The sequence below is a fragment of the Oncorhynchus masou genome, chromosome 8, assembly GCF_036934945.1.
Source record: "Oncorhynchus masou masou isolate Uvic2021 chromosome 8, UVic_Omas_1.1, whole genome shotgun sequence".
Lineage (NCBI taxonomy): Eukaryota > Metazoa > Chordata > Actinopteri > Salmoniformes > Salmonidae > Oncorhynchus > Oncorhynchus masou.
The window spans coordinates 40890616-40962704 of NC_088219.1; the positions used below are offsets into that span (position 1 = coordinate 40890616).

Consider the following 72089-nt stretch of genomic DNA (forward strand, 5'->3'; position numbering starts at 1 on the left):
CCTGCAGTCTTCCCTCCCTCTGTCAGTTGTTGGGCATCAGTGAGCATGCTCAGCACTGAGCTGAGCTCTGCTGCTCCTGTTGGATAGACAGGGTACTGGGCAGAGCTGAAAACTAGGCCTCTGGCCTTAACAGGAACGACCGGCTCTTTATGGCGTCAGCTCGGCTCCTTGAAGGCACGGCATCTCTGTTGCTGACAAAGGTATGGTGCACTGTGGTAAGGGGGGAGTAACAAGGTGGGGGCCACATTACTGCAACCTTACACTGATCCTCTGACTCTGTTTTAGTGGAATAGGTGAATCATTGCTCCTTATTTCTCTATGCATCACTCATGTTGTAGTTATCACAGTATTTCTTTCATCTCTCGTTTTAATTTGTTAGGCAACTGGTAAATCATTTAATAGCACCTGGCCTCAAGTTGTATGTATGTGGCCTATTGTTTGCGATGTGCAGGTAGGATATGTGTAGATATGGGTTTAGCTTGTTCCAGTGTGAGGTGGCTGAAGTGCATGTGACTGACGTCACAAATGGTGAAGGAGTGGGTGAACTGGCCGATTTGGGATGCGTCTTGTGCTCTCTCTCATTGAATAGAAGACTGTGATGGGGAAAACGCTGATCTTCCTTGTTTTTGGGGTCATGGTGGAGCATGCAGCTTATCATCTACAAAGATCCTACTCTTGGTGGGAAAACGTGATGCGATGCTTCTTTTTGGTGGGACACTTATTTGATTGGTAGGCCTCTTTAGTTCAGGCTATTCTGATAAAATAAGTGAATACTGCTGTGTTCTACAGATGATTTGCATTGCAATGCAAACAATTTCATCAATGTCATTTGAGTTAGATGCAGTCGGAACAGATCATAATGCTGTTGCCAACACCATTCAGGTTGTTGGTGGGCGATAAATCCGCTTCGTGTTAAACTGTACCAAACAACAGACAATGACCCATATGGACTCATTAGTTTTAGGCCTACCTCAGAACAGCTTATCCAGTGTTTTACATTTTTTTTTAATGAAGAATTGGGAACTTCTTGGTCCCTGGTGGGTGAGGAGTTCAAGTTTGTGACTGGAAAGTGGTTCTTGCATTAAGATTGACGTAGGGTGGTATAATTTATTATTTTTTGTTTCTAAGACGGTAATAGCTTACTGTTTTAGTACGGTGCAGCACCAAAATAATCTGTTCTTGTTAGGTACGTAATTAATATTTATGCTATCTGCAAATGTACGCAAGGCCCAGTATCAGAGACTTGGCCAGAGAAACTGTTTCCCTAATTTTCGACAAAGAAAATATTTTCTGACATCCTAAATCTTGTTGATGTGATTAGGCCTTTGCAGTAAATAATATTTTGGACTGTGTCACCGGTTGATGCCAGTGATTGAAATCATCCAGTAAATTTTGATGATTTTATAACTAGATGTTCACATTCTGAAATGTGGTAAACCCCTTGACAGTTTTCCCATTGCCCATTGTTGTCTCTTGATATCGTTTCACGAAATGGCTGCAATGTTTTTTTTCCCCTCTTCCTTCTCCATGAAAAAAAGCAGGGCTCCATCTGAGCATGCCCAGTAAAGGCCATGTCGGAGCTTTCTACAGAGAGTTGGTCATGTGACCTGAGCTGGGACAGTGCATGTGTGGGAAGCTAGATGTTGAGTGTGGAGCTCTACTTTCGCCCTTTCCCTTTTCCTCCTCCCCCATCGACGGTGATTCACTGCTTTATCCATGTACTTCAATGGTTGCCTGGGGGCGAACTTGAAAGAAAAGGATTATTACAATCTCCATTTTCTTATGTCTTGACTCTCTTCTAATGGGGCTTGCTCAGATGGATCTCAGTTGTCTTTTTAAATAGTTTGGGAATTGACAGCCTCCTTAATTTCTGTCTTTTTTTTTTGGAAGCTAAACCCCATGATTGATTGGTTAATTAATTAAGCTAATCGATTGAATTGTGTCAAGGTTCCACAGACTTGGCCATGTCTTTTACCTGTAGACCAGAAACGCTCAGGTTTATCAATCAGGAGAACGAGATGCCCAGCAAGACTTGATCAGCTGGCGATAGCCTAGTATGTGTCTGGCTAAACCATATTCCTGGGAATGACTGAGGGACTATCCTCTGAACGATCCATGTACATGTAGAGGGGCCTCAAATCCATATCCACCCCAGGAGCCCAGCAGGGACAGGGAAGCGGAAGCCCTGTGTTCCCCTCTGACTCTTTGGATTAGTTAATGAGGACATCAGGCATTCTGTCTTTTGTATTAGTCTGGTTGATTTGGGAAAGGCCTTAGTTCCGAATGAACAGCATTGATGTTGTTTACAAATCTAGCTGAATTGTACGCTGTCCACAAATACAGTCTGTTGAACATTGTAATCCTGAGAATCAACCAATTGTGGGGTATTCTGTTGGAGTTGAGGGGTTAACTAACCTGGGTGGTGGCAGACTAGAGTGGGATGGAAACTGTCAGAATGTAGAAGTCTTTCTCAAGCCCTTTTCTTGAAGGCTGTTTGCATGACACCAGTTTTTGGAGAATTTATTGTGGAGTACTAGTGACTTCTGGTAGCCTCTCGTCGTGTGGCTACTCGTCGTGTGTGTGTGCATAGGTTGTACTAATTTTAGTGGCCATAGTCAGAAGAGATGAGGACTAAATGTCTCACTGGCAGTGGGCCCCGGCTTTCCGTGGGCGTGTGGTAGCACACACTGCTGCGAGTAGACTAACAGAACTCCTATAATGGCCTCAGTTTCTGTTTAGTGCTGAATTCTTTCTCTTTCTTTCTTGCTCTCGCTTTATTCCTGCGTCGGTTCTATCGTGGCATAAGAAAATACATTGATTCCTGTCCAACAGAAAACATGAAACAGATTTTTCTTTGTGGGATGTAAGATTTCGAAATATGGTGTGGGTTTAAGATCGTTGTTTGATTTTTTTTTTTTTTTTTTTTTTGATACTTCTTACTCCATTGCCTGCAACTAGTTCATAGAGCTTCAAAATGGCTGAGATGCCTACTGAGCATGCTCGGTAGACTGCCTCACTGCCTCGTCGTGCCATGTTGAGGGCCTGACAATAGGGCAGCGTGAACACAGGGCTGGAGAAGCAATGAGCACAATTGAGTTCCCATCCTATGTAGCTAATAAACTTAACATGTTCTGGAGAGAGGTTTGTCATGAATAAAATGTGTAGGGAAATTCAAGCCTCCGTTTGTAACAGGGAATCTCAGAATAGCTCTGACATTCTGAAAGGATGATGTACCAGATCTGGTGTGTCCTTATCAAACTCTCTCTGATAAATATCCTCCCTTGACACCCTTGCCAGCTTGGCGTTAAACAATTCATATTTGTGTTTTCATTTACCACAACAAATTAAAATGCATCACTCTGGAGAGGAGGGGAAAACAATAATGGATGTGTGCATATCAGATCAGAGAAGGACCCTGGCCTGTATGATTGGGATATGTGTGCTAGTTTCCCCGACTCTTCTGGGGAGGCATCGTGTGGTGTTGCCCTGTGGTCTTCAACCCGAGGACAATATGAGGAATTAATTCAGTGGTCAGAGAGGAAGCCTTGATACCTCCCATCCTTTCAGAGGGAGAAGTGCAGATGGCAAGGGAGAAAAACAGGGGGAGAGGGAGAGATCCTGACTAAACAGATAAGGTATTTCACCTCTCAAAAGAAGAGGTGGACTAGTCACTCAGCAGTATAAATCAATATTCTCGAAAACCTGACCCCCACCCCCAGGCAACACAGTGACTCGAGTCTGGTTTCAATGATTGACTCTTTTGGCCTAAAAGAACTACGTCACTGCCTATGTCGATAAGAAGAAAAAAAACGATCCTGGGACTCTCCCAACAAATCAGAAGGCAGAACGCTGTGATTAAAAACCAAAGTTTGCTATCAATCTTGCTTGCTGCTATTTCGTATTTTATTCAAGCGGATAAAGTAGTGACGTAGTCATTGACGTTGTTCTATGCCAAAAGATTCCACCACTGAAACAAGATCCGAGTCACTGTTGCCTAAGGAAGTGTTTAACAAGCTATTGAAGCAATGGCATTGGATTAGATCCTTTTTTTTCTGTTATGAATTACAACCAAACAGAAAAGATTGCGCCAAAAGGTAGCGACATCATCGGCAGTCCACGTACTTCGACGTCTTTTTGATTTGGTTATAGTCTAGCTTCCCCCAAGCTTTCTCCTCCTCGTTCGTCATTTTATTTGATTTAGAATTCACTTGAGATTGTCTGCTTCAAGGGTCATGTCATAGAACAGTTCGCTGGAGGCCTTTTCTGACCTCTCCTTGCCGATACAGTGAAGTTGGCATCCATCATTTCCACAGGTACATTACAGTAGGCCTATCTGTTGAAGAGTTGTCTTGGCCTGATGGCCAATTGTGGCTCAGTTCATAGGTCATGGTGCTTGCAACGCCAGGGTTGTAGGTTCAAATCCCACGGGAGACCAGTATAAACATGTAATACCTGTAGGCACTTACTACTGTAAATCTCTCTGGATAAGAGCGTCTGCTAAAAGATTAGAATGTAAATGTAGAGGTGAGATGGCTGAGAATCACTCCCATGCAAGTTCCATTTTTTGCCTCTCTCCTCGCGGGCTCTGTTTTAAAGGAGAACAGTGTTGATTGAGTTTTTAAGAAGCTGACTCGCGCGCACACCTCTCCTCTTTTGGCCCCTTGCTTAGTGACCGTTTCTCACTTTTGGATGTTGCTGTTCCTGAAATGGCTGTCCACATTCATCCGCGCGCAGGTCGCGAGAGAGAAAAAAAGAGGAGCCACTGATTCGAACTGACTGCGCATGCTCTGTGGAAGACCTCTGAAGCGAGGGACCGAGGGAGCTGCTGGGTCACATGACCAACGAGTTGAATGTCTGCATGCGAGGAGGAAAAGGAGAAGAGGAACAATCCGTTGGAGACTCCCGCTCCTCTCAAGCACCCACACTCTCTCTCCCTCTCCACCACTCTCCTCAATGGAGGCCATCAGGAGAAAGCAGGTATGATGCCTACTGCAAGTACATATTTACCACAGGGAAGGGGACAGTAGCCTATTCTGGGCTGTGAAGCCAGTCTTCAGAGTCCATGACAGCAGGCTTGAACAGAGAGTTTGATCAGTAATCCAGGCTTTTTCAGCCTGATGTGATCTGTGACTGCAGCATTTCATATGGCAGCAAGCTGCTACTCCCCTATGGTGAGGTGGTTAGTAATGCACTGTGTTCACCTGGGTCAGGTGTTAGAGGAATGGCTATTTGAATCTCGCCAAGGTGCTTTGTGGGTCCTGCTGTCTGGGGAAATGTCCATTATTGATAGCTGTGTTTGGAGCATAAGGGAAAGGAGCATGCTACAGTAGGCTGGAGATGAATGCACTCGGCAGTGGTCTGACTTCTTCTAATTCTCAAATCCTCCCTTACTGTCCGGCAGGCACTCCAGGACTCAGACCCATCCTCGTTTCACTCCTCTCTCTCCTTCCTTCCTCTTTCTCTTTGCAGCCCTACCCTCTCCTCCAGGAAAGGGCCAAGGAGGTACCGCAGTGAAAATGTCCCATATGGTAAAAGACACACTGGAGAGAAACAGAAGAAGGATGAATGCCTGCAGGATAATCCAGTGTGACAGTCAGACTCAGGTCTTACAATACCGTAGCCTCAGTGCTGTTCCGCACCAGCTTCAGTATCCAGTGTGATGGTACCTGCACTCCATAATGGCTTTGCAACAGTAGTTTATTCCCCCCCCCCACATTGTTACAAGTCCAAATTCCTCACTTTTTGTTCCTGCTGCCGTCTTGTGAATTTAATGATACAAATCATCCATCTTCGAGGAAAGAGGAGGCGATCGGCAAGGCGGCGATGGTCATTGCTCAATAGCTGTTTTTGACCCTTTTGTCAATGCGTCTTTTGTTTACAGTGTTGCTCTCTTGGGCGCTTGGCAGTCTTAATCTTACCTGTGATAGGAGGAAGCTAGATTGTTGTTTACATTGCCAGGCTATGTTAGTAGATGTTTTCTAATCGTTCACAGCCTTTCAATAGCTAGACAAGCCTTATTCAGGGGACTGGCGTCAGAAGCCACAACCCAAGACAGACTTCAGTCATGTAGCTAGCTGTGTTCTAATAGCTACAGGGTGCAGTGACCTCACTGCCATTGGCTTTGTTTTAGAATGAAATGGTGGGCAGATGCAGTCATTTTTAAATGACCGTGTCTGATATTAACGTTTAGAAGTCGGTTTTGTTTTTTACAGTATAATTTTTTTACGTGCTTTTTTTGTTTTGTTACTTTCATTGTGTAGCCTACATTTTGTAATGATTCTGATATACTTGTCTTTTCTCATGTTGGCTAATTATTTATTAGAACCCATAGGTGGATCTGCCTTGGAGCTCCCATCCCCCATCCATGTAAATCCTGGCCACATGTCCCTAGTGGAAAAATGCAGCGTTGGCCACGTTGTGTCAGTAAACAATCTGGTTACGAAATGGCGGAGATCTGCAGACGGCCCTCTCTCCTCTCTCTCTTCCCTCCCCCTCCTCCTCTCTCCAATGAGCAACTTCCATTTTCACCCACTAGGGGCAGAACTGAGGACATAGAGAAGCACGATTAGAGAAGGTTTCTTGAATCTATGAAGGGATATGAAAGGGTTTCTCCCCTCTCAGACCTGTGTTGACCACACACCTTGGAATCTGTCTCTGGAACCCCTTCTCTTCTACCTGGTCTCATGTGAGAATGCCTCAGAGATCCTTTTTCTTTGGGAGCCTCAGCCTCTGACAGTTATCAGCTTGCTCTTGGGTGCGAGTGGCTTAGACGAGCAAGTGTTTCAGACGAGCATGACCAATTTTTCCCTTAACTGTTGAAAAAGCTCAATTGCTTTCTGTTTGATTGATGTTGGAAGACTTTAGTCTATGATTGCGTTTTTTTCCCCCCCCCCCATTAATAAATCGAAGTATCTCTAAATCGAAGACATTTCTCTCATAACCGAGAGGAGAGAGCAGGATAAGGCAGAGTGCTCAGAATACCAATGGATTTGTCTGTGGATCCACTGAGCTATGTGTGTCAAGAGCTACAGAGAGGCCACTACATTGTCAAGACACACATGCATCTGCCTGACAGAAAGAAAGACACTGGTGGGTTGTCAGTGGTTTTAGACAATTCACACATCCCTTTACTTAGACTTAAAACAAATAAGCCCATTGTTTGGGTTACTTTTCAAGTTTATTTTACTTGATTTCCACTGTGAATTATCAGCCTTGGCTCAACGTTCTGTCAGGTGGAGCTCCAGAGCAGGGTTTCATGTCAAAAGCTCTCCTGAGTTTGTCGGTCAGATCTAGCAGCTAGGCTGAGGTGCCTTTTTAATCTGACAGGCTAATCCTGAAGGACACATTGAAACAAGAGGCCTCTATCTAACCAATCTAATAGGTCCTCTTCAGCTCCTGATGGTGGCAGGGTGCCAAGAGGTGGGGGCCATCCTCTGGCCGAGGGGACTGTAGGGGCGGTGGCCGTGGACAGCTGATGGAGTCTGATGCTAGGCTATATCCTCCAATACCAAAGCACTGCACAACCTTCCCACTCTTAGCCCACATAAGACTGTCTGTGTAATGGCTCCCCTGGTGGAGACTGTGAGAAGGGCATATTTTGTTGTTAGAGCCACATTCGGCAGACATTTTGTGGTGGCTTTAGAGGCAGGTTTCTGATGGGGCTTCCAATTGGTAGTGAGAGCTTCTGCGACGGGCCTGGGTCGTCAGCGGGGAAGGGGAACATGGTGAATTTCCTCCCATTGCGGATCCCTCTTACCTGCTTCCTCTTCTGAGCTTGTCAGACGTTCTGTAACTGAAACAGAAACCTGTCGGTTTGAAAAGGTGGATTCACTGCTATAACTGCATGTGTCCTCTTCTTTATCTCCTGTCTGATGTATCTGTTTTTGGTTTTCCTGCTCTGGTTCATGGTGTCTGCTGTCTTTATCCTTTGTTTGTTTTTGTCTGGTGCTGCTGAAGGAAGATTGCATTGAAAGAGATGGGCCGGGTACATGAGTGAAGATGAGACAGAATAAGGCAAGAACATGTTATGGGTTGTTTCGTGTCCCTGCATAGGTCTTCACCATAATCATCATAGTTGACTTGTGATCTGGGTGCTAATCTGAGTAATTTGGCCTTGTTTGGCCTATTTGAAGTATGCTGACAGTTGGTTGAGCATGAGATGCTTTCTCTGGAGGTTGGAGATGTTGGAGTTAAAGCCTTTCTGTAGGAGGAGAGGAGACACCGTTTAATTCCATTCCTATTACAGTGCTCCTTACTGAGCAGCGGCCAGAACTGGGCCTTCAGCCTAGCATGTCAGCAGAGCGTAGTCGGTGAGGGCCTGAAGACAGCGGGCCAGAGAGAGGGAGCAGAGCACCTGGCCTTTCTTCCTGTTTGGCCTCGGTGTGTTAAAGAATGAGTCATCTGTAGTCATATAACATTCAATAAATATAGTACCCAACATCCGATTTGGACCAAACCTTTTCTTAACAATGAGTTAAGATGTGAGGAATCCAAATAACTGGTGAAAAGCCCATGGACCTCCCTACATCAAGGCCACCCCAACGACCAGAATACGATATCAGTTCTCTGTATTATGAAGCTGCTGCCTGGAGTTTATTCATACTGTGTAATGTATTCTCTGTGCATTTGGTGATGTCCTCCCCGGTTTGATTATTTAAAAATGTATTTAAAAAATCAAATTAACATTAAATGTGCTATGCATTATGTGGGTTGAATGCTGTGACACAGCATAAATCAATTAATAAAAGTCCCATTTAATCCCATTACTGTACTTTAATAAAATAGTTTTGTAATATTACATTTGTTTTATTTTATTATTTCTTTCCAAGTCATCTCATCCTTAGAGCTCCTGCATATCCTGTCAAACAAAATCACTATTTTAGTAGGCACACTTTTGTGACTGCTGAATACCAAGTATCAATCACTTAGATAATGTGTTTTCAGGTATTTGTTTATTTGGATCCCCAATGCTGAAGCAGCAGCTACTCTTCCTGGGGTCCACAATTAAACACTAAGTAACGAAACACTGATACACTGATAGACAAGGACAGTCACATTTTAAAATACCGTCATATACAAACAATGCAACAACAAAAAATAATACAAACAATAGACAAAACCAATGCATGTCTGTGACTGTATGTCCCTTCGCGAAGAAGCTGCTCTCTATCCCCCTCCATCGCACGTCTTCCGTCTCTTCTCTCCGTGTCTGCTCCACACACAGGACAAGTAGGCGCGCAATGGATTATGGTCATTGTTGTTAATTACAATGTGTTCTGTGCTAAACTTTGTAGAATATTGGCCTGTTGGACACTACAACTCCCTACTACATCCCACAGTTTGCGCTTGATCTGATCTGTCTCTGGAGAAACTGCGCATTGTGCTCACAGGACTAACTGGAATTAAAATAATTGAACCGACATCAGTCAATTAGTTTAAAAAAATAAAAGAAGGGACATTTCTGTTAATTGCAATTTTCTTGGGTTGATAAATTGACTAGGGACTAAAATATGAGAACCATAATAAAATAATACAATTATAAACCATTGCATGGTAGTTGTGTTTTTCAATAAAATTATTAGCAAACATCTCTGTCATGTGATTGGTGACATTTACCATTAAATCCAACCCATTGCAAAACACTACAGTGTGTGTGTGTGTGTTTGGGACATGTACCATTTGAAGAACATTGAAACCATTAGAACTGCTGAAGCCCAATGGTTTGCTTGTGCACCAGGAATGGTCTAACTAATCCAGACTTTTATTGAAGGGAATAAACCACACACATGGGCTATTTCCTGGACACAGATTAAGCCTAAAAAAAGGACAAGCTGAATTGCTTTCGTGGAGGACTGGTTTGACTTGTGAGGATGGCCATAATATTTATTTTCATCATGAGCAAAAGCTATTGGTTTTCTACCTAAAGTTGCAGAGAAAATGTTATTCATTTATTAATAAACGCAAGACACCAGAAAATGTGATAAAAGAATGTGGCAGGAACAGTGACATCTGGTGGGCAACACAGGGTACTTAAACACTTATGGGGAAAATGCAAGCTGGGCTAATTTCTCTGAACAGGGGGGTCATCACCATATTCACTAAGAATACATTACATAGTATGAATAAACAATACACCAAGCCGCAGCTTCATACTACTACTACTACTGGCTGTTGGTGGGCTTGGTGTGGGGTCCGTGGGAGGCTTTTGGCCATTTCTTTTATTTATTTTTATTCCTCATGTCTTATTCATTTTTCGGAATAAGTTTTGTCCAAATCAGATCAGGTACTATGTTTATTGAATATTATATGAGTCCTATAAATGAATATGGCCAATTTGGGTCAGTCAATTAGCTTAATTTCTCAGAGAAAATTATATTTCAACAAAATAATGCTTGTACTTTTTTTCAGGTGGAACAACCCATTAGGCTTTGTAGTGATAAGAGTTCTGTTCTGTGTCTGTCATAGCCACACAGAGTTGCAGACTTTTTCAGACATGGGGATCATAAACTTTACATACTTCAAGCTTAAAAATCGAGTGAAATTGTGGACATACGTAGGTTTATGAGTGCATTCTGTTGGTCTGTAACCTCTCTAAACAGAGTAGGCCTGTATTTGGCGTAGCAAGGCTGTTAATTGTCCAGCACGCTTTTGTAGGCTATATGAATTTCTCTGACCATATAGCTGTGTTCTTGACGCTGGGCATGTAGTTAGCAGTTTGTGTGTGTGCTGTCAGCCCACAGGTCTGGCCGAAGGCAGATTGGGTAAAGGGGAGTCCATGGAGGAGGGGATGGAATCACCTGGGGACCGAGAGGAGGAAGGAGGTGAGCTCCTCTTTAAAGCCATTACAGCTAAACATGGTAAGGTTTACTCCTAGTCTTCGTCTCTTTAGCCTAACATAAGACCATACTGTGAGACTGACTGATATCTACTGTTCCAGACACATTGAGAAATGAGGAGGTAGCTTCCAGACTGGGATCCTCCCCCGGAGAAGAGGCGGAGCTAAACGGAACCTATGAGAGCGCAGAGGTGGGGAACGGACACCAGTGCCTCACCCCCCTGGTCTCCCTGGGCAACAAGTCTCAGGTGGTCACAGAGAATGGGATGTTGGAGACCGACCCACCTCACGGTTCCGTCACCGGGAGTAATGGATACATCCTCGGCAAGCAGCAGGAGGGGGGGTCTACAACGGGGACAGGCTTGGTGGCTGCCCCACACAGGACTAGCTGGTTGCCCTCCGGCACCACAATGGTGGGACACACCACCACAACCTTCCTGTCCTCCTCTGCAGGGCATGCCCACAGTCCTGGTGCACTAAGAACTGATAACCACCAGGCTGGCTCCCCGTCGGGACAGGGGGATTCAGACACAGAGACTAAAAATGGCACGTCCCCTAGCGACTCCCCCGCCCCCTCTCCGCTGTCCATCGCCATACACCGAGCACGCAAGACCATGTCCAGGCCAGCGTCCAACCAGACATTAAAGGTAGCTAGTATTAGCCTAGTAAAGAGAGAGTCGATGAATGGTTCAGGTATTTCCGTGAGACACATGAGTGAAATTCTATTCAAATGTGAAGCATAGCCGCCTTTTGATTCACTAATATTTTCTTTATCGCCGTAGCTTCTAAACAGGGCATTAACAGAACCAAACGGTGCAGACGAGGAGAGTCTGAATGGACCAGAGGAGGAGAAGACATCCCCCTCCCAGAACCAGCTACCTCAGAGCCAAAACGACTTGCCGGCTGCTGCCACAGCCAAGTCCCAGACAGGTCAGAGAGACAACACTGGGGCCTACAGTACAGGGGAGAGGGTACAAGTACTGTAATGGCAGTACTTTGCTTACTGGAGGCTATCTACTTATTTCAAGGCTGCACAAGCCAGAGGAGTATGAATAAAGGCTGTGTGTACTGTGCCGTAGCTTAAGAGGTTCATGGCTTCTTGAGGCTCAATTGGTTGCTCTTTTCCAGCAGCGTCGGCATCGAGGAAGAAGAAGAGGAAGATGGGAACGTACAGTCTGGTCCCCAGGAAGAAAACCAAAGTGCTGAGGCAGCTGACAGTGGTGGAGATGTTTAGTCAACTTCAACAATCAACTCAAAGCACACAGGTTTCATCTCTCCTCCATAGACTATCTTTTAGAATTTAATGGAAATTGGGAGGAAATGTATTAGAATTTGGATATTTGGCTGTCAGCATCATATTGTGATATGTAACTGCCCCCCCCCCCCCTCAGCCTAAAGAAGTAGCGCATGTCAACGGGGAAAGGATGGAGAATGAGTCCGAGGAGGAAGATCTGGAAGATGGAGAGGAATGGGAGGAGGAGGAGGAGCAGGGTGGAGAGGAAGGTGTCTCCACGGGCCAGGAGAAGAGTCGAACATCTTGCCTTGCCCTTCAGGTTGAAATCTTAGTTGGTCTTATCTTATCTTAGTCTGCACCCCAGTTGAGAACCTTGATAAAATGATGCTTCTATTACATTCATAGATATCACAGGTTTAGAACCACACGTTAAGGTGGGAAATGCAATTAAAACGTTTTGCAAATGGCTAAACCTCTTTGACATTGTGTGATACTTGTCGGTTCAGGGAGAGGAGCCGGACTCTGAGGAATCAGCTGAAGAGGAAGAAGAGGAGAACGAGTCTGACTTGGTAGGATTACACAACTCTTTTCCCTTCTTTGAGTCCTCTAGATTAGAACGACGTAAGTGAGTGTTTTTGTGAACCCAAACGTTATCAAAGCACAGTCTCGTCCTCAGTCATGTTGTTCCACCATCAGACTGAGGAAGGGTACATTGATTGACATTGGAGAGAATACATCTCTCAAATGATCTGCTTTACACACAGAGCTCGGAATCCAGCGTGAAGAAGAGATTGAAGAAGAAGGTGAAGGGAGACAGCGCCTGGCTCCGGCCATCCAGGAAACGGAAAAGGAAGCCTAAGCCCAAGATCGAGGGACTCCCTGGTACAGTAACCCACCGCTCTGTCTTATGAGGAACATTATGGAAACATCTGAAGAGAAATCCTTTTGACTTTCTGCTCCCTGTGCTAGCTAACTCTACATCCCTTTCCAGGCACAGGACCCCAGCCCCAGGACCAGGCAGGCCTCAATAAGGAGTACACAGAGGTTCCCCTCCACTTACTCAACCTCAAAGCCCAGGAGAAGCTGCTCTCCTCACTGCACACAGGTGAGTGAGGCCACAGAGGAGTAGGTGATGGGGGAATAAGAGGAAATGGGGGTAGTTGTGAACTGAACTGCCTGTTGGTAAGATAATTCCTCTCAGAGATTTTCCCGTCCATAGACTACCTTTTAATGTTTCTGAAGACCCCGAAATGGTCTTGGTTTTGTGAGGCCTCTGTCCTCCCTGACAGGTTCAGATGACTCATGAGAGCAGCACTGAGCGCCCCCTGGTGGTCTGCCATAGAAATATAAAATCTGATAATCAAGAGTCTAGAACTATACCACGATTGTAGCTCTTGCAGTCTGTATCTTTATAAATGAATCTCTATAAACTCTTGGAAAGCGCATTAAACCTGTGTCTCGTAAGGGTCATATTGACATCTGTCAGATGAGCTGAGTGGATGGTCCTCTGTGCAGGAGTTTCTGGGGCTATGGGAAGTGTGGAGCCAGATATGGTGCAGGAGCTGCCCCTCTGCAGCTGTCGCATGGAGACGCCCAAGAGTCGGGAGATCCTCACGCTCGCCGACAGGAAGTGCATGGCCACGGAGAGCGTCGACCGGCAGGTGAGCCTTGATGCTAGGCCTCATCATATTTTTGCGCGTATCCCGTTCCCTATGTCCACTTACTATATTCTCTCTGTTTTTGGCTTCTTCCTGATTATCCCTTTCTCCCTTTTCAGACTTTGATTCTCACTCATACGTACCTCTTTCCTTCTCCTCACAGCTGAGCCGGTGTCAGAGTGCGGTTCTAAAGCATGAGATGATGCGACCCTCAAATTCTGTGCAGCTGCTGGTGCTGTGTGAGGACCACCGGGCCGGCATGGTCAAGCACCAATGCTGCCCCGGCTGTGGCTTCTTCTGCAGGGCCGTGAGTACTGGGACCTCCCCGGAGTGGGACTGGGACCTCCCCGGAGTGGGACTGGGACCTCCCCGGAGTGGGACTGGGACCTCCCCGGAGTGGGACTGGGACCTCCCCGGAGTGGGACTGGGACCTCCCGGAGTGGGACTGGGACCTCCCCGGAGTGGGACTGGGACCTCCCCGGAGTGGGACTGGGACCTCCCCGGAGTGGGACTGGGACCTCCCCGGAGTGGGACTGGGACCTCCCCGGAGTGGGAATGGGCAAACATTGAATCTATTTCTGAGTGGAAAGGGTCTTCTAGTAAGCCAGGAAAAGCCCTTGGTCCTAATTATTAGCGGTTAGAGGGAAAAAAACCTGTCCCTACTGATGACACTGAACTAGCCAAGGCCTTTATATATTCTGTGATTATGGCCTTCGAAAACGTTAAAACAGTGGGATTCTTCAATGGCGGACACGCTGACTTGGTTGTGTATGTTTGGGTTGTAGGGTACGTTCATGGAGTGCCAACCGGACATCAACATCTCCCACCGTTTCCACCAGGCCTGTGCCTCAGTACTGAAGGGCCAGACGTTCTGTCCACACTGTGGGGAAGAGGCCAGCAAGGCCAAGGAGGTAACCATCGCCAAGGCCGACACAACCTCCACCGTGCCCGCCACACGTGTTGCACATGACCCTGCCACGCCCAGGACGGCGGAGGGCAGGGCAGACACCACAACTGGAGGGTAGGTTCACAGCACTATTGGGAATAATGGGTTGGGGGGGTAAAGCAGGTAAAGAAAGGAGCCGAATCTCACGTTTTCATCAATACATCGTTTCATGTTATGTATTCCTTTCAGTCTGGAAAGATGACACTGGTACTTTCAACAGTATCACTCTTCTGTTGCAGTAATCAGGCATTTGTCACCCTTCTGTGTGTGTTCCAGTCCATTCTGTCTCTCTGAGGGAGGTGATCTGGGTGGCCAAGCAGACAGCTCTCTCTCCATCCCACCCGAGCACACCCTGGACACCTCCTCCTTCCCCGGGGGCTCCAGAACTGGACTTCTGCTTCCTGCTGTGGGCATGGGGATCGGCATAGGAGTGGGTGCCGCCCCTAAAGAGACCTTGGAGAGCATCCTGCTGGCACTGGACACAGAGAAGTAAGACATTCTACCAAGACTCAGGGTTTGAGAGGTTAAAAAATGCTGCTCTACTATGTTTGATTGTCCTGATTAGTATTCCACCCACTCACCAGTCTCCTCTCACACTCTTAACCACTTTTAGTGTTACTAACATGGTTCTGATCCAACCTTTTCATGCGTGTCGTCGATGCCGGATAAAAAATGGCACAACCCACTTGATGGAAACGGCACATTTGTCAGTGAACTTCCCAAATGTCGACAAAACAAATTACGCTAGACAAGGTGGGAACGTTTTGCCTTAAAAAAAAAATATGCGAGAAATAGAAGAAGAAGACCTCAAGCTGGTTGAGAGAAGCGTGCCAAGCGTGTGCAAAGCTGTCATGAAGGCAAAGGGTGGCCACTTTGTAGAATCTCAAATATAACATATTTTGATTTGTTTAACACTTTTTTGGTTACTACATGATTCCATATGTGCTATTTCATAGTTTTGATGTCTTCACTATTATTCTACAATGTAGAAAATAGTAAAATAAAGAAAAACCCCTAAGTCCAAACTTTTGACTGGTAAGTATTCAAATCCTTTACTATGAGACTCGAAATTGAGCTCAGATGCATCCTGTTTCCATTGATCATCCTTGAGATGTTTCTACAACTTGATTGGAGTCCACATGTGGTAAATTCAATTGATTGGACATGATTTGGAAAGGCACACAAATTAAATCAAATTTATTTATATAGCCCTTTGTACATCAGCTGATATCTCAAAGTGCTGTACAGAAACCCAGCCTAAAACCCCAAACAGCAAGCAATGCAGGTGTAGAAGCACGGTGGCTAGGAAAAACTCCCGAGAAAGGCCAAAATCTAGGAAGAAACCTAGAGAGGAACCAGGCTATGTGGGGTGGCCAGTCCTCTTCTGGCTGTGCCGGGTGGAGATTATAACAGAACATGGCCAAAATGTTCAAATGTTCATAAATGACCAGCATGGTCAATAATAATAAGGCAGAACAGTTGAAACTGGAGCAGCAGCACGGCCAGGTGGTCTGGGGACAGCAAGGAGTCATCATGTCAGGTAGTCCTGAGGCATGGTCCTAGGGCTCAGGTCCCCCGAGAGAGAGAAAGAAAGAGAATCAAATCAAATCAAATTTTATTTGTCACATACACATGGTTAGCAGATGTTAATGCGAGTGTAGCGAAATGCTTGTGCTTCTAGTTCCGACAATGCAGTAATAACCAACAAGTAATCTAACTAACAATTCCAAAACTACTGTCTTATACACAAGTGTAAGGGAATAGAGAATATGTACATAAAGATATATGAATGAGTGATGGTACAGAGCAGCATAGGCAAGATACAGTAGATGGTATCGAGTACAGTATATACATATGAGATGAGTATGTAAACAAAGTGGCATAGTTAAAGTGGCTAGTGATACATATATTACATAAAGATGCAGTAGATGATATAGAGTACAGTATATACGTATACATATGAGATGAATAATGTAGGGTATGTAAACATTATATTAGGTAGCATTGTTTAAAGTGCTACCTACCTACATCATTTCCCATCAATTCCCATTATTAAAGTGGCTGGAGTTGAGTCAGTGTGTTGGCAGCAGCCACTCAATGTTAGTGGTTGCTGTTTAACAGTCTGATGGCCTTGAAATAGAAGCTGTTTTTCAGTCTCTCGGTCCCAGCTTTGATGCACCTGTACTGACCTCGCCTTCTGGATGATAGCGGGGTGAACAGGCAGTGGTTCGGGTGGGTGTTGTCCTTGATGATCTTTATGGCCTTCCTGTAACATCGGGTGGTGTAGGTGTCCTGGAGGGCAGGTAGTTTGCCCCCGGTGATGTGTTGTGCAGAACTCACTACCCTCTGGAGAGCCTTACAGTTGTGGGTGGAGCAGTTGCCGTACCAGGCGGTGATACAGCCCGCCAGGATGCTCTCTATTGTGCATCTGTAGAAGTTTGTGAGTGCTTTTGGTGACAAGCCGAATTTCTTCAGCCTCCTGAGGTTGAAGAGGCGCTGCTGCGCCTTCTTCATGATGCTGTCTGTGTGGGTGGACCAATTCAGTTTGATGTGTATGCCGAGGAACTTAAAAGAAGGAGAGAATTAGAGAACGCACACTTAGATTCACACAGGACACCGAACACACACCTGTCTATATAAGGTCCCACAGTTGACGGTGCATATCAGAGCAAAAACCAAGCCATGAGGTTGAAGGAATTGTCCATAGATTGTGTCGAGGCACAGATCTGGGGAAGGGTACCAAAACAATTCGGCAGCATTGAAGGTCCTCAAGAATACAGTGGCTTCCATCAATCTTAAATGGGAGAAGTTTGGAACCACCAAGACTCTTCCTAGAGCTGGCTGCCCAGGCAAACTGAGCAATCGGCTCTGTCACACTGACAGAGCTCCAGAGTTTCTCTGCGGAGATGGGAGAACCTTCCAGAAGGACAACCATCTCTGCGGCGCTCCACGATTCAGGCCTTTATGGTAGAGTGGCCAGACGGAAGCCACTCCTCAGTAAAATGTGCATGACAGCCTGCTTGCAGTTTGCCAAATGGCACCTACAGGACACAGCATGATAAACAAGGTTCTCTGGCCTAATGAAAACACAATTCTTTGGCCTGAATGCTAAATGTCACATCTGGAGGAAACCTGGCACCATCCCTATGGTGAAGCAGAGTGGTGGCAGCATCATGCTGCGGGGATGTTTTTCAGCGACAAGGACTGGGAGACTAGTCGGGATCGAGGGAAAGATGAACGTAGCAAAGAACAGAGAGATCCTTGATGGAAACCTGCTCCACCGCGCTCCTGACCTCAGACCGGGGCGAAGATTCACCTTCCAACAGGACAAAGAGCCCGGACTTGAGCCCGATCTAACATCACTGGAGAGACAGCGATGTGCAGTGACGCTCCTCATCCAACCTGACAGCGCTTGAGAGGATCTGCAGAGAAAAATTGGATAAACTCTCAAATACAGGTGTGCCAAGCTTGTAGCTTCATACCCAAGAAGACTCGAGGCTGTAATCACTGCCAAAGGTGCTTCAACAAAGTACACACTCAACAAAATACTTATGTAAATGTAATATTTACGTTTTTCATTGAGGTATTGAGTGTGTAGATTGATGAGGAGGAAAAAACAATTTTTTAATCAATTTTAGGAAAAGGCTTTCAAGTGGAAAAAGTCAAGGGGTCTGAATAGTTTTTGACGGCACAGTAAGAGAACATTGAGGGTTCCTCAGCTACCTTCCTGTGTGACATGTTCATGCAGACGTTAAATAATTATCGTCAATATTTTCCTGTTGTTATTGTGAAGGTGTATTCCTGTGGACTGACTTCTTCCATGTGTCCTGCATCAGGCCCAAGAAGCTGCGGTTTCACCCCAAGCAGCTGTTCATCTCTGCTAAACAGGGGGAAATACAGAAGGTCTTGCTCATGTTGGGTGAGGAAGATGTCTTTTTTTTAACTAAGATACTAAACAATGAACAAACGTCATTATCTGGTCAGTTTTCTGTGAATAACAAATGTCCCTCTGTATCCCTGTCCACTAGTGGATGGGGTAGACCCTAACTTTAAGATGGAGAGCCAGAGCAGACGCACCCCCCTCCATGTAGCATCTGAGGCAGGCCACCAGGAGATCTGTCACCTGCTGGTTCAGGTGAGGCTTGGCTATGGTTCCCACTGGGAGTGGATGAGGGATGGGGTAGACGCTGCATTGCATCGAGACCAAGCTTTCCAGCATGGGTTCCATCGGTTGACTCGCCAGGTTATTACGTTGCACACATGTTGACGTCTTCATAGTGGATCATTTTAATCGGACAGTCATCAACATCTTATCGAGGATCAATTTCGACAGTATTGAGTGGATCAGAGTAGATTGATCTAGTTGTTTTGGTCTGTCCCTCCCTCCCTACCAGTCTGGTGCTAACCTGGACATCTGCGATGAGGACCAGCGCACGCCCCTGATGGAGGCCTGCGAGAACAACCACCTGGAGGCGGTCTGCTACCTACTGAGGGCAGGAGCCATCGCCAGCCACAAGGTGGGTTCACACACCCTCTCTAACACCACAACGACACGCATACCTCATTCTCCTGGGAGACTTCATTAGTCTATATTTCCATGGGGGCAGTGGCTTAGGCTTTAGTGTTTTGATGGCCTACTAACAGGGCTTGCATGCTATATCGAGGGTTGTGTTGTATTACAGTGGTATGACTCTTATGACGACAGCAATGTGTGTTGGACTCCCTTCTGTTCTCCAGGATGTGGAGGGGTTCACTTGTCTCCACCTAGCTGCTAAGATTGGCCATTATAACATTGTGGAGCATCTACTCTCCACAGGACTCATAGACATCAACTGTCAGGTGAGTTCTGCTTTTTTCAGTCATAAACCGGTGAAACACAAACTTGGTGAGCATAGCCGTAATTCTGCACAATGTTTAGTCCCTCAACATGATTTTAGCTTACCATGGCTTGTGTTGGTTGTACCACTGAAGTCAAACAGAACCAGCTTTCATGTTAATTCAGTTGTTGTTTTGCTCTGGCCCGTGTTTGTGTTGTGCTCTCACTAGTAGCCTTTCTGTAGGGGCCTGACTCTCCTCTCGGTGGGCGTGCTGCTCCCATCCGCTCCACATGGGCTCCTAATGGTTTCCTCTTACATTGCAGCTGCTGTGGAAGGATCTGTTCTTTCTCAGCATGCATTAGTTAGGATTACAACCCCATTGGCTACCCCGCTGACGTGAAAGCCAATTTGTTTGTGTAAAGCTACTGAGCCAGTTGTCGTTGACCTCCTATTCTGGCCATCTCCAAAACAGATGTTTCTCTGCCTCAAAAATGTATCTGATCTCAGGGATGTGTGGCAGAGATGCTCCAGCATTTCAAAAGGAGAAGTCCTTTTGTGTGCCACCATCACGGGCCCTCTGAGGCCATAAGATTGTGGTACTGCAGAGTTTAAAAACCTGAGTATGGTATTTGATGTCTCTATTTGAAGTGCTTGACCTTGCTGCAGGTATTGATCCATTATGGCAGGAACGATGTCATGGCAGTCTTTGTCCTTGTGGTAATACATCCTCCTCAACCTCTTATAATATCTCTTGGAGAAGGTTAGTGACACCACTCGTTGTTATATCCAGGACATTGAAGCAATCCAATGCTGTAGGGGCCCGTTGTTAAAGCTGTGATGTGTTACTCTCTCTAGGACGATGGCGGTTGGACGGCTATGATTTGGGCAACAGAGTATAAGCACCTAGAGCAGGTGAAGATGCTGCTCAATAAAGGGGCTGACATCAACATTAGGGACAAGGTCAGTAACTAGGGTTAACTGAGAGTCTTCATGACCTCCCACAAGCCAAATTATTTTTGTTTAATTTACTTTGCTCTATCTTGAGTTTTTTTTTTTTTTTGTCTGACTTTGTCATCGTCTATGAACTTTGTCGTCGTGAATTTGCTAACCGTTGTCTGTTTGTAGGAGGAGAACATCTGTCTCCACTGGGCGGCCTTCTCTGGCAGTGTGGAGATTGCTGAGCTCCTCCTAGAGTCCAAGTGTGACCTCCATGCTGTCAACATCCATGGAGACTCCCCCCTGCACATCGCTGCACGGGAGAACAGGCTCGAATGTGTCACGTGAGTGGAGGTTGAGGGGAAATGACTGGTGATTCGGCAATAAGAAATAGTCTCCATCTACAGCACTGCTGTGGCTGTAGCCTCCACTATTATAACCGAGGCTGTAGCCTCCACTATTATAACCGAGACTGTAGCCTCCACTATTATAACCGAGGCTGTAGCCTCCACTATTATAACCGAGGCTGTAGCCTCCACTATTATAACCGAGGCTGTAGCCTCCACTATTATAACCGAGGCTGTAGCCTCCACTATTATAACCGAGGCTGTAGCCTCCACTATTATAACCGAGGCTGTAGCCTCCACTATTAGAACCGAGGCTGTAGCCTCCACTATTAGAACCGAGGCTGTAGCCTCCACTATTAGAACCGAGGCTGTAGCCTCCACTATTAGAACCGAGGCTGTAGCCTCCACTATTAGAACCGAGGCTGTAGCCTCCACTATTAGAACCGAGGCTGTAGCCTCCACTATTAGAACCGAGGCTGTAGCCTCCACTATTAGAACCGAGGCTGTAGCCACATCAGGACTGTTCCATCTAGTGCAGTTAAGTGATGGTGTTGAAGGCTATGATCTGTGGCCTCTCAGGCTCTTTCTGTCTCGCGGGGCGGATGTCAACCTGAAGAACCGTGAGGGGGAGACGCCGCCAGACTGCTGCAGCCACAGTTCCAGGGTGTGGCTCACCCTGCAGACTAACAGGAGGGTGAAGGAGGCCAGGAGCAGCACCCAGGGGGAGAAGGTCCTTAACAGGTAGAATACCTGGATCGCCGTCTCTCAAACGTTCATGCATTTCTCACGTTTACCTTTCTGATGCTCTGTCTCTGATCCACGCACCCTTTTCTACCCTTTCCTTTACTTGTGGCTACCCCTTTTTGACCGATTGTCAAGTATAATCCACTGGGACCTTTTTGCTGACCAGTACATCTTTCACCACAGAGACATAGCCCGGGGGTATGAGGGAGTTCCAGTACCCTGTGTCAACTCAGTGGACAGTGAGCCCTGTCCGGATAACTACAAATATGTCCCAGACAACTGTGTCACCTCCCCCATGAACATAGACAAGAACATCACACACTTACAGGTGGGTCATGTGACTGGAGAGACCAAGGGTCTCCAGCAACTCGCAGCCCACATATGAGTCGCTCGCCAAACAATTCTGAAAGTACATGCAATTTTCCACGGTTTCCCACAGCAAACTGTCATAAACAAATATCAACACCACAAGCTCCCAGCTACTATGTAATCAATGCAACATTGACAATATCCCAACCCTAGTTAGGTTTGGCTTTTTAAGCCAATAGTTGCTAACACAATATCTGCCTATTTAATTTCCAGCACTACTGCCTGTCTGTCTGTGTGACGCACGTGTTTGTCTATCACTCTGTGTGTAGCAAGTTGATGTGTTAACCAACTTGTGGGTCGACAGAAATACTTTCCACAAAACCTTCTCAATTAAATGTTAACTGCAAAGTAGGCTTACCTGTCAAACGTATATCATTTGGAAACTGAGAATGAAATGAGTACAGCACTATCGCTAGATCGGCACATTCCTCACTAGGGCCAAATGCACAATTAAAGGGGAATTTCACTCAATGTGTTTTCATCTAAAATAAATTATCTTCTGATGTGATTTAAGCATTGACATGAACTCAACATCCACTTTCATTGTTTCTCTATGAACAATTGTAATTTTAAGAATGGAAAAACTAAAGCATTAAACCAGAAAAAATACATTATAAATATAAAACAATTTAGGGGAACAAAATCTGATTTTATAGGGCCCCCCTTGGAGTTGTTTATGAACCAATATTTTACCAGGTATATTGACAGAAAAGTCTTGTACACTAACGCCCCGGGGAAAAGTTGCAGAGAAGAAGAGAAGAATGTGCCTGTTTGAAAGCTCCCAGGGAAAAAATCGTAGCGCTCGACATGCTTCATTTAAAAAAAAAAGTAGCTCTCATTCTAGAAAAGGTTGGAGACTCCTAGAATAGACCATCCTAGAGTTGAGCATACTTGATGACCTGAAAGATGAAATTACCATCTTTCTCTCTGCGATCCACAGTACTGTGTGTGTAAAGACGACTGCTCCTCAAGCAGCTGCATGTGTGGCCAGCTTAGCCTGCGCTGTTGGTATGACAAGGTAAGACCCTACACTTCAGTATCACTATTGTTGACAAAGTGCTGGTCTCCTATGATTGTCATGTCTGTTCCATGACCTTTCTCAGGAGGGTCGTCTGCTCCCGGAGTTCTGTCGTGAGGAACCGCCCCTCATCTTCGAGTGTAACCACGCCTGCTCCTGCTGGAGAACCTGCAAGAACCGCGTGGTGCAGAACGGACTGAGGTACCTCCAATTTCCTGTCTCTACATTCAACCTTATTTTTACAACCAAGCCAACACTCCTCAACCCTATTGATGATAATCTAGATCAGAAAAAAATGTATTTCAGTCAAACCGCAACCACTCATTAGTAATGCATCTGACATCCCAAAATGCATGTCGGGATAATGTGTTTGCGAGTTGAATGTGCTGTTAGTACATTTTCTTTTCAGGGTCCGGCTCCAGCTGTTCCGGACCAGTCGTATGGGCTGGGGGGTGCGGACACTGCAGGAAATTCCCCAGGGAACCTTTGTGTGCGAGTGAGTCCTAGACCCCCTTTCACAATGCGTAGTTTTACCCCACCTTCAAGCTCTTAGACGACCATTCAATGTCATCTGTGTGTGGTGCTGCAACGATGGGTCCCTGACCTCACTTCCTGTCCACAGGTATGTGGGGGAGATCATCTCTGACGCAGAGGCAGATGTCAGGGAAAACGACTCCTACCTGTTCAACCTAGACAGCAAGGTAGGGATCAGTGCTCATGAATGTCATTAAATCTTGCTGGCTAACTTTAGGACAAATCCAAAATGTAACTAGGTATCTCAACTTGGACCACTGTAATTGCAGTGGGATCTGCTGTGCTTTGCAGGCAGATTTCAATCTGTTACCCAGTGATAAATTAATTGTATTCTTGTCTCGAGGCCTTTCCTGGACTTGTTTCTAAAACACTCTGCTATTCTACGATTATTGTCTGTCTTCGTGCTATTCAAATCTAATTTTATTAGTCACACGTGCCGAATACAACAGATGTAGACCTTACAGTGAAATGCTTACGAGCCCCAAACCAACAGTGCAGTTTAAAAAAAGATATGGATAAAAATAAGAGCTAAAAGTAACAAGTAATTTAAGAGCAGCAGTAAAAAATAACGTATACAGGGAGGTGCAAGTACAGAGTCCATGTACACCGGTTAGTTGAGGTAGTATGGACATGTAGGTAGAGTTAATTAAAAGTGACGAGGCACAGATGACAACAGAGAGTGGCAGTGGTGTGGAGCAGGGAATACAAATAGTCTGGGTCGCCATTTGACTAGATGTTCAGGAGTCTTATGGCTTGGGGGTAGAAGCTGTTTAGAAGCCTCTTGGACCTAGATTTGGCCCTCCGGTACCGCTTGCCGTGTGGTAGCAGAGAGAACAGTCTATGACTAGGGGGGCTGGAGTCTTTGACAATTTTTAGGGCCTTCCTCTGACACCGTCTGGTATAGAGGTCCTGGATGGCAGGAAGCTTGTCCCAAGTGATGTACTGGGCAGTTCGCACTACCCTCTGTAGTGCCTTGCGGTCGGAGGCCGAGCAGTTGCCATACCAGGCAGTGATGCAACCCGTCAGGATGCTCTTGATGTTGCAGCTGTATAACCTTTTGAGCCAAATCTTTTCATTCTCCTGAGGAATGGGTTTTGTCGTGCCCGCTTCACGACTGTCACGGTGTGCTTGACCATGTTAGTTTGTTGGTGATGTGGACCTGCTCCACTGCAGCCCCGTCGATGAGAATGGGGGCGTGCTTGGTCCTCTTTTTCCTGTAGTCCCCAATCATCTCCTTTGTCTTGATCTGTTTGATTTCTTTGCCCGTGAAGAATTACCACTGCAGATGATGCCACAAACCTGCTTTTTTCATTATGATCCATTTATGTTGTTTGGTCGCAGGAGGGTGACGTGTACTGTATCGACGCCCGTTTCTATGGCAACATCAGCCGGTTCATTAACCACATGTGCGAGCCGAACCTGTTCCCCTGCCGGGTTTTCACGGCACACCAGGACTTGCGCTTCCCCCATATCGCGTTCTTCGCCTGCGAGACCATCAAGGCTGGGGAAGAGCTAGGGTAAGAGTCATATTATATGCTTTACTTGACAAAAGGTGATGTAATTACCAGTCTTTGGAAGTTATTACCTTGTATGTATATTTAAGTTTGTCATTCTATGTTTAAGCCTTTCATCAATTCTTAGACAATTCCTTTGTTCTCCCTAAAATCAAGATTAGGTAGCTTGATTCTAGATTCATCTAACTCGCTCTTTTTGACCCAACCCTCCTCTCTCAGCTTTGACTACGGCGACCATTTCTGGGACATCAAGGGGAAGCACTTTAGCTGTGAGTGCGGCTCTCCCAAGTGCAAGTACTCAGCGGCGGTCATTGCCCTGCGCCAGGCAGACAGCTCGCCCCAGGACCAGCAGCACAGCACCCTCCCTGATACCAGCTCCTCTACAACCCCCTCCTGAGCCCACTCTCCCAGCCCCACAAATAGGACTTCCAGGACAGCAGAGACGCGTCTCCAATCCCCCCCAGGCCATGAGCTGTACATCCCCAGACGCCCCACCTCCACCCCCAGGTGGAACCATCACCACAATGAACCTTCAGGTCCATCACTGAGATCAACAATCAACCCCACAGAAACTCATCTGCTTAATGTCTCATCCAGCTCTTACATCACATCCTTACCAGCACAAACTCTGAACTTCCACTGAAACTGCCCCTCAGTGCAGGACACATTGGACAGGAAACAATTCTGTATGTTTGATATGTGTCTGAAGTGCTACAAATAAAAAAAATGTTGGAGAAAAATGGCCTTGCTATGAGCCTTGCTCTTGTTTTGTTGGTTCCAATTGGAATTCTCAAACCTGCTTTGTGCTCCATCCTGGGCAGTTGCCATCTGGGTGATGGTGTTTCCTAACCAGTGGTCTGAATCAAGTTTGTACTAAGCAACAATGTATATCTATTCGTGAGAAACATTTTCAGTGCGAAAGAAATTTGCAGCATGAGCGCCCATACCCCTCAAATCGTACCATAGAAATGAGCAATGTTCATGCACAATTTATAACAGTTCACGTATTTACCTCATATGCTATATTTTGATTGCGAACGGGACAGAGGACTTAAGTCACAAGTGTAGGTTTTTACTGGACTTTTCCTCTTGAGCATTTCTACAGGAAAATAATGGTCAGTGCTAGATATCAATATCAACGATAAATACTTTTTAATTATCACCTTTATATTTAAATAATAGTTTTAAATCAAATTTTCTATACAGAATAACATCAAGCAAGGTGTATTGTATGCAGAACATCAGATATCAGGTTAAGAAAAGAGGAACTATCGATTTATAGTCAATGAGGACACTGACCAATCATCTCACTGTTCTGTTCTAGAGGAAGTTGACAATTGTCCAAGAAAGACTCTTGCAATCTGTTTTGACCACACAAGGAGTGGCAGATTATTTTCTCAGTTATTTGGCATGAATTATTTTACAATACAATGGCCCCTTTCTATTAACTATTTGTCTACTGGAAAGGGTGTATATGAAGGATGGTGTGACATTCAATGGCCCAACTAAGGGTGTCATGATTGAGGATTCTGGTGCACAAGTGTTTAGGTGGGAGTTGTCTAAACTGTACAGTTTGCCATACTGTACCTGCAAAAATGAAAGCAGATGGATTTTTTTTTGTTAAATCTGCAAGGTTTTTAAGCATGTTTGAGGCTGACTCACTCTTTTGAACATTGAGTCAAAAATATTAATTTGCCACTTCTGGCGCCATTAAATGGGATTTGAATGTTAATGGGGTGAGACTCAAGCAAATGGTGCTGACGGTTTTATTTGACTTTTATTCATTTTGAATGACTCACCAAGTGAATACGAGTTGTAAAATAAGATAAAGAATTTTTTTTTCATTTTTTTTTTTTTACATTTAAATGTACCTCCAGTTTTCTAACTGTAGTTACTGTAGTTATCCTGTTAATGTTGTTCCATGATTTCATGTTGATGGAAACCTACACATTATTCCCATGTCTTTAAATGTGGTTAGTATGGTTAGTGAATATTGTGCACATTTTCAAATGTATGAAAATAAAAAGGTTATAAAATTATTTGCTTTCTGTTACATTTCTGGACTGAAACATCTGTCTAATTGGTTGTATATTTTTTCCAATAAATGTACTACTAATGAATATGGCTGGCAGGTTTTATTTACAGAGCAAAATGAGGGAGCGCACCAGACGGGTTCCAGTGGATGAGGGGATCTGGAGGAGAAGATGGGGATAGATCAGCCACATCCTCCAACATCACCAGGCTAACACTGGAATGCACAAGGGAAAAGGGGAACACCTGGGGGCGGGAGCTTGAGGCAGATACAAGGGAAACCAGGATGGAATGCGCTGGGGAAGACCAATTTCTAATGGCTCCCAGAGGAGCGATGGGCTTATGTAAAATAGGTGTTTTGTATTTAGTGAGTTTTCATAAGAATTTCAGTGGTTCCTTATGTCCTCTGGCAACAGAGCCCCACAGTGGACGTCATAAAACCGAGTGGTCATTTTATTCACCATTTTTACCATAGAGGATTTTAGAACTTCTTCAAACAAGGTCTGTAGGATTTCCCTTGTGTGACGTTTCGAGAACCGTGTACATCTTTCGGGAAAGGTGACTTTTATCAATATATTTGGCTCAATTAATCTCTGATTTGAAAATGCTAATTAGCGTCAAAGTGGACATCATGCAAGACTACAAATCCTTGCAAGCTCCTGCACGTCATCACTAGCACACCTTTGCTGACAGCTACCTAGCTACTAGCTACCTTGATCCAAAACAAAATATATTATTTTTTATATATTGTTCCTTATTTTATTTAACTAATATTTGTTGTCTTATGCATTTGATCTTGTCTCATACAGAATACTATCCTAGTAGCAGTCAGATATGTACAAGGTGCCATGACCACTTGACTAGATGATTATTTGCAACATACCCCCATTCAGTGTGTAAAATCGGGGGGGCCTGTTGTCCGGACCTCTGGCAGTCTATGGGGGTACCACAGGGTTCAATTCTCGGGCCGACTCTTTTCTCTGTATATATCAACGATGTCGTTCCTGCTGCGGGTGATTTCCTGATCCACCTCTACTCTCTCTATACATCTGGCCCTTCTTTGGACACTGTGTTAACTAACCTCCAAATGAGCTTCAATGCCATACAACACTCCTTACATGGCCTCTAACTGCTCTTAAACACTAGCAATACCAAATGCATGCTTTTCAATTGTTCACTGCCCATACCCGCCCACCCGACTAGCATCACTACTCTGGACGGTTCTGACCTAGAATACGTGGACAACTACAAATACCTAGGTGTCTGGCTAGACTGTAAACTCTTCTTCCAGACTCACATCAAACATCTCCAATCCAAAATCAAATCTAGAATTGGCTGTGTATTTCGCAACAAAGCCTCCTTTACTCACGCCGCCAAATTTACCCTAATAAAACTGTCTATCCTACCGATCCTCGACTTTGGCGACGTCATCTACAAAATAGCTTCCAATACTCTACTCAACAAATTGGATGCAGTCTATCACAGTGCCATCCATTTTGTTACCAAACCGCCTTATACCACCCACCACTGCGACCTGTATGCTCTAGTCGGCTGGCACTCGCTACATATTCGTCGCCAGACCCACTGGCAGGTCATCTACAAGTCTATGCTAAGTAAAGCTCCTCCTTATCTCAGCTCACTGGTCACGATAACAACACCCACCCATAGCACGCACTCCAGCAGGTATATCTCACGGGTCATCCCCAAAGCCAACACCTCCTTTGGCCGCCTTTCCTCCCAGTTCTCTGCTGCTAGTGATTGGAACGAATTGCAAAACTCGCTGAAGCTGGAGACTTACATTTCCCTCAAGAACTTTAAACATCAGCTATTTGAGCAGCTAACCGATCGCTGCAAGCTGTACATAGTCCATCTGTAAATAACCCACCCAATCTACCTACCTCATCCCCATACTGTTTTTATTAACTTTGCTAATCTTTTGCACACCTGTATCACTACTTACACACCATCATCTGCTCATCATCATCTGCTCATCTATCACTCCAGTGTTAATCTGCTAATTTGTAATTATTTGCTACTTTGGCCTATTTATTGCCATACCTCCTCATGCCATTTGCACACACTGTGTATAGACTTTCTTTTTTTTCTGTTGTGTTGACTGTACGCTTGTTTATTCCATGTCACACTGTGTTGTTGTTTCTGTCGCACTGCTTTGCTTTATCTTGGCCAGGTCTCAGTTGTAAATGAGAACTTGTTCTCCACCAGCTTACCTGGTTAAATAAAGGTGAAATAAAGAAAAAGAAAAATATTTTTTTTACAAGATCCTCTTCTCCTTCAGCCGGTGGGGGACCATATTTCATTCTTCATCATTTCTGTAACTGCACTACATGACCAAAAGTATGTGGACACCTGCTCATCAAACATTTAATTCCAAAATCATGGGCATTAATATGGAATTGGTTCCCTCTTTGCTGCTATAACAGCCTCCACTCTTCTGGGAAGCTTTCCACTAGATGTTGGAACATTGTTGCAGGGACTTGCTTCCATTCAGCCACGAGAATTAGTGAGGTCAGGCACTGATGTTGGGCGATTAGGCCTGGCTTGCAGTCGGCGTTCCAATTCATCCCAAAGGTGTTCGATGGGGTTGAGGTTGGGCTCTGTGCAGGCTAATCAAGTTCTTCCACACGATCTCGACAAACAATTCTTTATGCATCTCACTTTGTGCACGGAGGCATTGTCATGCTGAAACAGGAAAGGGCCTTTGTCTAGAATGTCATTATATACTGCAGCATTAAGATTTCCCTTCAGGGGAACTAAGGGGCTGAGCTCAAAACATGGGAAAAAAGCCAAACTTTACAGTTGGCACTATGCATTTGAGCAGGTAGCGTTCTCCTGGCATCCGCCAAACCCAGATTCGTCCTTCTGACTGCCAGATGGTGAAGCGTGATTCATCACTCCAGAGAACGCTAACCACTTCTCCAGAGTCCAATGTTGGCGAGCTTTACACCACTCCAGCCGACATTTGGCATTGCGCATAGTGATCTCGTGTGCGGCTGCTCGGCCATGGAAACCCATTTCATGAATCTCCCGACGTTGCTTCCAGAGGTAGTTTGGAACTCGGTAGTGAGTGTTGCAACTGAAGACGGCGGTCCCGTTTTGTGAGCTTATGTTGCCTATCACTTCATGTTGTTGCTCCTTGACGTTTCCACTTCACAATAACAGCACTTACAGATGACCATGGCAGCTCCAGCAGGGCAGAAATTTGACGAACTGACATGTTGCAAAGGTGGCATCCTATGACGGTACAATGTTGAAAGTCACTGAGCTCTTCAGTAAGGCCATTCTATTGCCAATGTTTGTCTATGGAGATTGCATGGCGGTGTGCTCGATTTTATACACCTGTCAGCAACATGTGTGGCTGAAAATATCCGAATCCACTGATTTGAAGGGTTGTCCACATACTTTTGTATATATAGTGTATATGAACGAAGTAAAATCATTTTCAATTAATGGTGTCAGCATGCACTGCTGTATTAAAGCAATTCAGAGCTAACTTGTTGACATGTTCTGTTGCAGATTCAAAGCCAGATGAACTTATTGCAGAATGCAGGGTAGCCTAGTGGTTAGAGTGTTGGACTAGTAACCGAAAGGTTCCAAGTTCAAATCCCCGAGCTGCCAAGGTTTAAATCTGTTGTTCTGCCCCTGAACAGGCAGTTAACCCACTGTTTCTAGGGTGTCTCACTTGCCTAGTTAAATAAAGTTAAAATAAATAAAAAATCCATAATCATGAATGAATAAGTGTATATAATTGACAAGAATACACCCATCAATCACGTTAAACACCTGAACTCCCACAATTACATTGTTTTAAAGAGATCAAAATAGTAAACAATGCATCCATATTTTTATACATAACATATAAACATCTGACTTTTAAGTGAAGATCAGAGAAAACAACGGGATGTAGGTTTAATATAAAATACTAGGTCAACAGACTCAAAACAAGGAAGCCATGCTAAAAAGCAGCTATATCAACACCCTTCTTGTCAATTTAGGTCCATGTTGAGGCTGTTAAGTGCGAGCAGCACATTTACCCCTGCATTCAGTCACCAGAATGAGCAGGAGGACAGCATTACACAGGTGAAAAACACGTATCAAAAACAGTACACAACAGTTTTAAATGTGCTACTGAGACTCGATGGTTATCCAATCAGGAGAAGAACAAGTGAAGGAAGCAGTATAGGGAAAATGGGTGGGTTTATAGAGATAAGATAGAGAATTCCAAAATGTCAGAAGTTGACGTCATTCTGCCTCAGCTGCGGCATTCAAATCGTAGTCAACGTGTGTGGTGAATCACATTACAGACGATGACAGCGTTTCCACAGACTGAGCCAAACATAATACAATTTAAGAATTGTGAACAGCATTTTGTTGACAGCATGGTGGTTTACACGGTCTACTGTGTGTGAATGATGGAAGATTCTTACCTCAGCTGTAGGTCCATCTGAGTTTGTGTGGTCACTTAGGCACATCAACCGGTACCACTGGAGACTTGGGATGCTTACTCTCAAACTGCAAGAAGTTAACAATCTGTGGCTTCGATTGAATTCAAAGTTGACACATGATAAACTAAGAAACAAAGTACTACACATCAAAGACCACCACTCAGGCTAGTACAATAGCCTACATATGGATAGGAACCTAAAGGCACATACAGTACCAAACAATACTACTCACCCGACAGACGGGGCAGGTGTGGGACCAGTGTGCTGCCTTGGCTTCAGTCTTCTGGAATAGACCATCTGCAATTAAGGGGAAATACAGGCAAATATATTGCTAAAAGTCACCTTGTCAGAGAGAGATTTACACGGGTATCAAAACGTCACGCCAGGGTAAGTCTACACGAAACACAGCCCTTATTTGAAGTGTTTTTTTTATGAACTGGTGGAACAGTGATTGGAACCATTTCCCTGTTTGACCGCTAGGTTTTATGGGAAGTTATGACTCATACTGTGGTACTCTATTAACCTCTCTTAAGCTTGGGATGAGTTAGTTTAGCTGGAGGTGTTGGAATCATGCCCTAATACTTGGGTGCATTGCCATGTGCTGCTCTTCCAACGCCTCTGGACTAGTATAGCTGAAGACTGAGTAAACATTTTTGTTGATGCATTTTTTTCTGCCTTAACATCATCCATTTCCCTATGAATCTCCTGACTTCGGCATTTCATCTCAGATCGCAGCTGTCACTGTTTTCCTACCCGTATCAGAGGAAGTAGACAGTTTCCTGAATGATTGATGTGAATGTCATTGCTGTATTTGAATGAAAACCCCATAACCCCATTCTGGCTTATCATTGTTCTTCTACAGCGATTTGTTGAGTCCAGAGAGATTGTTTTTTCCCACTCCTTATCTCACCTACCACCAGCGCTTAGCTAAAGCAACTTCAAACCCAGCGTGCCCTCCATGAACCGAGCAGCAGGGTAGTTTGACTGACAGGCTCTGGGCCAAGCTGCTGAGATATTTCAGTGGCTGTGTAGTGGCATAACTATGGCTGACACCTCCCACACTCCACTCTCCCATAATGAATGCAACCCTTCAGTTTTTTTTTTACTGACAGGTGGTGGCGCAACATTGAGAGCTGAAAAATGCACATTAGAATGGTTGATCCCATGGAACTCAGTTGTTTATCTCTCCCATATCCCTGTATTCAGAGATTCAGAGATAAGCCAGCTAACAAGGCCTAGAAAGGCTCTGATGCTTTAACTAAACATTTCCCCCAGAAGAAACCCACCAACGAGAACATGTCAGGAAGTGACTCTGATTGTGCACCAGCAGGCCTTTAGGTCCTTGAAACAAGATGATGATTGCTCCCTTCCTGATTACTGAGAAAGAGGGAGAGAAGGCAGAGTTGGTAATTGAATCAGAGGATCATTTTCTCCATCTAAACTGAGGACGTTTGGGCTGATAACGAAGCTCTTAATTAGCAGAACAGGAAACAGCCTTTCCGTGGGGGCAAAACCTTTCCGTGGTGCCCCCCGTCCTTGTGCCATGTAGAGAAGCCCCTGTAAGCAGTAGAAGTGGAAATGTGCAATAGTTAGCTGGCTTGCTTTTGTAGCCATTTCATATTTGTTCCCTTAGATACAGACACTATGGTTAGTGAGGGAGCGTTCATGGACAGGAGGGTTATATAGATCCAATTGAATGTGGTAGACAAGTGGGCATCGTGGATGAGCGTTGCCTTTTATGAGCAGGTCTTGGGACTGACTCAAACTAGGAATAGGACAGGCCCAGAAAAAAACGGCAACAAGACAAGATGATGCAACAAATATCTGCAGGCCCTATCTAATGAAAGAGAGGAACAAAATCATATACTTTGTCATTTTAGAGTTAGCTATGCTATGAGAGATTTGATAATGTTATATTTGCATAAAACCATAAGGTGACATTATGCTTTCTTTGACTTTGTGAACCCCACAAGCCATGCACCTTGCCACATTCGGGCACGTGGAGGATGCTGACTTTAGGCGTGGAATATAGCTTGTCTCCCGAAAGCATTCGTCGACGACTGGCAGTGATAAGTGGGAACTCTAAAGAAACGGACAGCATCGACATCGATCCGTCATGGAGAGTGCAGCAGATGAACGGTAGGCCCGACTCAACGGTAGGATGCCGTCCTGCAACTTGACGAGAGAGCAACTTTCGGAGGGAGTTGTGGCATGCACAACATCATTCGTACACACGCAGCCCTCAATTGCACGCCATGGTCCAAGTCTAAGAGGTCACGTTGATAGTATTGCTCACCTCAGACTAGGCTCGGTCTGATCTGGGGAAGGTAGCCTCTATATCAAAGTTTTGTCAAGAACAACAACGACAAATCACCGTGCGCGGGATATGTTGTTTTTAATATCATGGAAAAGGTTACTCATTCCATTTTCGCTGTTGCAATACATAAATACAACCACCAGAGGGATCAGAACCTCACTCAACACCTGATGTACATTCTACAACTCATGCACAGAGCGGGAGTTATTACACACTAATACCCACTGGCATTTTGCCAATGCTTTTCATATTTAGACGTTTCTTTCCATCAACCTAAGAGCGTCTGTTCTATTTGATTCATTGAAACATTGAGCTTATGCCATATCCAGGCGGCAGGAAGCCTGGCAGTTAGTGTTGGCCCCTTAACCCGAAAAGTCGCTTGTTTGAATCTAAGAGCAGACAAGGTGACAAATTATGTCTGTGCCCTTGAGCAAGGTACTTACAGTGCATTCAGAAAGTATCCCCCTTTACACATTTTGATACATTGCAGCCTTATTCTAAAAATGGATGAAATATTTTTTTTCCTCATCAAGCTACACACAAATACCCCATGGCAAAGCAAAAACAGGTTTTTAGAAATGTTTGCAAATGTATTAAAAATAAAAATAAACAGAAATACCTTATTTATTCAGGCCCTTTGGTTTGAGACTCGAAATTGAGCTCAGGTGCATCTTGTTTCCATTGATCATCCTTGAGATGTTTCTACAACTTGATTGGTGTGCACCTGTGGTAAAATACATTAATTGGACACGATTTGGAAAGGCACACACCTGTCTATATAAGGTCCCACAGTTGACAGTGCATGCAAGAGCAAAAACCAAGCCATGAGGTCGAAGGAATTGTCCGTAGAGCTCTGAGACAGGATTGTGTCGAGGCACAGATCTTGGGAAGGGTACCAACAAATGTCTGCAGCATTGAAGGTCCCCAAGAACACCTCCATCATTCTTAAATGGAAGAAGTTTGGAATCACCAAGACTCTTCCTAAACTGGCCGCCCGGCCACACTGAGCAATTGGGGGAGAAGGGCCTTGGTCAGGGAGTTGACTAAGAACCAGATGGTCACTCTGACAGAGCTCCAGAGTTCCTCTGTGAAGATGGGAGAACCTTCAAGAAGGACAACCATCTCCGCAGCACTCTACCAATCATGCCTTTATGGTAGAGTTGCCAGATGGAAGCCACTCCTAAGTAAAAGGTACATGACAGCCCACTTGTAGTTTGCCAAAAGGCACCTAAAGGACTCTCAGACCATGAGAAACAAGATTCTCTGGTCTGATGAAACCAAGATTGAACTCTTTGGCCTGAATGCCAAGCGACCTTAAGCACACAGCCAAGACAACTCAAGAGTGGCTTCGGGACAAGTCTCTGAATGTCCTTGAGCGGCCCAGCCAGAGCCTGGACTTGAACCTGATCAAACATCTTTGGAGAGACCTGAAAATAGCTGTGCAGCAACACTCCCCATCCAACCTAACAGAGCTTGAGAGGATCTGCAGAGGATGGGAGAAACCAAGAAGCCTTGAGGCTGTAATCTCTGCCAAATGTGCTTCAACAAAGTACTGAGTAAAGGGTCTGAATACTTATGTAAATGTGACATTTCTGTTTTTTATTTATAAGTAATTAGCAAACTTGTGGAACAAGTCAAGGGGTCTGAATACCTTCAGAAGGCTCTGTAACCCTAATTTCTCCAGGGTCACTGTTGATAAAGTCAGACCCTGGCCATGACCACACTCTTCGAGGGCATCTAACGGAGAGGGGGATATGCAAAAAAACATATTTCTAATTCAAATATGCGTATTAATACACACTTGTACATGTGTGAAATAGGACAAGTATAAAGCACCCACCAAATTATTATCCTTATAGTTATCTTATAACAGGCTAATTAAACACAAACGATTTCTAGGCTATGAAAACGTGAATTCCAGAGGTCTTTAAGGATGGTAAATCAGGGTGCACACAGTCACTGCAAAGCCACTCAGAGAGAGATAATCTCCTTAACCAGGGGGCATCCAAGCAGCTCAAACAGTATTTTGCTCAGGGGGACAGACCGACCATGGCTGCACAGAAAGACCCTCCAGGCCACTGCCATCCCACCCACAGTCCCTAGTTGGGAAACACAGGATGACTTCCCAGGGAATGTATTCATTAGCCGGCTGGTGGGGGAGGCTCATAATTCAGTTTGATGTGAGTCAATGATAAATAGTGAATATATATATAGATGCACTCTGCTCTGACATGAGCATCAGACGACTCTGCATTTACCAGAATTGACACAGAGCCTCTTTGACACTATTTGCGCTGTAGTACAAGCTCTAGAACAGTATTCTCTCCCATCTACCAGTGTTAGGAGTTTTGAACTACATCTAGTTCAACTAATTTAACTAATTTTGATGTCGTTTGGTGGTAGTTCTTTTTCGGTATCAGACGTGCCTGCCTAATTCTCACTTGAAACACCGTTTTGTGTTTGATAGGTTAAATTACACATCATGTTAATGTATGACCCCAGAGTAATCTATTCTTTCATTTTGTAGTGTATGCCATTTTAGATTTACTACATATGATCATTTTTCACGAAGTACGTTGGATGTAGTGAAGGATAGCTTGGGTGCAGTTTAACTTCCAGTGTTAAGTAATTGGTAGCTTTGTGCGCTATGTTTTCAAGGTAACGTTATAGCTTCCCCAACACTGCCATCTACATAACCCAATAATGGAACAAACATATCTGTGACTTTAGTAGTTTATCGCGTTTAGCCTTACCACCTATTAACGTATTATACGTGTTTAATGTCATGTTTAATCGAATACATTACAATACGGCTATTGCTTGGTGCGTCCTTGCTAAATAATTATTAGAAAATGTATATTATCTGTCACTCGTATCCATCCAGCTCAATCTGAGACGCGCTCCTGAGCAGGTCGAGTTGCCGATAGGCTCATTTTGGGCACATGCGCTGATCGTTAGGGACCAGTGCCTACTGAATTTGGTACATTTTACACAGCGAGCTATCAGGTGGGAATCGGGAAGACACAATCCCGGATTGGTTTATTGTTTTGTTATTTGAATCGATCATTTACACTGACAGACGAAACAGAACGATTTTCTGTATTTTCATTTTGGAGACAAACACTACATTTTCTGCGGGTCCTTCAACTGGTGTTTGATTCAACATTGACAAAATGTTGCCAATACTGAAAAAAGACGCGCGTGTTTTTCATTTAGATATTTTTCCTGACGTGGCTGCATGATCTATTTACGCGCTGCCGGCAGATATGGATGTAAGATGTGGAATTAATCAGATAATTGGAATTAATTGGATCATTTTTATTCGATAGCTTGATGTGCTTCGTGCACACATTGCGCTTGAATCCAAACTTTGTTTTTTAATTGTCGAATTTCTTTGAGTATTGAGCGAATGGAAAGGACAAAAAGGAAAGGATTTACCCAAAGAAAATAGATTTATTTTCTCAAAACACAACCCACCATATACACAAATGCAAAGTTGTGGTCTGGCTAAGTGTGTTTGTTGTGATGGTTCTCCCCTCCATTTCCACTGACAACAGTTTGGATTTTCATTGTTGGATCTGTGGGTTTCCAGAATGGCTCGCTTCGCAGAAGATCTACCCACCCGCTATGGAGCTGGAGGAGGAGGCAGAGGTGCGCCGGGCGCAGGCAGAGGGGGCGCCCGACCAGGTGGTCCTCCAGGCGGCCAAAGGATGTACAAGCAGTCGATGGCTCAGAGAGCCAGGACAATGGCCATATACAACCCTAACCCAGTCAAACAGAACTGCTTCACTGTCAACCGATCCTTGTTCATCTTTCGAGAGGACAATCTCATTAGGAAATATGCTAAGCGAATAACCGAATGGCCATATCCTTTCCAAACTCTCCATAGGTAAAACAGCTGTCATCACATTGCATTGATGTTTGTATAACATACCTGTCCTTATTTGACAATCACACTGGTAGATGTTTTATTCAGAAACATGACAAAGGGACTAGAGCATGCCTTGTATATAAAGACAAAAAATAAATGGCCTTTGTCAGCATTTCAAAGTGCACCTGTCAGTGAACTCAAAAAGTCGATTATTCCATAGGAAGTAGGCCGATGCCTATTCTGGTGGAGATTATTAGCTCATTAACCTTGTGTAACCCCTCGTCCACCTGTCGCTTAGTGTTCCTACTAGTTGGACACGATAAAGGCTTTTCCTCTAATGATAGTGTTTGGATACAGTTCACATACTTAATGGAAAGATGTCTATAGGTACCATATAGGCTAAACATTCACGAATTGTGCACGACGGCTTGTCACCCCCCAAAAGGTTTGCTTGTGATCAGCAATTGCCAACGTGTCAACAATCATACTCGCTATATTTAGTTTTCTGTGTCTAAGTGCGAGATTAACGTCTACAATTTGTAGATTGTTCGTTCTTTCTGCGCTTGCTTGCTGGAGTTCGTTTCTAATTCCCCTTCTCTCTCTTTTATTTCTATATAGTCTCGTTTGCACATAGCCTATTTGTGTGTTATAGCAGTGTCGCTTCAACTGTTGCTGTTCAGATGTGTCCGTTTCCATGGTAAGGTGAGTGCTCAGTGAGTTGGAAAGGAGACCGCAGGCTCTGAGGTTGTAAAACGCCTCGTGTTGATTCGGAGCTGCTCGGGCCCTCTCCATGGTCCTGAACTTGCCCACGCGCACCCCGCCACATCACCCTCAACCACAAATCGCGAGGGCTGGAGAGAGCCGGAGGGCGCATGACAAACGCAAACAGACAGCTGGATCTGTTGTGTAGGCGTCAGTGAGAACAGCACTCTCCGAAATGCAATCTAATAACAATGGTTGTCAATGTATCTGTGCCCTCAATAAGTTAAAATAAACGCAAAGGCAATGAATAAAGGACGAAATGAGTAAAGAGGGCGAAACCACAATACGTCCTTGTGGTAAAACAAATTCGCTCAACTAAAGCGCAGATTCCCCCGTGACTTTCCCCTATTTGTCCACTCATAGGCGAGGTATTGGCAGTGCAATGCCGTTTCTTGGGCTTTTGCGAGGGACAATGTGCGGTGTTCAGCCTTCTGGCACCCCTGAGCAAACGATTCTAAATTGATTGTTCGATGGGGTCAGTAAAACCTCCCCATTCGTCCACGACTGGCTAATACGCAAAGGCCTCCCCAGTGTGGAATGACACGAAAATGGATTGTAGAATGAATAAACCATAAAAAAACGGATTGAAATGATCATCCAACTGGAAAGATGTTGTAAACCAAGTATAGCTGTGGGATTAGCCTACCATCTTGAATTTCCAACCATGTCTAAGTCACAGCATTCAGAAACATTTCTGTCTATTGGACTCCTGTTCAGGCAATGTCATTAATTGGTTAAATGAATTCAATCAGCCAGTATCTTCCTAAAAGCTGAATATCTCATGCTCTGTGGCACCTTGGCTGGGTGATGGCAGGTGGTGGCAGTGGCACAATTAATCCATGCTCATTCTGCCTAAGCCCTAAATTCTCACCAGCCTTTTACACAGTCTGGGTATGTGCATGTCTTTTTTCAATCTAAATTATTCTTCAATAATAGATATATGTTTTACCACCATGGGCTAAGACTAAGATACTTACAAGTAGAAGTTAAGAGTTTTTTTATTGTGCATGAAATGCTCTATCATGGCTTGTGTTCCTTAACGTGGACACTCCCTTTGAGTACTTAATCCTGGCCACCATCATCGCCAACTGCATCGTACTGGCCCTGGAGCAGCACCTACCAGCCAACGACAAGACACCTATGTCAGAACGCCTGGTAAGAGTCTCAACACTCCTCCCTTTGGATGAGAACTAGGGTACTTCCCAAATGGCACCCTATTGCAGTGGTCAAAAGTACTGCACTAAATAGGGAAAAGGGTGCCATTTGGAATTTAACCTATTCCTTTCACACTTTCTCTGCCTTTACTTAGTTCTCCGATTAATATACTTATACAGTATTGCCTTCTGTTTGTTTGCTGTAAAAGTGTAGAATGTTACTTTGTTATTTAGGTGATTTTCAAGAGGGAAAGAGTTAGTCAGACAGAGCGAAACTGAGAATTCGCTCAGAGCCGTTGCTCATTTATAGTCTTCCACGAGTAGAGCTCAGTGATGAGGGAGCCCAGTCATCCCTAACTTCCTCCTCCCAGTCAGAGGGCCCTGAGTATCAGACACACAGCCAGGCAGATGGGCTACCCGCACCTCCAGTCCATGGGAGAGCAGCACCCCTCCTCATTAGTGCCTTGGATCATGGCGATGTGTGTCTCCCTCTCCTCTCCGTTCTCATTCTGTAAGTCAGCCGAGCCTCACACTGAGTGGCTTTGATCCCCCATTTCCCTCCCCAGGCCCTCTGTTCCCCTGCCTGCTCACACACATATAGCTTAAACCCCTGTTTGAACTCAGCCAGTCGAGTCGAGTCGTTTAACCATTGCTGTTCTCCCTTTAAGCTGCGAAGGATTGAAGCCGGGAGAGGCTGCCGCGCGGCCATGGGAGGATTGTGACACTGCTTCTCTAAAATAACATTATATCTTTCAGCATTTTGCACACACAGATGTGGTGTTGAAGATGTTGTGACTCCTGGGAGTCTGCTTTAGAATGGAGGAAAATGCATGAAAGGCACTGCCACAACAGCTTGCCGAAATAAGGTTTAATGACCCTCAAGTGCAGCCACCTGCTCCTGTTATCTCCATAATTGTGATGCAACGTCGTATTTTTTTCTTTGAAAGTTACTCGACACCTGAGAAAGTGATTAGTGTTAGTATAGAGAGAAAAATTGAGATAACATCTCCCCTCCTTCCACCCGCTTCCTCTCAAAGTAGGAGCATGTAATACAAGCATCCTTGTAATTACAAAAACAATCGGCTATTTATGGTCCAGGGTGAATATAGTGATGACTGTGGTGTGTCAGTTAAGTAGAGATCCTGACAATAGAACATCGTCAACAGGCGTTGTTCTTCAGATCCATAGCGGAGCTTCACCCTTGTGGTCCCGTACGATTTCCCCTCTGCCCCTTCAGAGCCATGTACTGTAGATGGAGTGTTCATTATTCATGAATATTTTACATCTATACATTATAGATGTTAACACAGTCTACTGTAAAACATCATGCATTTATGGATGGACCCCCTCCAGCCATCATGTAATGGCATTGTTTTGTCTGCTATCTTTTTTTTAATAACAGACAGAGATGCCAAGATGTCCGTCTCAACGCTTGTCATTAGTGTCTTCCCTTACATGAAAGCTCTGAGAGCATCAGTACTCGGTGGTATTGATAGAGAGTAGGAAGCCCAGACACGCTTCTCTGGCTGAACAACAAACCAGTTATTTTAAAACACAATTTCCTGTTACAGTGTCAAATCAAACAGGTATATTCTTTTACTTGTTGTTCATTGTTGTTAGGTCTTACCTGAGAGCTAGTGAAAAGGTCACATGCCCTTTAACGCTGTTCTCAAGCCTGTCAAACTCGTGAATATTTGCATTGGGAATCCTGGGTAGGTGGTCGGGGTCGTGGAGCTGTGGAAAAAGAGAAAGGCAAAGAAAGAGAGAGAGGGAGGGAGGTTTGTGTAAGTCGTGAGATATCCTCTGCTAGTGCCTGTGTGTGTAGCAGCGCCTCAGGCCTCCACTGACATGTTATTAATGGAAGGGAATGAAAAAGTCTCAAGTCATATGTGCCTGATCCAGTACTGCTTTGAACAAGTGCAAGAGTCATCCTAGCTGCAAATCGTTTTTTTTGCCAGTGAAAATCGGACTTTCAAAAGTTCATATTCTGTTAACTCAAATAAGGTTGTTGACTCGTCCTTACTCGTATTTGTGGCCAAACCATAAATTGGAGAAAAAAACACTTAAAAAAACAGCTCAAACTTGTATCTGAAACAGATCATTTAAAAAATGCTTGCTATTTTCTCATAGAACATGACGTCTCCTCCATGAGGAGGATGAGCTGGCCAATCAGCAGCTTACTTGCATTAATATTTTTAATGACCAGTATTCTATTCACACTATTCTGTTGATGGGGTACGCCCACACCATTTCAATACATAAAATTTGCTTTTTATGTTACTTAATTCAATTTTTTTGGAAGGAAAACTATTTCACTCATATCGTGTAAGCAATTATAGATTATAGGTTATAAATCTGGAAACACTGGGCAGTTACTTTAAAGATCTTCATACCATTAAAATGGTTTGTTCATGTTTTTAATGTTTCGTTAGATGCCTTTTTGGAGACCAAGAATCCTCATCAAATGATAATGTATTTATTCATTTTAATCATACTTATTTGCTATCAATTAGTAAGAGTTGTTAAGAGTAAAATGTAAACTATCATCTTACGTAAAAGATCATGTCTTATGATGAATGCGTAAATCACACGGATAAAAAATGATGTCCAAAGATTACTGTTGATCTTCTCGTGTGTTTCATCCACCAAGAGAGGGTTCTATTCCTTGACCCATTCTCTGGATGCTGGATAGAAAAGTGAAGGAAACCATCCCCCTTTCTTCTCTTTCAATCTCTTCTCCCTCTCTCTTCTGCCGTGCTTCATTAACCTCTTTCTTACCTCGAACAAAAAGTTATCTCCCTGGTTCCCTCTCTCTCTCTCTCTCTGCAGGATGACACAGAGCCCTACTTTATTGGAATATTCTGTTTCGAGGGCGGCATTAAGATCATCGCCTTGGGCTTTGCATTCCACAAAGGCTCGTACCTCCGCAACGGCTGGAACGTAATGGACTTTGTGGTCGTCCTCACTGGGTGAGTTCTCGGCCGGCTGGGTGTGGGTGTGTGGGTGTGTGTAGATGGGAATTGGCCGACACAAACAAAGGAGAGCAAAGCAAAGAAAGTGACATTCAAATAAAAAAAGAAGAATTTTGTTGTACCTATGAATTGTCCAATATTGCTCATTAATTAGCTTCCTAAATAAGGTATCACAGTCTTTTTTCTCTCTTTTTTTTAAACATTTTGAATATTTGTTGTGGTTCTCCTTTTTCTGTTGCTAAGGCTCCGTGGAGGTAATAGGCTAACTTGGCCAAAGGTGAAAATGAGTACAACTTCAGTGATACAGTACCATTTTTACTGGGTCATTGTTCTACCGTTTTGGATGGATGCTCTAAGTACCATAAGTTCAAAGTCTGGGGGCAGCTCTTAGTCTGGCTGGCCTGAGAGAGAGTACCTGGCTTGTATAGAGTCTACCAGCCAGACAGAGGGCTCTGGAGAGCAGTAATGGCTCTATCTCTGATTGAGCCACCCCAGACAGGGGTGAGAGGGTAGGACTGGCTATGGGGAGCAGTGGTACCAACACCATGTAATCACCTAGAATCATTGTATCACACTCCACTGCTGTAGGGAGCCAGTGTTGCTCTTAACCAGTGGTAACTGTTCCTTTGCTTTGTAAACTACAAGATATTGTGCCAGCTTGGTGTTACAAGGAGTCTGGATGGGATTTATGGTGTAAATAATGGCCATTCCGGAAAGTCACTAAACAAATAAATCAAGCTGGATACTGAAGCCGGGAAGGAATGGAGATTAAGATGGGGGAGTGTTGGAGGGAGGCTGTTGGTGTGTTCTTCTGCGTGCACCCTCCCCTACACACGCACCTCTCCTAAGTTGTAACATCAGCTGTGTTATCAGTCACACTACTTTATTTTATTGCAGTATGAAATGTCTTATCTGCGGTGGGCCCTCCAGCTCTGATCTTCAATTATGATTTATTCCCTTGTTGGTGTTCAGACACTGGCACAGACCAGAGAGGGGAATGGAGAATACTTGTTTGATTTGTTATGTTGTTGTTTATTTCGACAGGGAGTCATGCTGAGACCAATGTCTCTTTCACAGATGAGCCCTCTAATTACAAAAATATGTATATCAAATACAAATAAGGAATGGAAAACAGTAATAAGGTCCTAAATCAGCAGTCTGAGGCACCAAAATATCCCATTGAAGAGAATTTGGAAGATTATTCCACAAGAGGACGATAAGAGTGGGGAGGAGAACAAAGGGATGAGTGGGATAGAGAGGAAAGGAAGATGTGAGTAAGATCGGGAGGATAGAAGAGGGGAGCGAAGAGGATAAGAGAGGAGATGAAGATATAAGTGGGATGAGGAGGAGAGGAGAAGAGGGGAGCGAAGAGGAGTTGATAAGAGAGGAGAGGAGGGTTGTGAGTTGGGGAGGAGAGGGGAGGACAGGAAGGTACGGTATGAGTGGGCGAGAAGAGTTGATACGAGAGAAGTGGAGAGGGGAAGAGAGGGACCCCAGACAGAGAGGACAGAGAGGCCTGAGGCTCAGCCCTGAGGCAGAGTGGTTTTAACTTGGCTTGACACTCATAGTAGCTAAAAACACTCACATACATATTTACAAGCACTGATCACAGACCAGTTTATACTTTTTCATACTTTTGGTTAAATTGAGCATTTAAAGAGGGTAAGGGGGAGTAAGTGAGTGATCATAATGAGTGATGAAGAGGTAAAGCTGATGAAAGGATTTAATAGAGGAGGATTGACTACCCTCCCTCAGGTTAGATAGCTGTACTACTACAATCAGACAATTAGACCTCATTATTGTCATTAAAGCTGTGTTTTGAAAGATACATTTTAGTTCATATGGTCCTATGCAATTACTTAGCATTATGAATTATATTTTGTGTGCTGTATCTCCATATGCAGTTCCCATGGCTGTGCTGGTGTGCAAAATGAAATAGACTTTGTCTAGCAGTTATGTTTGTCCAGTAACGTGCGGTAAGGTCGGTGGCTGGGTAAGCACAGGCTATTATCAAAGATTTACTCACCAACAAACCTTGTAGAAGCCCAAGTTCACCATACAATAGATAGCTCCAACAACCAGAGTGACATCAGCTACAACAAACCATTTTCACCAAATGACGCTGCTCAACTAAGCTCAGCCATAGACTGATGTAGCATCCACAGTAACAACTGATAGGTGGCACTAAAATACCAACATATGGACACATTTCATCTGAATAATTCACAATACAAAATCCATAGCCTTTCACAATGGATTTACAATTCTTACAATGATCATGGCTATTCAGAACACTAGAGTCTAGTGCGACGTGAAGTAGCTGGCTAGCTAATCAGAAATGTAACACAACATCAAGGATGCATGTAGTTATAGCTAGTGACAGCTCAGTAGTGAAGCAACGTTGTAACGAGGACGTTGGAAAGCAGGTGGCGAGTTTATTAATAGTACAAGAAACATGGACCGAAACAGGTAATTAGTGAAGTTTTGGAGTCCAGGTGTACCTCATAATGAGGAGCAGGTGCATGTAACGGTGGTGCCAGGTGTGCGTAATGATGATTGCCAGGACCAGTGGTCAGTACACCTGCGACGTCGAACGACAGAGAGAGGGAACGGGAGTAGACGTGACAGATGTCTTATATTGAAATTAAACAAATCAATGCATGGCTAGCAACAATCAAAGCAAGTAATCCATAGTAGCTATAAAACTCGCATACATGTTTACAACTAAATAGCAAACACAACATAACACTTTATATCGAGCAACATAAACACTGAGTATATCAAACATTAGGAACACCTTCCAAATATTGAGTTACTTTTGCCCTCAGAACCGCCTCAATTGTCAAGGCATGGACTCTACAAGGTGTTGAAAGCATTCCACAGGGATGCTGGTCCATGTTGACTCTACAAGGTGTTGAAAGCATTCCACAGGGATGCTGGCCCCATGTTGACTCTACAAGGTGTTGAAAGCATTCCACAGGGATGCTGGCCCCATGTTGACTCTACAAGGTGTTGAAAGCATTCCACAGGGATGCTGGACCATGCTGACTCTACAAGGTGTTGAAAGCATTCCACAGGGATGCTGGTCCATGTTGACTCTACAAGGTGTTGAAAGCATTCCACAGGGATGCTGGTCCATGTTGACTCTACAAGGTGTTGAAAGCGTTCCACAGTGTTGAAAGCGTTCCACAGGGATGCTGGCCCATGTTGACTCTACAAGGTGTTGAAAGCGTTCCACAGGGATGCTGGCCCATGTTGACTCTACAAGGTGTTGAAAGCGTTCCACAGGGATGCCGTCCCATGTTGACTCTACAAGGTGTTGAAAGCGTTCCACAGGGATGCTGGCCCATGTTGACTCCAATGCTTCCCACAGTTCTGTCAAGTTGGCCGGATGTCCTTTAGATGGTGGACCATTCTGGAAATACACGGGAAACTGTGGAGTGTGTAAAACCCAGAAGCGATGCAATTCTTGACACAAATCTGTGCTTCTGGCACCTACTACCATACCCTGTTCAAAGGCACTTAAATCTTTTGTCTTGCCCATTCACCCTCTGAATGGCACACATACACAATCTATGCCTCAATTGTCTCAAGGCTTAAAAATCCTTCTTTATCTGTCTCCTCCCCTTCATCTACACTGATTGAAGTGGATTTAACAAGTGGCATCGTTAAGGGATCATAGCTTCCAGCTGGATTTCCCTGGTCGGTCTATGACATGGAATAATGTTTCTGTATATTAATTGGTAATGACGTTCCAGACAAGTGGACAATCCAGTACTCACTCGGTTCACCTGCCCGACAGCTAGTAGTCAATGAGAGGGTGCCATGGTGGTTGCCTGTACACAGCTTACCCCAACAATAGCCACACAACATGCATGCGCAAAATATGAAATTGGCTCGAGGAAAAAAAAGCTACTTCAAGCTAGGCAAAGCAGCTATGCATATGTTGATCCTGCACATTTAACAATGACTGGAGTCAGATAAGGCCTCTCACGTCCAGGATTTGAATGGCTTTTAAAGGATGGAAAGATAAGCGTGACGCCTGGCGCCTTTCCTAAGGTTTTGATGCAATTATTCGATTATCACAGGGTAAGCACTGCTTCCCTGCCTGCCCTGACTGTACGTCACATGCTAAGTTGGCGTCACAATAACATACATGCTCATTCTTCCATGTATATTTTAACCATTAAAACAGCATGAAGGAGGACAGAGATTTCCAAATTGTTCACAGTATATGCTGTGAACAATTCTGGAGTCTCGGTCCTCCTCCGTGCTAGCTTAGCCACCCACATGGCTGTAACCTTTGGGATAACTCTTGTCAATATAGTCTTCAGCTCCTAATTAAATAGCTAATTTCTAAATGATTGTGGTCCTTGGGGCAGTGGTAGACCTTTTAATCTGTCCTGATCAGACATTAGCCCCTGCTAATAAGACAATAAATCTGCCCTGGGTGCCACAGGCCCAATCAATAGCTGAGCCCAGAACACAGAGAACTGAGAGAACTGACCTGAAGCCAAAGCAGACAACTTTCTCTGAGTGTCCATGACATGATGAAGAACGGGGCCTTTTCTTGCTTTAAACCACTGGTGGCAGCAGTGTGTTTACTCCTGTCAAATTCACGGGCTCTATTCAATTAAACTCTAACCACATTTTCAGAGAGGAGTACAAATCTTCTGGCGCCGCAAGACTGGATGTTTTGTTTCAGGTACCCGACCAAATAAATGACAGTGAATGTTTTTAGACCCACTGCACGGGAAAATCTAATTATTTACTTGATCTAGAAACCTGGTTCCCTGTTTTGATTGAAAAGGCTCCTTGGTCTATTGGACCTATAACAGAGTAATGAATCACTTATGTACTGAAGCTTGATGAAAAGCTCGGTGAAAAGCCCATGCATTTGTTTGATAGCTAGCTTTTAATCATCCCATTTGGCCATCCACAGGAGATGTTACGATGTAAGGCATGTGTACTGTATATTGTGTGTCGACCGTGGGATCTATAATGAGCTGTTTTGTTTCCTTCTAAGTGCTTGCCAGGTCTGTGCTCCACTGTGCTCCACCAGCTCCTCTACTTGTCCATGCTCTGAGACATGCAGGCATCACTTTTATTGATCAAGGCCTCAGATGGCCTTTTACAGCCCTTAGAAACCTGCATGGCAACCACAATCAAAGGCTCTCGCGGTGAGGTCAAAGCCTTCCCTCTCAACTAACTGTAAACTTAATGTGACCTGCAGACAAAACATTGGCAGTAGTGTTGTTATCTGCGTATGGGCTTGATGTTCCATGTGAGACCTCTGAATGTTATGAATATGAGATGGTCCTTGCTGACTTCAAAGAAGTGCCTTCTATCCTTTGCCCTTTCATTTGCCTTTTCATGTAATATGGAGCAACAATCATGGGCTTCAGAGTGTCAGTAGAGAGAATTGTGGTTGGGTCACTCCTGCCCGTTTCGGCCCCCTAACAGCATCAATGTACCGTCCCTTTGAACCTATGCCAAACTACTGTTGCTGTCTGTCTGCTGAATATGTCTGTCAGTTTCTCTCACAAAGCTCTACAGGTGTGCATGAGATTATTTGGAGCTAGTTTTATGTGTGTGAGGGAGAAACAGTATACAAATACGTATGTTCGGGGGGGGGGGGTGCTCTGCTGAATAACATGCTGACCAAACCGCTTCCGTCACGTGTGTGAGCGTTGCAAAATAAATGTACACATACATGTTATTCAATCATTGCACCCACACTGCTCGCGCGCCTCAGCGAGCATCTGCGTGGCCAGGCACTAAAATATAAATGGATTCTATTTGTGACGCTCAACGCTGCAAATCCTGCCTCTCCCATCTCCTCTTTGGTTTTTAGGAGCATATACCCACATGGGTGATTGAAAGTTGAACAAGTCCACACTCAGGAAGGTTATAGTAATGCAGTGAAGTTGGTTGCCAAGTCCAAAAAAGAAAAGGAAGCCTGAAGGAAGGAGGAGAGATGACGAGAAACAAACTCAGTTGATCGTTTTATCTGTGATTAATTGTCGGAGTAGAGGACCTTGTGCATTTCAGGTAAAATAACAAGCCAATGTTTATATACCAGGACAAATTAGCTAGCAACAGCAAGCTAGCGAGCTAAATTGCCATAAATGTTTAATACTTTTTGACTTTGTCCCCAAATTAATATAATTGGTTCAGAGTTTGTCTTGATATTTCAACCTGCGTGTCCTGATTGGTCTGGTGTGGGTGGACATCAACGTGCACGCAGAGGCGTGGTTTGGTCAGCATGTTAGACGTGACTGTGTGAACGGACCATATGGTGTCCTTTAAAATGGCCGTGCTGACCTGTGACGGTAAAACGATAGTCTCCGTGTCATCCGTCCTGGTAAGGGCATCAAAAGACGATTTGAAATGTAGATAGGTTATTTCCGTAGAGTTAGGAGGCTTATTATGTACAGATAGGAGGGACATTTTTCTGTTTTTTTTTTCTCATTTTTGATGAGTGGCTATGGACTCTGCACATGAGAGTTATGTGAGTGTACCCTCGCTCCTCCTAGGCTTAGTCATATTCCCCCAGGCTGTGTGGCAACACGTCTCAATGGAAACACAATCTCTTTCTTTACATGGTGTTACATCTTCTTCCATCCTCTCTCACCCTACATCCATGGGCGCCACCAGGGATTTTGGGCACCATGAAAAGATATCACATTGGGCCCCACCAACACAGGCCACACCAACCCTGCGCAATTGCTGGAACCCCACACCTCCAGAACCCAATCGACCCATTCAATGCTTTAAATAACTTTACCTTTGCAGGATTGCAACTCCCTTGTAGTCCAATATTTACTGTATGATATTTACTGACAGTGAGCTGTGAAAACATAGCACTGTGCAGACATGCATGCAACATTCTGCATACAGTAGAATTCACTATTTGATGCAAGACTGATACCCTGTATAAGAAATGTTTTACATCTTTAACATTCTAAATGTAATTAATGGTAAAAATCTTGAATGGAAAATTCTCTTAACATAAATTAATAACTTTATATAAATATTACTTAAATATACAACCTCTTCAATTAACATAAATTAACATTATCATCTATAGAATGACCATTTAAAAAAAATCAGCAGCAGATTTTTGAACTTAGTATACATACCAACTAGAAAATAAGCAGCTGTAAAAGTGGAAATGGAAAGGCCTGATGGTGGCGCTAGAGGAAAGGTCAAGTGATCACCAGGTCAATAGGTTTCTTCCACTTGGGGTCTTGATTGTGCGCAACAAATGTTATGGCAATCCAGCCATTACTTTGAGATATATCTTGTTCTCTGTCACGTTCGTTGTATGGAGGAGACCAAGGCGCAGCGTAAGATGAATACATAATTTTTAATGAAGACAAAGAGCACTTAACAAACTATACAAAACAACAAACTGACCGTGAAGCTATATAATACTAGCGCAGACACAGGCAACTAGACATAGACAATAACCCACAAATTACCCAAAGAATATGGCTGCCTAAATATGGTTCCCAATCAGAGACAACGATAAACAGCTGCCTCTGATTGAGAACCAATCTCGGCAATCATAGACATACAAAACACCTAGATAGTAAACAACCCCATAAACATACAAAACCCCTAGACAGTACAAAATCACATATATCAGCCAGAGCTTGCCACACCCTGACCTAACCAAAATAATAAAGAAAACAAAGAATACTAAGGTCAGGCAGTGACATTCTCAGTCTGTTCTCAGACTGTGGGCATCATGTGTGTAGTGATCCAATATCCATAGCCATTTAACAGTTATCATTGGCCCTTGCTCAGTGCTTAATCACCAAGAGCCCAGTGCCCAGCGCCTTCTTGCTAGAAAAGTCACTGAACAAGTCTTTTTTTACCTTTATTTTATTAGGCAAGTCAGTTAAGAACAAATTCTTATTTTCAATGACGGCCTAGGAACAGTGGTTTCGCCAGTCAGCCAGGATCTGCCGGAACCGCCTGTTCAGGGACAGAACAACAGCTCGGGGATTGAACCGCCAGTCAACCTTTCAGTTACTAATCCAATGCTCTAACCACTAGGCTACAAGGCTACCCTGCCGCCTTTGAAGTCCAGACTTTCTAGCTAACTGACTTTCAATGGACAGCATGGACTGCAAAGCCTGTCCTGGGACATAGTGGACCCTCAGAAAGTTTTTAAATCAGTTTTAGCTTACTGAAAGCTCTCCTCGCCACCAGCAACAGTTTACAGGCAGTGTGCAAAATATACATAAAGCAATGCACACTTCTCCAAAAAGGTGGACTTCCTGTGGCTGCATCTTACAAATTGATTTCAGAAGACCAAGAGGGGACAACTTAGGTGTCACGCCCTGGTCGAAATATATTATGTTTATTCTTCATTTATTCGGTCAGGCCAGGGTGTGACATGGGTTATTGTGGTGTGTTTTTGTCTTGGGGTTTTGTGGGATGTCTAGCGTTAGTCTATGGCTGCCTGAGGCGGTTCTCAATCAGAGTCAGGTGATTAGCGTTGTCTCTGATTGGGAACCATATTTAGGCAGCCATATTCTTTGTGTGTTTCTTTGGTGATTGTCCTTAGTGTCCTTGTTCCTGTCTCTGTGTTAGTTTACACTAGTATAGGCTGTTTCGGTTTTCGTTACGTTCTTTTGTTTTTGTAGTATTTGTATTGATTCGTGTTTACGTTTTTTCATTAAACATGGATCGCAATCTACACGCTGCATTTTGGTGTACGACTCTCTTTCACTGCATGAAAACCGTTACAGAATCACCCCCCACAAATGGACCAAGCAGCGTGTCAACAGGCAGGAGCCACAGGAGAAGCAACAAAGGCAGCAACAGCGGCGCAATGAGGATTGGACATGGGACGATATATTGGATGGCAAGGGTTGCTACACATGGGAGGAGATCCTGGCGGGAAGGGATCGGCTTCCATGGGAACAGGTGGAGGCAGCGAGGAGAGCAGAGGCAGCCGGAGAGAGGAGCTGGCGATATGAGGGAACACGGTTGGCAAGGAAGCCCGAGAGTCAGCCCCAAAAATTTCTTGGGGGGGCTCACAGGGAGTAGGGCTACGCCAGGTAGGAGACCTGTGCAAACTCCCTGTGCTTACCGGAGGGCTAGAGAGACCGGGCAGGCACCGTGTTATGCAGTGGTGCGCATGGTGTCCCCAGTGCGGGTGCATATCCCGGTGCGGTATATTCCAGCTCCTCGTATCGGCCGGGCTAGAATGGGCATCGAGCCAGGTAAGGTTGGGAAGGCTCTGTGCTCAAGAGCTCCAGTGCGCCTGCACGGTCCGGTCTACCCAGTACCACCTCCACACCCCAGCCCTCCGGTGGCAGCTCCCCGCACCAGGCTTCCTGTGCGTGTCCTCGGCCCAGTACCACCAGTGCCAGCACCACGCATCAGACCTACTGTGCACCTCGCCTGTTCAGCACAGCCAGAGCCTTCCTCCTCTCCTGCGCTGCTGGAGTCTCCTGCCTGTTCAGCGCAGCCAGAGCTGCCAGCCTGCATGGAGCAGCCAGAGCTGCCAGCCTGCATGGAGCAGCCAGAGCTGCCAGCCTGCATGGAGCAGCCAGAGCTGTCAGTCTTCATGAAGCAGCCAGAGCTGCCAGTCTGTATGGAGCAGCCAGAGCGGCCAGTCTGCATGAAGCAGCCAGAGCTGCCAGTCTGCAAGGAGCCGCCAGTCTGCCCAGCGCCGCCAGTGCCACCAGTCTGCCCAGCGTCGCCAGTCTGCCCAGCGCCGCCAGTGCCGCCAGTCTGCCCAGCGCTGCCAGTGCCGCCAGTCTGCCCAGTGCTGCCAGTCTGCCCAGCGCCGCCAGTCTGCCCAGCGCCGCCAGTCTGCCCAGTGCCGCCAGTCTGCCCAGTGCCGCCAGTCTGCCCAGTGCCGCCAGTCTGCCCAGTGCCGCCAGTGCCGCCAGTCTGCCCAGCGCCGCCAGTCTGCTCAGCGCCGCCAGTCTGCCCAGTGCCGCCAGTCTGCCCAGAACCGCCAGTCAGCCAGGATCTGCCGGAACCGCCAGTCAGCCAGGATCTGCCGGAACCGCCAGTCAGCCAGGATCTGCCGGAAACGCCAGTCAGCCAGGATCTGCCGGAACCGCCAGTCAGCCAGGATCTGCCGGAACCGCCAGTCAGCCAGGATCTGCCGGAACCGCCAGTCAGCCAGACTCTTCCAGATCCGCCAATCAGCCAGACTCTTCCAGATCCGCCAGTCAGCCAGACTCTTTCAGATCCGCCAGTCAGCCAGACTCTTCCAGATCTGCCAGTCAGCCAGACTCTTCCAGATCGGCTAGTCAACCAGACTCTTCCAGATCTGCCAGTCAACCAGACTCTTCCAGATCCGCCAGCCAGCCAGGATCTGCCGGAGCCAACTACCTGCCTGAGCTTCCTCTCAGTGCTGGGCTTCCTCTCAGTGCCGGGCTTCCTCTCAGTGCCGGGCTTCCTCTCAGTCCCGAGCTTCCCCTCAGTGCTGAGCTTCCCCTCAGTGCTGAGCTGCCCCTGTCCCGAGCTGCCCCTCTGTCCCGAGCTGCCCCTCTGTCCCGAGCTGCCCCTCTGTCCCGAGCTGCCCCTCTGTCCCGAGCTACCCCTTTATCCCGAGCTGTCCCTCAGTCCCGAGCTGACCCTCAGTCCAGTGGGGTTCTGGGTGAGGACTACTAGGCCATGGTCAGCGGAGAAGGTGGACTATCCTAGGACGCGAGGAGGGGGGACTAAGACATTTATAGAGTGGGTTCCACGTCCCGCGCCGGAGCCGGAGCCGCCACCATGGACAGACGCCCACCCGGACCCTCCCTATTGTTTTGATGTGCGTCCGGGAGTCCGCACCTTAGGGGGGAGGTTCTGTCACGCCCTGGTCGAAATATATTATGTTTATTCTTCATTTATTCGGTCAGGCCAGGGTGTGACATGGGTTATTGTGGTGTGTTTTTGTCTTGGGGTTTTGTGGGATGTCTAGCGTTAGTCTATGGCTGCCTGAGGCGGTTCTCAATCAGAGTCAGGTGATTATTGTTGTCTCTGATTGGGAACCATATTTAGGCAGCCATATTCTTTGTGTGTTTCGTGGGTGATTGTCCTTAGTGTCCTTGTTCCTGTCTCTGTGTTAGTTTACACTAGTATAGGCTGTTTCGGTTTTCGTTACGTTCTTTTGTTTTTGTAGTATTTGTATTGATTCGTGTTTACGTTTTTTTCATTAAACATGGATCGCAATCTACACGCTGCATTTTGGTGTACGACTCTCTTTCACTGCATGAAAACCGCTACATTAGGGGGCAAAGTGACAGCATATACAGTCGTGGCCAAAAGTTTTGAGATTGACACAAATATTAATTTTCACAAAGTTTGCTGCTTCAGTGTCTTGAGATATTTTTGTCAGATCTTACTATGGAATACTGAAGTATAATTACAAGCATTTCATAAGTGTCAAAGGCTTTTATTGACAATTACATGAAGTTGATGCAAAGAGTCAATTTTTGCAGTGTTCTTCTTTTTCAAGACCTCTGCAATCCGCACTGGAATGCTGTCAATTAACTTCTGGGCCACATCCTGATTGATGGCAGCCCATTCCTGCATAATCAATGCTTGGAGTTTGTCAGAATTTGTGGGTTTTTGTTTGTCCACCCTCCTCTTGAGGATTCTCAAAGGTCTGGGGAGTTTCGTGGCCATGGATCCAAAATATTAATGTTTGTTCCCCGCCACTTAGTTATCACTTTTGCCTTTCCAGCTCCATCATGCTGGAAAATGCATTGTTCGTCACCAAACTGTTCCTGGATGGTTGGGAGAAGTTGCTCTCGGAGGATGTGTTGGTACCATCCTTTATTCATGGCTGTGTTCTTAGGCAAAATTGTGAGTGAGCCCACTCCCTCAGATGAGAAACAACCCCACACATGAATGGTGTCAGGATGCTTTACTGTTGGCATGACACAGGACTGATGGCATGACACAGGACTGATGGTAGCGCTCACCTTGTCTTCTCCGGACAAGCTTTTTTCCGGATGCCCCAAACAATCGGAAAGGGGATTCATCAGAGAAAATTACTTTACCCCAGTCCTTAGCAGTCCAATCCCTGTACCTTTTTCAGAATATCAGTCTGTCCCTGATGTTTTTCCTGGAGAGAAGCTGCTTCATTGCTGCCCTTCTTGACATCAGGCCATCCTCCAAAAGTCTTTGCCTCGCTGTGCATGCAGATGCACTCACACCTGCCTGCTGCCATTCCTGAGCAAGCTCTGTACTGGTGGTGCCCCGATCCCGCAGCTGCATCAATTTTAGGAGATGGTCCTGGCGCATGCGGGACTTTCTTGGGCGCCCTGAAACCTTCTTCACAATAATTGAACTGCTCTCCTTGAAGTTCTTGATGATCCGATAAATGGTTGATTTAGGTGCAATCTTTTAAAATGTTGTTGAAAAAAATATATTTTAGCCCTTTTCTCTCCCCAATTTCGTGGTGTCCAATTAGTAGTAGTTACAGTCTTGTCTCATCTCTGCAACTCCCGTACGGACTCGGGATGTCCTTGTCCCATCGCACTCTAGCGACTCCTGTGGCAGGCCGGGTGCAGTGCACGCTGACACGGTCGCCAGGTGCATGGTGTTTCCTCCAACACATGGCTTCCGGGTTAAGCATTGTGTTAAGAAGCAGTGCAGATTGGTTGGGTCTTGTTTCGGGGGACGCACGACTCTCGACCTTCGCTTATCCCGAGTCTGTACAGGAGTAGCAGCGATGATACAAGATTAATTACCAATTGGATACCATGAAAATTGTGGAGAAAAAGGGGTAAAAGTAAAAAAAATAATTAAAAAGATATACATTAAAAAAAAACTTGTGAACGTTAACTAGTTCGAACCCTGAATGTGGATTGGCTTAAAGCTTTGCGTTGTGCATAAAAACATCCTTTTGCCATGGTATATTAGCCATATACAGTACCACAACCCCTCCTTATTGCTTAAATATACACTGATTAAGCAAAACATTAAGAACTCTTTCCATGACATAAACTGACAAGGTGAATCCAGGTAAATTCTATGGTTGTCAAGCATAGGTGTAATAGGTGGCAGGGAAGTCAGGCACAGGAGAGTCAAATGGAGTGTAAAATGGAGTCTTTTAATAAAGTCCACGGAGTATGCTCCATAACACAAAAACAAACAAACATGGGTACGAGGTCCCGACGCGCACCTATACAACAATCACACTACACTGACAATGAAACAATCTCTGACAAAGACATGAGGGGAAACAGAGGGTTAAATACACAACAGGTAATGAATGGGATTGAAAACAGGTGCGTGGGAAGACAAGACAAAACCAATGGAAAATGAAAAAAGGATCAATGATGCCTAGAAGACCGGTGACGTCGAACGCGGAGCACCACCCAAACAAGGAGAGGCAACGACTTCGGCAGAAGTCGTGACAATGGTCCCTTATTGATGTCACTTGTTAAATCCCTTCAATCGGTGTAGATGAAGGGGAGGAGACAATCCTGTCAATTGAGACATGGATTGTGTATGTATGCCATTCAGAAGGTGAATGGGCGAGACAAAACATGTACATGTCTTTGAACAGGTTATGGTAGTAGGTGCTAGGCGCACCAGTTTGTGTCAAGAACTGCAATGCTGCTGGGTTTTTCACGATCAACAGTTTCCCATGTGTGTCAAGAATGGTCCACCACCCAAAGGACATGCAGCCAACTTGACACAACTGTGAGAAGCATTGGAGTCAACATGGGCCAGAATTCCTGTGGAACGCTTCGACACCTTGTAGAATCCATGCCCCGAGGAATTTAGGCTTTTCTGTGGGCAAGAAAACATGTTATTACTGTTATTAATGATCTTATTTTATAAATGTGTGAATAACTAGCTCGCTAACATCTACAAATGTGGAAGTAATGACTAATAAATGATGAATAAAATATTTACTAAGCCATTACAAATGCTTTATTACACGGTGTCATTATAAAGTGTGTCAGATATGCCACAGAGAGAGGGTACACATAGGGGACTCTGGGTGAAGAAACAGAGCGTTTATCCACTGAGGCGAGACGAGACGAGGCGAGTGCTTCAGTACCGATGCAGCCTCCTGGTAGATGTAATGAGACAGAAGGGAAGGGAAACTGGAGGAGGAAGGGTTTTCTCTGAGCACACAAAGCAAACACTCTCCCCTCACTCACCCTCTGTTCTGTGGAGCTGAAGGGAGGCAGACATGAAGCTTTCTCTGAAACCTTCCTCTCCAATACACTGCTGTTTGGGACAATCCACCCCTTTACAGGCATTCCGTGGTGTTCTAAAGATCCATTAGCGCTAGTCCAAACATCCCGTTACAACACAGCCATGTGATGTGGGTTGTGTTCTGTTGACCGCCACCTTCGAGAGGAGCACTCAGTGAGAATGAAGAGGAGGCTGGCGTACACTAACAGGAGTTCGCTACAGCGTTCATTATTCACAACGTTGGCGGTTTCACTTCCTCCACATGTGCCGTTTTTTTGAGGGACATGCTGTGAGAGAGATAAGTACTACACATAGAGGAGACGGGCCAGTCACATCGCAAGGCTTTTATTGTTTTGGTACCATTGATGTTCCGATGTCTTTGGACAACAGAAACAGCAGATGGGGTTTGAGGGAGACGGTTTACTGCCGACAATTTGTACACAAAGAAACAACAAAAATATATCTCCATCTTGAGAACAGACGGAGGAGTTAGTAACTGGAGCACTATGTGTTTGAACCTCAAAGCCAACATGATCATTTTGCCTTCCTTGATAGGCCTTTTTATGTATTTGTATTCATTTGCAGCTTGGAAGCAAAATGGTATGATCAGTGAAGAGAGGTTAGCAGTGGGAAGCCATGAATAATTAGCAGCATCTCCACTGAGGTCTCTGCCACAGAGCCTGATGAATCATCACAGCTCCCTAGTCAATGTAATCGGTTAGGAGCTCTGATTCAGCGATGAAACTTCCTGGCTCACAGAGGTGCTCATCAAACACTTCCTCCTTACATACACAGCTTCCTACTGTTAGTCTGGGATTGACTGCTCAACGCTGCCACCCGGGGAAAGACCAGAGGACAGAGGAGTCCATCTTGGCTCCTTTGGCGGACTGATTGACATCTTGTTGTCAAATCATGAGTCGATGATCTTTCCATCAGGTTGTTTGGCATGCAAGTAGGACATTCTGAATAAATACATTTTCCAATGCACATCAATACAGACAGATGTGGACAAGTTCAACCAATCAGACTTCAGAGGGGTATTTTTTACCACTACAGTGACACAGAGAGTCATGGCCATGTGAAGAGAGTGACCGAGCCCAAGGCTGACTCTGTCCTTGGGGGATGGCCACCCAGCAGGCCACTACAGAAAAGAGAGAATAGCACTATCACCGCTTCTCTCTTTGTCTCTCCTCTCTCTCTCATCACAAACCTTCTGCTTCCACCTAAAATGGCATAACACTCAGATACAGAAAATCTCAGGTTCTCAGATATGATATGATTTTCAATAAATATAAGAGGCATCCTTACAACCACGGTAATCATTAAATGACATGTCTCATTTTAATTTGCTCAACCATGACAGAATGAAATGACATTTTGGGAAATGTGGTCATTATGTGACTTGGTTAATTGCTGCAGAAAAAAATGAAGCAATCCCATTCATGATAATTAGCATTGAACGAGCCATGTGTGGAGAAAAACCTTCATGTCAAGCCCTTCAACTGTGTCTCTCGGTGAAACCTCTGAAGAAGAGCATGTATTCACGAAGAAGTAGAATCTGGGATTGGTACCACTTCTACTTACTGACTGACTTTATTGTCCCCGTCGGGACATTTTGTTGTCATGTACACATTTAAAGTGCCGTTTAAATACAAAACAAAAATGACAATACAACTTTCATAACAGCTACATAACAATACAAATAAAAATAATAATTATAAATAAATAAATATTTATTTTTTTAAATTTAAGACTAGCCTGCTGGCCTTACGGAGTCGATAGGGACATTAGCCCGAGCTATTTAGGAGGGATATCACACCTGGAACAAATGATTGTCTAGTTGTGTTTTTCCTGCTGAGGGGTGCACTATATCTGCGCCCAGAGGGGAGTAGTTCAAAGTCCAGATACAGGGGGTGGCTTGGATCTAAAATGATTTTGTAAGCCTTACGGAGGGCCCTGACCTTCAAGATCTCATCCAGGCCTGACTGCTCTCTGTGGTGATAATCCTTCTCAACATATCTCTCTGGCTGACAGTGGCATTGCCAAACCAATACAAAAAGTTAAAATACTCTTAATAAAAGATTTGTAAAACATATTCAACAGCATATGACAAAACTCTTGACCCCTTTAACTGGAAAGTGACATCCACTACATGGAGAAAGGTATGTGGACACCCCTTCAAATTAGTGGATTCGGCTATTTCAGCCACACACGTTGCTGACAGGTGTATAAAAGCGATGCAATCCATGCAATCTCCATAGACAAACATTGGCAGTAGAATGGCCCGTACTGAAGAACTCAGTGACATTCAAAGTGGCAACATCATAGGATTACCCCTTTCCAACAAGTCAGTTCGTCAAATTTCTAATAGAACTTCCCCGGTCAACTGTAAGTGCTGTTATTGTGAAGTGGATAATTCTAGGAGCAACAACTGCTCAGCCATGAAGTGGTAGGCCACACAAGCTCCCAGAACGGGACTGCAGAGTGCTGAAGCAGTAGCGTGTAAAAATCGTCTATCCTCGTCAGCACAGTAACTGTTCGTCGGGAGCTTCATTAAATGGGTTTCCATGGCCAAGCAGCCACACACAAGCCTAAGATAACTATGCGCAATGCCAAGCGTCGACTGGAGTGGTGTAAAGCTCGCCACCATTGGACTCTGTAGCAGTGGAAATGCGTTCTCTGGAGTGATGAATCACGCTTCACCATCTGGCAGTCCGACGGATGAATCTGAGTTTGCCGGATGCCAGGAGACCGCTACCTACTCGAATGCATTGTGCCAACTATAAAGTTTGGTTGAGGAGGAATAATTGTCTGGGGCTGTTTTCCAGGCTAGGCCCCTTCGTTCCATTGAAGGGAAATCTTAACTCTACAGCATACAATTACATTCTATATGATTCTGTGCATCCAACTTTGTGGCAACAGTTTAGGGAAGGCCCTTTCCTGTTTCAGCATGACAATGTCCCCATACACAAAGCAAGGTCCATACAAAATGGGTTTGTCGAGATCAGTGTGGTAGAACTTGACTGGCCTGCACAGAGCCCTGACTTCAACCCCATCGAACACCTTTGGGATGAATTGGACCGCCGACTATCTAGTAGCCTGATTGCCCAACATCAGTACCCGACCTCACTACTGCTCTTGTGGCTGAATAAAAGCAAGTCCCTGCAGCAATGTTCCAATATCTAGTAGAAAGCCTTCCCAGAAGAGTGAAGGCTGTTATAGCAGCAAAGGCGAGCCCGACTACATATTACTGCCCATGATTTTGGAATGAAATGTTCGAACAGCAGGTGTCCACATACTCTTGGCCATGTAATGTAAATCACATCACTTCTTTATTCTTGTGTGTATTTCTTTTACATGACTTGTTGTTGAGGAAGAGCTTGCAAGCATTTCACTGTGCTGTTGTTTACACCTTCTGTATCCTGTGCACATGACAAATAAACTCTGATTTGATTTGATCATGATATTCTGGGGCCTCATTTATGTACTGTGTGTGCATTTCTCAAATAGTTCTGGCAATTTGCATGCACCACAAATTGAGATTTATACCACAGCATTGTTGAATACTAATTTCTGATTGGTTCGAAGGTCATTCTAGAATGGACATAAAAACCAGCTAACAGGACAGTTGGAAAATATATCAGGACACCTTGCAATCATGACACAAAATGCGCCAACACGTGTAGACCATACTTGCCACAAAGTTACAAAAAACTAAACCAACAACTCATAAACGGAAATTGGATACATTATAAACGCAGGTTCAACGAGGAAAAACTTAGCTAGCATTGATTTGTTTCTGCAGAGACATATTTTTTGGGGGGAGAATCTGATGACCTAACCCGGTGAATTTAGGGAATAGGGAATTAGGGCATTTCTTTGGTCCCTATGTCGCTGTCATTATGCAAGTGGCGGAATGCTGTTCTATTTGCACCTCCCCAGGTGTCCCACGTTTCTAGTTTCTAGTTTAACCAGCTGTTTTCATCAACTGGAATTCACATATTGTCGCATTGGCAGGTTTGCTAGCAATAAGTTTGTAACGTAACAGAATGTGGAAAAAGTCTGAATACTTTCCAAAGGCATTGTATATAATAAAAGAAAAATAAACATTTTAGACGACATGCTGCTATGGGATCTCCTTACCAACGGCAGATGCATCTGCTTTATCATTAGGCCTATGTTTTAGTAGTCTACCATTGTTATCATTCCCATGCATCAAACACCTCCCATTCCCCCTAACCAAACATTAAACCTATTTGCTTTCAATACACAGGGGAGTAAAGTACTTAAGTAAAAATACTTTAAAGTACTACTTAACTGATGTGCCTAGTTAAATAAAAGTAGTAGTTCAATAAAAAATAGTAAAAAAATATAAAAAATAATTTGGTATTGAGATGGTCACTGAGCAGGTGTCCACATACTTTTGGTAATGTAGTGTACTTCTATCTCTCTCTCTCTTTCTTGCCTTGTTTCTCTTTCTCTGTTTGTTTTTCTTTCTTTCTCTCTCTCATCTCTCTCTTTTTTACTGGCCGTTGCGCACACACACACACACACACAGTCTTGCATAAATAACCTTGTCGGAACATACAATTCAGTCCCATGAAAAATCCTATTTTCTCTAACCCTCAACCTAACACTTACCTCAACTCTAACCCTGACTTCAACCCAAAAACCTAAGCTTAACCCTAAACCTAACCCTAGCTCATAACCCTAAACCTAATTCTAACCCTAACACTAATTCTAATTCTAAACTTAACCCTAAACCCTCTAGAAATAGCATTTGACCTTGTGGGGACTAACAAAATGTCCCCAGTTGGTCAAATATTTGTTTGATTACTTTTCTTGTGGGTACGTCTGGTCCCCAAAAGTATAGTTAAACACATACACACATCACACACACACACACACACACACACACACACACACACACACACACACACACACACACACACACACACACACACACACACACACACACACACACACACACACACACACACACACACACAGATTTTCATTCTGTTTTTGCTCAATCGTTTCTGCTCTCTATTTTATCTCCCTCATATCAATTTTAATTCATTTAATTCCATCCTGAAGGTCCTTTATTGCGAGGATACATTTCTGTGAATATTGCTTTCAGAGTAGTGCCATGAGAGTTACAGGAGAGGAGCACTGCTCTCTGCACCTCTGCCCCTCAAATCTCTATAAAGTCCTATAAAAAGCACAGGCTTGTTAATAGTGCTGCAAAATCAAATGGGTTTTTACATCATCAGCATTTTAAGCAGGTCAGATTTAGGTCCTTATTACGGTAATCAAGGTTGTGTTGGTTAATGCATAATAAATTAAGCCAGGCACCTTATTTTATATCCAAAGTGACCCCCTTACATTCTTCAAATGGTGATTATGATCATGTCACAGCAGCCATGAACTGAACCCCTGGGACACTGAACAGTTATAAATGCACTACTTAGTGTGGCAAGGCCTCTGACTGTAGTAAAAGCGAAAGAGTTTTTTTTACTCTCCATCGTCCAGCTGTATGGGGAGGTTCCACCACCTCAACCATGTTGGTACATTCAAGGGACTCACATCAGAGTGGACAGATTGTATTAGGTTAGCTGGTCTTGTCTGTGTTCCTGTTCTATTTGCACCTCCCCAGGTGTGTTTGTTTCTACAGGTGTGAGTTCTCACTGAGATGTGTGTGTGTGTGTGTGTGTCCGACTTCCTGGCAGCAGTGATTCATCTGGGGCCCTCCAGTTTGTGGCCCAATTGTATTTGTTCACAATCTCATCCAGGAGTTGAGAACAAAGTAGAGCACACACACACACACACACAAACGCACACACTCAATCTTAATGAACGACTGAACACATAACGTGCCAGCGTCTCTGTCCGTTACTGTGTAACCTCAGAGAAGAAGCCCTTTTATCTGATGAACTGTTCACCGTTCCCATTCGCCTGCACAGCAACAAAACCTGCTGCCATACCAATCAACACCAGGTGCAAGTGGGTCTTTGTTCCTGCCCAAATCTCTCTCCCTTCTCACTGTGTGTACACACTTCTTTTGCACCTGTGTGAGAGCAGGCGTAGCACTGGGGAAACAATGGAAGAGGTGAAGCATGAGGTTCCACATATGAGGTGTCACGTCCCACCAACCTCCAATGGTCTGGATGGTTGGAATGACTCACTGCATGAGAGTGGGCGTCAGCTATGATGACATCACTTCGTTAATGTACCATAAAGCATCCAAAATGGCTTCGGGTTAGTTTCAAGGGATTCTTCCATCCCCAGAGGCCTCATCTATCAAAGGTGTATGCATACAAAAAAAGACTCTAAACCTTGTGTGGGCAAGTTCTCCTGCAAATATGGGTATTTATCCATTTTGAACTTGATGGGAAAGTATGTCTATCTTCAAACAAATCTCAAACCATGCCTGCACATAAATTCTAGAAGGTTGATCAACTGTATTTCCAGTGGTGGAAAAGGTACCCAATTGTCATACTTGAGTAGAAGTAAAGATACCTTAATAGGAAATTGCTCAAGTAAAATTGAAAGTCACCCAATAAAATACTACTTGAGTAAAAGTATAAAAGTATTTGGTTTTAAATATACTTAAGTATCAAAAGCAATTGTAATTGCTAAAATATTTAAGTATCAAAAGTATAACTCACTTCAAATTCCTTTCACAAAGCAAACCAGATAGCACCATTTTCTTGTTTTTTAGCCAGGGGCACAGTCCAACAAAGCACATTTACAAACGAAGCATAGCATATGTGTTTAGTGAGTCAGCCAGATTAGAGTCAGTAGGGATGACCAGGGATGTTCTCTTAAAGTACGTGAATTGGACCATTTTCCTGTCCTGTTAGGTATTCAAAATGTAAAGAGTACTGTCAGGGAAAATGTATGGAGTAAAAAGTACATTATTTTTGTTAGGAATGTAGTGAAGTAAAAGTTGTCACGTCTACTCCCGCTTCTCCTCCCGCTCCCTCCCTCATTCGATGTCGCCAGTATCCTAATCACCGATCCTGGGATCCATCATTACCACACACCTGGCATCAATCATTACACGCACCTGCACGTCATCATGAGGCACACCTAGACTCCATTGCCTCACTTATTACCTCCCCTTTATCTGGCACTCCTTTAGGTTCTTTCCCCAGTCAGTATTGGTCCTGTGTTTAAGCGTAGATGCTACTGTTACGTTGTCTTGTTCCATGCTTGTTGTTATATTAAACATTTCACCTGCTTCTCGACTCTCAGCGTCTCTGTTAAGTTAAAAAAACAACTTAAGAACAAATTCTTATTTGCAATCATGGTCATTAATATGGAGCTAGTCCCATCTTTGCTACTACTCTCCTGGGAAGGCTTTCCACTAAATTTTGCTGCGTGGACTTGCTTCCATTCAGCCATACGAGCAGTAGTGATGTCGGTACTGATGTTGGACGATTAGGCCTGGCTCACAGTCGGTGGTTCAATTCATCCCAAAGGTGTTCGATGGGGTTGATGTCAGGGCTTTGTGTGGGCCAGTCAAGTTCTACCACACCGATCTTGACAAACCCTTTCTGTATGGACCTCGCTTTGTGCATGGGAGCATTGTCATGCTGAAACAGGAAAGGGCCTTCCCTAAACTGTTGCCACAAAGTTGGATGCACAGAATTGAATAGGAAGCAAATCATTGTCTAGAATGTCTTTGTATGCTGTAACATTAAGATTTCCCTTCACTGGAGCTAATGGACCTACCCCGAACCATGAAAAACAGCCCCAAATCATTATCCCTCCAACCACCAAACTTTACAGTTGGCACTATGCATTCGGGCTGATAGCGTTCTCCTGGCATCCACCAAACTCAGATTCGTCCGTCGGACTGCAAGAGGGTGAAGCGTGATTCATCACTCCAGGGATCGCGTTTCCACTGCTCCAGAGTCCAATGGCGGCGAGCTATACACCACTTCAACCGACGCTTGGCATTGCGCGTGGTGTGGCTTGTGTGCGGCTGCTCAGCCATGGAAATCTATTTCATGAAGATCCCGACAAACATTTATTGTGCTGACGTTACTTCCATAGGCAGTTTGGAACTCAGTCGTGAGTGTTGCAAAGGATGACAGAGGTCCCATTCTGTAAGCTTGTATGGCCTATCACTTCATGGCTGAGCCGTTGTTGCTCTTAGACGTTTTCACTTCACAATAACAGCACTTACAGTTGACATGGGCAGGGCAGAAATTTTATGAACTGATTGTTGGAAAGGTGGCATCCTATGACGGTGCCACTTTGAAAGTCACTGAGCTCTCCAGTAAGGCCATTTTACTGTCAATGTTTGTCTATGGAGATTGCATGGATGCGTGCTCAATTTTATACACTTGTCAGCAACGGGTGGGGCTGAGATAGCCGAATCCACTATTTTGAAGGTGTGTCCACATACTTTGAATATATAGTGTAGAGAACACTGTCCAGCTGACAGGGAGGGAAGCTGGTGTCAGCCTCAATGTGTTCCACACAAGCACCCCCCCACCCCCAACCGATCAAGCAAAGAACACTAGAAAACACCAGGCCATCTGAGAACTGGCTGTACCAGGCATACAATCATGAGAGTCCCACAGCCAATAACCTACAACCAACCCAGCTTAGTCTACTGCCCACGTCATCATGTACAAGGAAAATCACATCAATGTGAGAAAAAGCCAAACCATAATGACCATAGAATACGAGCTCTGTGATAAGAACATTGTGGGTTTGGGAAATATTTAACTGGAAAAGGACTCACTTAATGTTCTAAAGCAGCAGAGGTCAAACATACAAGTCATCAGCGTTTCAATGTTCAACTCACATCATGATTGATCTTGATTGATAGGTTATGCTTTCTGGCATTTTTGAATGGCAAGTACAGGGCAACCAAAGTCCCAAATCCATAATATTATTTGTATAGGATAACCATAATGGACTAAGAGAAACAGGGAATCGAGACAGGGGCTAGTTTTCTTAGCTACAGGTTACTGTAGCATTTGCATTACTGAGTGAGACCCTTATTAGCATTCTCTAAATAGCATGCTGAAATCACTTCAAAGTGACGTCAAACCTGGAGTGTTAGTTACATAATCTTTTAGAAGTTCAAGAAGCATAGAATATCAGAGAGGATAGTATTAGTTGTTCAGTTGTAGACTATTTTCTCAAGTGGTAAAAAAACTCACAACTCCGGAAGGTTTTAGACACACAACACTGTATAAACTGATTAGAGAAACCAATATCACATACTTTTTAAATAAATCCTACACAATTAATAAACAACAGTAAGTAAAGTCATTTTGAGTTGATTTAGGCTATTTAGGGAATGCTAACTGGGGTCCTTAGAATTCCACAATTAATTGTATGCATGAAAAAAAAGACAAATAGAAAGGGAGATGTAGGCAGGGGGCCTTATGGGGGGAGGAAAGTTAGGACGATTCTAACGGCCTGTGACTGACAGGGGCCCTAAAAAAATATTAGAACATTAGCTACATTTTTTCCAATATTAAATTGTGAACCTATCATCATTAACATAATATTACATTTACATTACATTTAAGTCATTTAGCAGACGCTCTTATCCAGAGCGACTTACAATATTTTATTTACAATGTACTAATAAAACTAACTAACTCTTTTCTTTTCTTGTTTTTTCGCAAAAAGTAAACATTGCCCAACCCCCCTCCTCCTCTATTTACATGAAATTGTTTGGTCCCCAAACCAGGGGCGAACGGTACTTACAATGAATTGCGAATGAGTTGTGACGGTTGAGCATCATGTTTCAGCTTCCTAAAGAAAAAAATATGGCTTCTAAAAAACTGTCAGCTTAGTCCATAGTGAAATAAGCTACTTTTTCTCCCCTAACATTAGTCACTTAAATCTTTGGATTGTTAAATGTGATATGCCACTCCAGTGTGTGTTTTTATAGTTTACTTGAGTCATCTCTCCATCTCCTGCATGGCGCTTCCCACATCAAGCCCTGCCCTGCCGTGAGATCACTTGCAGTACCATTCACTCTGTTTGCATGGTCAGATGCAACAAGATGTTGATGACAACAATTCTGATTTCCGCTTTGCTTCTTAATATGAATCAACACGTGTTCTATAATTACAATATTACTTTGTGTAGTCATATTTCCCAGCCCTAATTTGATGTTTCTGAATAATACAAGTTCTAATTAAACTTTATGGGAAGTGCATGACTCTAGAATGTCAACACTTTCTCCATTCTGATTGCTTTATACTGTTCAACCAAACTTTAACCAACAATAAAAGGAGGACAAATCTGACAGTGAAGTGAACAGTGCATAAGTATATTTTGTAGACTCAAACCCTGGTACTGGCCAATGGTTACCATTTGCCTAGTTATTTGTTATAATCAAGCATTCACTTTTCATACATTTCATCATTCTCGGCACTAATTAGTTATCATGTCACACACTGTGTCACATTTCTTTTGTCTTAGAATGCCTCTATTTAGTCAAACAAAAAACTTGATCAGAACAATTATTCTCTTGGATGTAATCAAACGTTAACGGGCAGTTTCACCACCTCAGTTTCATTATCTTCAGCACTATACCAGTGTCTACTGTACATACTGTGAAACATTTCTGTTTTGTAGAAAAAAACATACAGTATATCACAAAAGTGAGTACACCCCTCACATTTTTGTAAATATTTGAGTATATCTTTTCATGTGACAACACTGAAGAAATGTAAAGTAGTGAGTGTACAGCTTGTATAACAGTGTAAATTTGCTGTCCCCTCAAAATAACTCAACACACAGCCATTAATGTCTAAACAGCTGGCAACAAAAGTGAGTACATCCCTAAGTGAAAATGTCCAAATTAAGAGATTTGCAATGTTTTTTTGGATGATGGACCATTCTTGATGCACACAGGGAACTGTTGAGCGTGAAAAACCCAGCAGCGTTGTAGTTCTTGACACACTCAAACCGGTGCGCCTGGCACCTACCCTCTAAATGGCACTCATACACATTCCATGTCTCAAGGCTTCAAAATCATTCTTTAACCTGTCTCCTCCCCTTCATCTACACTGATTGAAGTGTATTTAACAGGTGACATCAATAAGGGATCATAGTTTTCAATTGGATTCACCTGGTAGGTCTATGTCATGGGAAGAGCAGGTGTTCCTAAAGTTTTGTACACTCAGTGTATGTAGACAATGATAGGGTGCTGGAGCTAATGAATATGAGGTTGAAAATTGGCGGAATTCCCCTTTAAAATACTGTTGGAGAAGGTACAGTACAAATCCACACCGATGCGTGGGTCGATACAGGTAAATAGTAAAATACGATATACTGCTTAGCCCTAGCACACTTAAACACATGCAATCCACTTACATATAGAGTAATACACACACACACACACACACACACACACACACACACACACACACACACACACACACACACACACACACACACACACACACACACACACACACACACACACACACACACACGCACACACACGCACACACACACACACCAGTTATTGTCTGAAACTGAACCACAGGCAGTCCGTGTCCAGTGCAGAACTGAGACAGATGATGCGTCACAAATGTCACCCTATTATCTATATAGTGAACTCCTTTTGACAAGGGCATGGGCCCTATGGTGCTATTTGGACACAGAAGAAAAATACAGCCTTTATATGAACTGTCTGCCACTCACGCATCACAGAGGGCGTCTCAGGAGAGCCAATCTAATCCATGGGTGTGAAAGGAACAGGATCGGAGTGGCTGACCCCCTCTAGAAGAGCCTCCCTCCACTGCCTGCCCTTCACTACCAGACCCAAGGTCCTCTGTCCTCCGTATCTCTGTCAATAAGATAAATACAGCCCCTGTGCTTTGTCTGTGTCTGCGTGCGTGTGTGCGTGCGTACATACATGTGTGTGTGATGCTGAAGGAGCATTTAGCTATCCTGGCATGTTTGAACTTGTGATGATAGAGTCCTCTTATTTTATTATTATTATTTATATATATTTTTTTTAAAGACAATATGTCTGTCTTTGCATCCTTGTTGAAAGCCAAATAAATAAATAAATAAGTAAGAACACCCATCTATGTTCAACTCCCCGATGGTGAAGTTATTTGGGTTTTATGTTGGGCCCTTCTCCCCTTTCTCTTTGGAACACTGAGGTGCCTTTTAGTAACCATGGCAATTGATTTACTACTGTATATCTGTGCTGCATGAAACACTTTTGGGAGAGAGAGGTAGAGTTGAAAAAGAGCAGGACTGAATAACATTTCGCTATGCTAATGAGTCCATCACCCGCGAAAGAGCAGGGAGAATTGGCTCCTTATGTGGGAGAGGTGGTTCTGCTGGGTTGCCAGATATTGAGGTGGTTCTGCTGGGTTGCCAGATATTGAGGTGATCCTGGTGGGCTGACAGTTTCAGGAATATATTCAATGCTTTTAAGTGGGAGTTTCAGTCTTACAGTAGCTGCTTCTCGTCATTAAACCCTATAGGCTATACATTTGCTCATCGGCGTTCAGATCTATCCATGTGCAGTAGGCTGCATATGGCTTTTCATTACGAGGCTTCGCTTGAGGAAGTCGCTAGATTGGGTTAATGGCACTTGCGGGATCACATCATAGTGCACTGTCCTCCATGCAAGGTTGACATAGTAAAGGAAAACTCAAATAAAAATAAAAACAAAAATTGGAAAAACAATTTTGTGAATGAAGTAAAATACTTAAGAAAAATAAAACTATACTGAAACGTATCATTGACTGCAAAACTAACCATCAATTATGTATTTTGTTAATGTATTAATTTTGGGGGGCAAAAGTCTAATGGTGTTTTGCAGTTTCTTTTCCTAATGGGTATTTTGAGCTTCTGAATCTGCCGTTTAAAATACAATAAAATAAATTAATAAAAAAAAAAATTAAACTAGGAAAGTTAGTTAAGGACAAATTCTTATTTACTATGACGGCCTAACCAGGCCAAACGAGGAGGATGCTGGGCCAATTGTGCGCCGCCCTATGGGACTCCCAATCACAGCTGGATGTAATTCAGCCTGGATTCAAACCAGGGACTGTAGTGTTGCACTGAGATGCAGTGCCTTAGACCGCTGCGCCACTCGAGAGCCCAAGTTAATGCTGCCAATATGGCGATGATTCAATATGGTGCCTTCAAAAAGTATTCACAAAGTATTTTCCACATTTTGTTGTGTTTCAAAGTGGGATTAAAATGGATTTAATTAGACTTTTTTTTTTGGTCAAAGATCTACACAAAATAGTCAAAATTCAAGCATTTCTAAAACATTCCTGAAAATTAAAACACTAATATATATTGATTAGATAAGTATTCAACCCCTGACTCAATACATGTTAGAATCACATTTGGCAGCAATAACAGCTGTGAGTCTTTCTGGGTAAGTGTCTAAGAGTTTTCCACACCTGGATTGTGCAACCTTTTCCCATTTTTCATTTCAGAATTCTTCAAGCTCTGTCAAGTTGGTTCTTGATCATTGCTAGACAGCCAACTCCAGTGTAGATTTGGCCTTGTGTTTTAGGTTATTTTCCTGCATAAAGGTGAATTAATCTCCCATTGTCTGGTGGAAAGCATACTGAACCAGGTTGTCCTCTAGGATTTTTGCCTGTGCTCTGCTCCATTACGTAGATTTTCCTGAAAAACTCCCTAGTCCTTAACGATTAAGAGCATACCCATAACATGATGCAGCTACCACTATGCTTGAAACTATGGAGAGTGGTACTCAGTAATCTTGTATTTGATTTGCCCCCTAACATAACACTTTGTATTTAAGACAAAAAGTTAATTGCGTTGTCTAATTTTTTTCAATTTTACTTTAGTGTCTTGTTGCAAACAGGATGCATGTTTTAGAATATGTTTATTCTGTACAGGCTTCCTTTTATCAGTCTGTCATTATGTTAGTATTGTGGAGTATCTACAATGTTGTTGATTCATCCTCAGTTTTCGCCTATCACAACCATTCAACTCTGTAACTGTTTTAAAGTCACCATTGGCCTCGTGGTGAAATCCCTGAGCGGTTTCCTTCCTCTCTGGCAACTGAGTTAGGAAGGATGCCTGTATCTTTGCAGTGACTAGGTGATTTGATACACCGTCAAAGTGTAATTAATAACTTCACCATGCTTAAAGGGATATTCAATGTCAGTTTTCTTTTTACCCATCTACCAATTGGTGCCCTTTGCAGAGCATTGGAAAACCTCCCTGGCCTTTGTGGTTGAATCTGTGTTTGCTCCAATGAGTGGGATACAGAATGGGTTAGTCGTTCAAAAATATTTTGAAACATTGTTATTGCACACAGAGTGAGTCAATGCAACTTATTGTGTGACTTTTTAAGCACATGTTTACTGCCGATTTTATTTAGGCTTGCCATTAAAAGGGGTTGAATTCTTATTGGCTGAAGACATTTCAGCTTTTAATTCATATGTAAAAAATGTCAAAAAACATAATTCCATTGACACGATGGGGTATTGTGTGTAGTCCAGTGACAAAACATGGCTGTAACACAACGAAATGTGGAACAAGTCAAGGAGTGTGAATACTTTCTGAAGGCACTGTAAATGGCTCCTCGTCTCCCATGCACAACTTTCTGTCCCTAACACTAAAACTGAAACACAAAAACCCAATACACTACAGGTCGAAGGTTTTAGAACATCTACTCATTCAAGTGTTTTTCTTTATTTGTGCTATTTTTTACATTGTAGAATAATAGTGAAGACATCAAAACTATGAAAAAAACAAAACATAAAATAACACACTTTTTAATGTAGTAACCAAAAAAGTGTTGAACAAATGAAAATATATTTTATATTTGAGATTCTTCAAATAGCCACCCTTTGCCTCGATGACTGCTTTGCACACACTTCTTAAAAAATAATTTGTGGAATGTCTTTCCTTTCTAATGATTTTAACCAATCAGTTGTGTTGTAACAAGGTAGGGGGGGGAGTATACAGTTGATAAGCCTATTTGGTAAAAGATCAAGTCCATATTATGGCAAGAATAGCTCAAATAATCAAAGAGGAATGACAGTCCATCACTGCTTTAAGACATGAAGGTCTGTCAATCTGGAAAATTTCAAGAACTTTGAAAGTTCCTTCAAGTGCAGTCTGAAAAACCATCAAGCGCTATGTTGAAGCTGGCTCTCATGAGGACCGCCACAGGAATGGAAGACCCAGAGTTACCTCAGCTGCAGAGGATAACACCCGGCGCAGCCAGAAGACGACAGGCCACCCCTCATAGCCTGGTTCCTCTCTAGGTTTCTTCCTAGGTTCTGGCCTTTCTCGGGAGTTTTTCCTAGCTACCGTGCTTCTACACCTGCATTGCTTGCTGTTTGGGGTTTTAGGCTCGGTTTCTGTACAGCACTTTGTGACATCAGC

The 72089-nt window shown here is 44.2% G+C and overlaps 2 protein-coding genes across 2 annotated transcripts in view; both read left to right on the plus strand.

Moving 5' to 3' along the window:
- Nucleotides 1-4819: 4819 nt before the first annotated feature.
- ehmt1b (euchromatic histone-lysine N-methyltransferase 1b) lies at nucleotides 4820-26990 on the plus strand. Its single transcript, XM_064972458.1, is given in 28 exon segments — nucleotides 4820-4904; nucleotides 4907-4977; nucleotides 10733-10820; nucleotides 10937-11481; nucleotides 11617-11764; nucleotides 11963-12099; nucleotides 12226-12387; nucleotides 12575-12637; nucleotides 12833-12950; nucleotides 13060-13173; nucleotides 13584-13729; nucleotides 13890-14033; nucleotides 14512-14747; nucleotides 14949-15161; nucleotides 18509-18591; nucleotides 18701-18807; nucleotides 19067-19189; nucleotides 19410-19511; nucleotides 20345-20449; nucleotides 20615-20769; nucleotides 21352-21513; nucleotides 21700-21844; nucleotides 22826-22903; nucleotides 22989-23104; nucleotides 23313-23399; nucleotides 23526-23604; nucleotides 24779-24954; nucleotides 25171-26990. Coding segments are annotated over 28 exon segments (3951 nt in total). The 5' UTR covers nucleotides 4820-4834; the 3' UTR covers nucleotides 25349-26990.
- A 10346-nt stretch (nucleotides 26991-37336) lies between these two features.
- The window catches only part of cacna1bb (calcium channel, voltage-dependent, N type, alpha 1B subunit, b), a 244990-nt gene continuing 210237 nt past the window's right edge, over nucleotides 37337-72089 (plus strand). Inside the window, exons 1-3 of the mRNA XM_064972460.1 lie at nucleotides 37337-37627; nucleotides 39445-39550; nucleotides 42379-42518. Coding sequence (XP_064828532.1) covers nucleotides 37356-37627; nucleotides 39445-39550; nucleotides 42379-42518 — 518 coding nt within the window. The 5' untranslated portion in view covers nucleotides 37337-37355. The remainder of the gene's footprint in view (nucleotides 37628-39444; nucleotides 39551-42378; nucleotides 42519-72089) is intronic.